The sequence below is a fragment of the Lissotriton vulgaris genome, chromosome 11 (genome assembly GCF_964263255.1).
Source record: "Lissotriton vulgaris chromosome 11, aLisVul1.2, whole genome shotgun sequence".
Classification (NCBI taxonomy): Eukaryota; Metazoa; Chordata; class Amphibia; order Caudata; family Salamandridae; genus Lissotriton; species Lissotriton vulgaris.
Genome location: NC_141699.1, coordinates 955,599,426 through 955,671,514, shown reverse-complemented (window position 1 = coordinate 955,671,514; position 72,089 = coordinate 955,599,426).

The window sequence follows — 72,089 nt, the reverse complement described above, 5'->3', positions numbered from 1 at the left end:
CAGAAGGCGTAACAGCTGAGAGGAGAGATAAGAATACACATACGTAATGAAAAGGCGTTACAATAGGCGTGCATGAAGGCGTGTACTAGAAACGTCATTAAGAAGATATCACAAGTGGGTGGATCCACAAGAGAATCCTGCAGTGTCAGCAGAAATACATGGCAGAGATGCGCGCGCAGGCAGCATGACGTGTGATTGACGTGTAACTGGAGGGTGAAGGGGACTTGACATTTAGCCCTACATGAGGAGACAGAAGTCTGGGATGTCAGATCAACCTAATCCTAAATCGTATCTAATATCTCGTGTTTAAGGAACTATATTATCTGGAAGGAAAGGTCTCTCGGGCAGAGGCTATTCTATACTAACTGTGAGTGCGTGTATAAGCGTCTACGTGTCTGCATGAGATGCGAGGGGGCATGGGCCTACCATGGTAACAGGAGCTATGAATTACTTGCACGGAGACAGTGAGGCCGGGCCCTTTCCTCTGCAGCTGGAAGGATGTTTACTTGAACTACTAGACAGGAATGTATTTTTCGAGGAGCGGAGCAGATAACTTGAAGGTTGAATACAGTCTTGGCAGGCAACAGGCCGAGCCAAGCACCGCTAGCCGCGCAGGGAGTGAGACAAAGGTCACGGATACAGATGCAGGCCCCGGCTGAAACATTTAGAGGCAGAAGGCAGGAAAAGGCTCGATGGCAGAATTCAGGGCCTACTTCGCCAGAGCTGAAAAACGTGTAAAGTACACCACATAAAGACGTTGGCAAGGCATACTTAGGAACGGAATATTCGACCCATTCATGGTGGATCTGAAAGAGGACATGTTAACGTTGGACGCAAATGTATTTGCGTCTTCATAGCTGGAAGTGGAGGGAACATACATGTACTTGTAGCACGTACACGGAGTCGTTGGGGTCTAAGATAGGGGACACAATTGATCATAAAAATTCATATTTCCTCATTCCCTCCTTGTCCCCTACGGACCCTTCATGATATATCGATCCTCATGAATCGATCAATCTGTTCACGTAACATCATTTGCTCTTCTTTCTTCTTATGGCGTTTTGAATGGGAACTTGAATGTGGAATACATGATGTGGCACACAGGCCGCAAATCGCTGGCCCACATTGCAGACATAGGCAGCAACTGAATACTACGAGAAGGGCAATGCCTAGGAAGGATAGGACCTTCCATCCCCAGGCGGTCAACGTTGTCCAGAACCAACCGGACCAAGTCCAGGTGCCTGGATTCTGGTGTATCAAACTTGCAATCTTATGAAGACGGGTAATAGCTTTATATACTGATGGCGCGTTTTCTGGAATGAAAACACAGCAGCTTGACCCGATGACCTTACAGGCTCCGCCCCTATCGGCCAGGATGACGTCAAGGACGAGACGATTTTGAAGAACAACAACCCGCATAGCAGACTGCTCCTCTGTTAAGTTGCCTAGGGCGGAAGTTGTTTCGTTCACTACTGCTTCGAGGGTTCTAGTTAATTTGCGTATCAGTTTACTATTAAAGACAGCACCTAAGTAGGGAAAGAAACCTTTATTGAAGTCTGTGTATTGCTCCCATGCTGTTTCAGTGTAATCGACAATCGGGAGGTCTCTTCGGAGTCTATTGTTTACTAGATTGGTATTTCTATGATAATCAGGAGGGGCTAGGAAAACAGGTGGCAGTAGGAAGGCAATGTAACAGGTACCATCCCAATCTAGAGGTAAGCGTATATATGCGGTATGACCACAAATGAAGTAGGAATGACGAGTAGCTCTGAATGTAGACTTGCCTTGATCACTGAATTCGACCACAGTAGTACATTTACTATGACCTAAGTGTACTGAACCATTTTTTCTGACACATAATTCACCTGTGACTGGAAATACTGACATAGCAGGCAAGACTGGTGCAGCTTCGGATTCTACATTCAAAATCATGAGGTTGATTGTATAGATACCTAATCCATATACTTCATTTTCCAGATCAGTTCCTGTCCTTGTGGGAAGTCCCTTCTTATTAGGGTAACAGGCTTTAAGCAAAACCAAGTTCAGGTTTCTCCAAACCCAATTTCCCTCATAAACTACAGTATCAGAATCTAAAGAATTAATCATTCTAAACCATGCACCACATGAGCCATTGTGTGTGAACGGGTACGGAAAGAGGGGCAGAACTCCCTTGTATTTCTGGTAGGGAGGGAGTCGGCCACATATCCAACAATTTGTAGCGTTGTTGGTCAGATGGGAGTGATGTAACATACTAATGAATGTGTTGTTGCGCAGCGCAAGTCTGTAAGACAATTCATGCGGAGGTAATTCGCTAAAAGAATGTTCGGCAGTAACGTTGAAAGCAGAATGTGCACGCTTGAAAATAGGGTAATATATATGCAATAATATACTGGCAGCAATAATCAGCAGACTCAGAAAAAACATAATCAATAATGTCACTATACAGTGACTACGGAGTGATTTACAATATGCACGTTTCTTGAGCTGTATCTGTCTATCTCTCTCTCTATCTCGGTCTAGGGGATACATGTCAGAGACTAATTTAACCGATTCACCTAGGGGAGGACTTAAACAATAAAACTGTCTGACTTGCTAGACCGTAGTTTCAGTCTATATTCCTCGGAGGCGGTTTTCTCAACCAGGGGGAGTTTTGAGTCAGTCTGTGGAGGAGGGCAGGGCTTAGAGTCCAAGTCCGAAGGGAGTCCGTGAAACTTCTTAACGTGGCTCGAGTGCAGCCACCCTTTTCTGCCCTCAACCTTCACGGCGGTCCTCGTCGTCAGAAGAACCAATTTCGGAGTTTGCCAGCGGGGCTCCAGCGGACTTCTTCGATCAAAATTGCGAACAAAAACAAAATCCCCGGGAACCACTTCATGGGGCTTCACCTCGGTGTTGTCGGGAAAGGCTGCAGCTACCTGTGAACGACAAGATTGTAGTGCAGACATCAAGGAAGCAAGGTAATCTGTCAGCATAATACAGTCAACATCTGTGATTTTACGCGGTATAGGCGTCCCCCACATATTTGGTGGCCTACCAAAGACCACCTCATACGGGGATAGCCCGGTTCGAGAATGCGCTACCATCCTCATATAAAAAAGGGCAACTGGCAAAGCTACTATCCAGTCAACGCCTTTCTCTCTGCAGATTTTAGAAAGTTGGATTTTCAGAGTCTGATTATGACGCTCCACGAGACCTGCTGCCTCGGGATGCCGGACACAGTGGAATTTCCACTGGTAGCCTAACAGGAGTGTAATGTGTTTCACAAGCTCGGATGAGAATGGCTGACCGTTATCTGAGTACACGATACGGGGCAAACCATACCGTGGGAAGAATTCACGAACCAGCTGCTTGGCAGTGGTCGGAGCAGTGTAATCTGGGACTGGATATGCTTCGGTCCATCGAGAAAGTGCACATACGACTACGAGGACATATTTGAATCCTCGACAACGTTCCATCTGGATATAATCCATCTGGAGGACTTCAAAAGGGTGATCGGGAGGCTGAAATCCACCTTGCTCTACGGGAATGCTTTTACCTGGATTGAACTGACAACAAATCATGCAAGTACGCACTTTCTGTTTGGCTGCTGCTCGTAAGTTTTTATTGAACCATATGTGTTGAATACTGTCTAGCATGGCTTTTTCTCCTAGGTGTGCTGGACTATGTATCGTGTTAATGATGACTTGAACCATTGAGTCGGGGAGAAACCATGTAGATTTTCCCTTCGTCATCCATCCCTGATCTGTTTGGATCCCTCCTAATTCAGTCCATTTCTTGATTTCATCTGGTGTAGCATGTGTCTGTATGTCAATTACATCATGTGCGGGATCCCTGACTGCCATGCAATGTGCCGATGTCGGAACTATTGTCTTTGTCACGTCAGTTACATGAGTTTGATTCTGAGCAGTTTGCTTAGCTGTTCGATCTGCCAGGTCGTTACCCTGGGAAATGATATCGGTGACTTTTCTATGTGCTTTACACTTCATGATAGATATTGCAGTAGGCAGATGTATTGCATCTAACAGTGTTTGAATGAGGGGACCGGGTTGAATGTTGGCACCGTGAGAAGTTAAGTAACCTCTCTCTCGCCAGAGGACTCCGAAGTCGTGAACGACTCTGAATGCATAACGTGAATCAGTGTATATGTTAACTTTCTTATTTTTGGCTTGAATACAGGCTTGTGTCAGAGCGATGAGCTCTGCTGCTTGAGCTGACAGGGTGTCAATACAATTGGTTTCAATAACTTCAGTGTCTGTCGTGACTGCGTAGGCGGCCACTAATTCACCTGTACCTGTTCTCATACATGAACCATCCACATAAAGTGTCAGGTCTGGATCTGGTAATGGAACGTCTGTCAAGTCTTGTCTGGGTTTCGTCGTAATAGTAATGACTTCAATACAATCATGTGCCAATGGGTCTACGCCACTTAATGGCAAAAGTGTAGCAGGATTTAATGTACTACAGCGTCTGATTTCTATGTGTGGCTGAAACAATGTCAATTCATAACCTGTCAGTCTTGCTATAGTCAAATGTTGGGTCTGTGTACGGTTTAAAAGAACTTCCACGGAATGTGGAACTTGCACTGTCAATTGATGTCCTAGTACTATGGAATCGCTTTGTCTGATTGCTAAAGCTGTCGCTGCAACTGATTTCAAGCACGCAGGCAGAGCCTGGGCTACTGGATCTAATGTGCTAGAGAAGTAAGCACACGGTTTGTGTGAACCTGCTTGTTCCTGAGTGAGTACTGACAAGGCAGTACCTTCGCGTTCTGTGACAAAAAGTGTAAAAGGTTTACTGTAACATGGTGTTGCTAAAACAGGTGCTTGACATAAGGCTTTCTTTAAGTCTTCAAAAGCTTGTGTATGTTCTTGAGTCCAAGGGAGAACAGTCGATGTCGCTGCCTCCTGAGTTGTCAACTGAATAAGTGGTTTTGCTAGAAATGCATATTGGGGAATCCATTGTCTACAGTACGAAGTGAGGCCTATAAAGGCCCGCACCTCCTTTTGTGTCTTGGGTGGTGACATGTTTACAATTAACTGGATGCGATCAGGTGTGAGCTGTCTCCCCACTTTGGACAGCAAGTGACCAAGGTACACAACTTGCTGAATACAGAATTGCAGCTTCGAAGGGGATACCTTGTGCCCCTTGTCAGCCAGAAAATTTAAAACCGTCAGTGATGCTTTTTCACATTCGGGTTCACTTCGGGCGGTGATCAGCAGATCATCGACATACTGAAGTAGGGCGGTGTTAACAGGCATGTGGATACTGTCAAGTTGTCTTTTTAGTGCTTGGCTATAGATGCTGGGGTTTTCTGTGAATCCTTGAGGTGCGCGTGCAAATTTGAAACTTCGTCCATTTAAACAGAATCCGAACAAGTATTGGCTTTCCGGATCGATTGGGACGCTAAAGAAGGTGTTCTTGAGGTCAATTACAGTAAAGAATGTTGCTTCTGGATCAATAGCTGTCAGTAATGAAGAGATATCTGGAACCACGGGATATTGTGGTACAATGCATTTATTCAGTTCGCGCAGATCAATAACTAATCGATAAACTGGAGGCGCTTTTGGATCAGTACGTTTAAGAACTGGAATGATAGGAGAATTACATACATTAGAGTCGGTCTCTACGACCACTCCTTGTGCAATGAGCTCGTCAATGATTTTCAGCAAAGCCACTACAGCATCTGGGGGTAACTTGTATTGCCGAATTCGTGGTAATACCACTCCTGCTTTGAGTGTGACTCGATATGGTGTAATGTGCATACAACCTACATCAGTGGGGCCTTGCGCCCACAAATGTGCAGGAACATTCTGTAATCGGTGATCCATGTCTCTCAATACATAGTGACCTTTAAAATCTCGCAAGAATAATCGTACTCCTTCCGGAGAACAGCATATTATAGCTCCTAGAGCTTTCAATGTTTTTATACCTAGCAAGTTTTCTGGGCACGATTTTGTAAGCAATAAATCTGTAGTCCGTGTCAGAGGACCAACTGCAAGAGGAAGAGGTTGTGATACTTTGTTAATGATAGGTTTTCCTGAAAATCCAAGGGAAACATTCTGTGAGCCTGAGAGGGGAGCCCCTGGGACCTCATCGTGACTAATCGTTGTTCTGCTTGCCCCTGTATCAATTAAAAACTTTCTGTCTTTCCCTAATACTTGACTGTGTACATAAGGACCCTCTTGATCTACAGGAACCTCAATAAGAGGCAAGCCAACCTCCCTCTCTAGGCTGTTTCATGTGTATTGCTGGTAATCAGGGTAGTCATTTTGTGCATACTGGTACATCTGTTGTGTCGTGTTTTGTGTTGCGGCAATAGGCTGTGGCTGTGGTACTGCTACGGTCTGTTGTGAAGCTGGCATAGGCGGTATATGCTGTATATTCTGGGGTACTTGTTGTTGGGCTTGATCTTGTCTAGGTGGACGTGGTCTCTCCTTGGTCTTACCCGTGGAGATATTGTGTTTCAGAACTGCACAATCGTTTATATAATGACCTGGCTGTTTACAATAGTTACATACCCCTTTAACAGGAGCCGTTGAATTACTGGGCTGGGTCGCACCCTTTTTGTGACCGTCAGCTGGAACTGACTGGGCAACTAACATTTTCATTTTCGTGTCTTTCATACGTCTTTGTTCGTGTTCTTGTTCTTCTCTAATTCTATTCTGGTGATACTGTAACATTTGTAACATTTGTGAAGGGGTGTTAGCTTGCCAAGTACTCTCGACTTTCAGTACTCTCTTCTTAACCTGGGGTAGTGAATTCTCGACTAATTTTGTTACAAAAAGATGTGGATATGATTCGCTACTTGCTTTCAGACCGCTGTTAATACCAAAACATTTTTCAAATCGAGAATAAAAATCACTAGTGTCTTCATCGGGTTTCTGTTTGCAGGCTGAGATTGCACCCCAGTCTTCCTTTATCGTACTTAATAAACGTGGCAATACTTGTACTAACAATCCTGGTAACGCTTTAACTTTGTCTCCAAGCCCTAGGCCTGGAACTCGGGTATTTTCTTCGTTTTCTAATGCAGCCCAATCAATCTTTGCATTTCCCACTTCCCATTCTTTTTCTTTGAGTTTCTCGTAAATACCAGCAGGCAGTAGTACTTTCAGTATTTTCATAAGATCAGGATAAGTGTAATCACCCATGAGTAACATATCTTTTATTTCACGATGAAAACCTGCGGGATCTTTGTCATGGCTAGGTACTAATTTTTTCATTTCCAATAATTCTATTTTAGTTATGGGCGTGTACACAAACACGCGTCTAAGCGTATTATCAGCATTCTGGACTGGGTGCACTTCTCGTAACGGATTCTGTCTGTCTATGTAATACATTTTTCTTTCCATGGAGTGTGTTGAATCAGGCTGTGGACACAGGAAGGCACTATATCTGTGCCGATGTTCTAGAATTACTTTAATTAGAACGGTACCTAGACCTCTCCATTTATTCATGAGTAGTTCTGCTAATATATCAGGCAGGGGACCTGGATCAGAGTGTTGGCTTCTATGCAATAGGAGTAGGTGTTGTATCATGTATGTACCAGCTAAACGCTGTTCGCTTGGTGTCATATTCAAAAATGTGTGTGCTAACGCATCATCACTATATTTCTCAGGATTGTCAGCCCATTGTACTGCTGACCTAGCTAATTCCTGTTCATCCATAGAATCGAGTACATGGTACCCCATTCGTTCTCGAAGTCTGTTATCAGTGGCTTGGAATAGGTGTTCAGGCGTTCTCGGATTAGACATGGCTTCCTGAAAAATTCTTTTACTTTCTGGACGTACTGGACGCATTGAATTATTATAGGGTCTTCCTTTACCTACATATGCTATCATTTCTCTAGCTGGTAATTGTGTTTGTCCTGTTGCCGTTTCTGGTGCGTCCTCCTCCCCTGAGGATTCAAACTTGTCTGATTCTATTTCTGGTTCTAACTGTCTTTTTTCATGTATTTTTATTACTGCGCTTCTGATTCTTTGGTACATGTTTTTTATACAACTCTGTTTATCGTGGTTCCCGTCTGCTATATTCTGACCCCATCTATTAAGTGCTCTCATTTCCTCCGGGTCTACACCCGGCCTATCTTGTTCTCTTATTAGGCAGTTTATGAAAAACCGTAATATCTTGGCTTGAGTGTCAACTTTCTGGTGAGCCATGGCCTGGCCAATACTTTCAGGGCCTTCCCCTGTTTGAACAAAATGATATATTCTGTCTAGATGATCAACCATTCCAGGTAGTGTCAATAAAAAGTTGGTAACCCGTCTTAGTCGTACTGATGCGAGCATTAATCTGTCGTCATTTTTACAGGGTACTGGATCATATCTACAGTCCGAAAGACGTTCTTTATATATGTCAAAATCGGCTGCTTGAGGTGTACGTTGTTGTGCTAAATCCCTATAAGTCCACCTATGTGTTGGTGGTGGAGTTTGGAATCCTATCGCCCCTCCGGACGTGCCTCCTGAGGCGCCGGATCCGAAGGGATTCGTTGGGTGTAAAGTAGGAAGAATAGGTGCAGGAAGAGGTGGAAGAACGGCTGGAAGGGTTGGGACGGGAGGAGGAGTAGCTTGTCGCGGAGGTGGGGGCTGACTATCTCGGGGTCGAGCGCCGCCAGTAGGAGGTGTGTGGGGCGGTGCGGTATTAACATATTCGGGGGCTGCATCGTCTAGATAGGAAGAAAGGAAAATATCCTTTGCTGTTTTATGATGCATTTTAGTCGGGAGCATTGGAGGTGGCAGATCTTTTGGTACTTCCGGGGTGGCCTTAGGTAAACCCTCGGCCAGAAGAGGATACATACCATTCATAAGGGTGTTTCGTTGTCTATCTACTTGTTCTATTTTTACTCGGATACCTTCCTTTAACTAATACGTTTTCTCGGGCCTTGTCTGAATCCTCTCTACTTTTTTCTTCTTTTCTGTGTGCTTTTTCTGTACGCCTATGCGATTTTTTACGCCATAATTCAATGGCATCTTTCTGTGACTGTCTGGCTTTCTTTTTCCATAATGCTTCTTCTACTCTCATGATGCAATCTGCATCCCATGTCCCAGCAGCGGGCCATCTCTGATTCTCTGCTAGATCCTTGGTGTAGTCCACCCATAAATCGAGATATAAAACGGCATCTAGGCCATGTTTGTAGTACATAAAGTACCCTGGAGTGTCCCTAGGTGGAATGGGAACGGCTTACTCGAGTATCCCTTTTCTAGTTTTTATCTGTCTTAATTTGGAGAATAACGGCATCTTAAAAATCAGGCTACTTGATCCTTACTTAGATATGAACACAATTAACACAATAATCACAATAATGAAAACCGAACAATCACTCATACCACGACATTTTGAAAACACATTAAAACATTTTAAAACGAACAACAATGATTAGAATAAAACTAGCTAACGACATGATACTGGATATACTGCTAAACAGTACAGATACACTGCAAAACAGTGCAGACAGGATATACTGCTAAACAGTACAGATACACTGCTAAACAGTGCAGACCAGGTCTGTGTACCCAAACCCGTCTTGACCGGCACAAATTTATGCGCACGTCTAGATGCGTCCCCAGCAATGGTACTCACCGGGAAGCACGGAACCGAAGGCCTCGGAAACTCTGGACTGGACTGGACCGGACTCGACTCGTGACGCAGAAACTTCGGAACTTCGGAACCTGGTGGGCCTCTGTATACCTCGGATCTTGCTCTCTCAGCTAGGCTCTGGTCGGGATCCTCCGCACTCCTCACCGCCTCGTCTGGGTGTTGATCGCAGCCTCAGTCACCTCCGTTGGCCTGAGGGAGATACAGGAAATCCTGCGGGTACGCGTAGTTGTCCGTCCGGCTGTGGCAGGGGGCTAGGCCTGCAACGCACCTCCGGCGCGTGGGGTGGGGGAGGGGTCCCTGTTCGGGCGCCAATTATGTGGTAAATTTAAATTACCTATACTTAATTTATGCGGTAAAGTTCAATAAGAATAACTCAGTCAAAAAGAGGAGGCAAAATCTGTGATATTTGAAGTTTATAAAGGGGTTTTATTCCTTAAAAAGGAATTGGTATTGGTTCGAACCAAGGTGGCATACCATTCCGTCACCACATAGGTTCGGGAAGGGACTGACAGACAATACTTTATTGACAGTTAATAGTATATATAGTCAATGCATTACAGTAAAGGCAGATGCAGAAGGCGTAACAGCTGAGAGGAGAGATAAGAATACACATACGTAATGAAAAGGCGTTACAATAGGTGTGCATGAAGGCGTGCACTAGAAACGTCATTAAGAAGATATCACAAGTGGGTGGATCCACAAGAGAATCCTGCAGTGTCAGCAGAAATACATGGCAGAGATGCGCGCGCAGGCAGCATGACGTGCGATTGACGTGTAACTGGAGGGTGAAGGGGACTTGACATTTAGCCCTACATGAGGAGACAGAAGTCTGGGATGTCAGATCAACCTAATCCTAAATCGTATCTAATATCTCGTGTTTAAGGAACTATATTATCTGGAAGGAAAGGTCTCTCGGGCAGAGGCTATTCTATACTAACTGTGAGTGCGTGTATAAGCGTCTACGTGTCTGCATGAGATGCGAGGGGGCATGGGCCTACCATGGTAACAGGAGCTATGAATTACTTGCACGGAGACAGTGAGGCAGGGCCCTTTGCTCTGCAGCTGGAAGGATGTTTACTTGAACTACTAGACAGGAATGTATTTTTCGAGGAGCGGAGCAGATAACTTGAAGGTTGAATACAGTCTTGGCAGGCAACAGGCCGAGCCAAGCACCGCTAGCCGCGCAGGTAGTGAGACAAAGGTCACGGATACAGATGCAGGCCCCGGCTGAAACATTTAGAGGCAGAAGGCAGGAAAAGGCTCGATGGCAGAATTCAGGGCCTACTTCGCCAGAGCTGAAAAACGTGTAAAGTACACCACATAAAGACGTTGGCAAGGCATACTTAGGAACGGAATATTCGACCCATTCATGGTGGATCTGAAAGAGGACATGTTAACGTTGGACGCAAATGTATTTGCGTCTTCATAGCTGGAAGTGGAGGGAACATACATGTACTTGTAGCACGTACACGGAGTCGTTGGGGTCTAAGATAGGGGACACAATTGATCATAAAAATTCATATTTCCTCAGTATACTCACCCCAAGGGACCCATTCGTCCCAACCTACACACCTCTGTAATGCCCCTACATTTATTATTTAGGGGTGACCCTGAACCTTGCCTCCTCAGATTCGAGGAAGAAAGAAGAAGGACCGTAGAGCTGTGCTGCACCATGAAGAAGAGGACAACAACTGCTTTGGCCCCTGCCCTACCGGCCTGCCTGACTCTGACCTGTCCAGCAGCCCCCTGGAACCTGGAGGACCTGCCCTGCACTCATCTGTAAGACTCTGTCTCCTGTGAGCTCCAGATTTGCTCAACAAAGTCTCGAAACCCAGAACCCATATCTAGGTGGCTCCGCGGTTCAGCACCACTCCTCACCCAATGCCCACATCCTGAATTTGAGTGACCCAACACAATGAGGAGATCTTCCTAGTGATTCTGACCTGAGATCTGGTAATCACTGACCTATTTTGAGCTCCATATCAGTTCCTGGAGCCTCAAACTGAAGGGTTCCCCGACCATGACAGGTGCTGCTAAGAAGATCTGAAACCTAAGGACACATTTGCACACAACGCCCCATGGCCTTGGGTGGCCACGCATCCCCCAAGAACCCAACTTACCTCTCCTGCCGGTGGTCACCTTCAGGAAGCCTCCTTGCCGAGGCTGCAGCCTTTTCTTCAAACTGGAGATCGCCATTGCAAACCACAGGGCTCACGAATTTTTATTGGCAGTCAGCATCTGGCCACCTCTGTGCCGCTGGTGGTGCAGCTCCTATGCTGATTGTTGGCCCCTGCAGTAATGGTTCCAACCCCAGGAGCTTTGCTCTCAAATCTGATTGGCCTGGTCGTTAGCAGCCCCTGACCGAACGCGCCCTTAGCCCTATTGGCTAATATCGGGCCCCTTGCACTCTGCACCCGGCCGCCCTAGTGCAGCTGGTGGTGACATTTGAGTGTCTAACTAAGCCTCGCAGAGCCTTGGTTCTAAATCCCAAAAACTATTCTCTCAGGTTGTTTACTTACCTGCAAACTGAAAGCCTTCTTTTCCCGATAGGAACCAATCTTAAGAGTTTTGTTCCTATAAATGTAGTGTTGAACTGTTTTTGTATATAAAGAAAAGTAACAGTACTTTAACCTAAAAATTGTGGTACTAACCTGTAAGTTACAAGTTCCAGGTGAAATATCTCAGCCTATATCCCTTCAAATACTTTAAGGAACTGAAAAGTAATCTAAAAGTAATCAAAAGTAATTTTTATGTATTCTAAACTGTTTTAAAAGCCAATAAAAACCTGTAACGAAGTCAATTCTATTAGCAATTGCATTTCCTCGTAAAGTTATGCATTTGACACTACTGGGCAAGTCCAACATAATAAAAATGTCAATTTTACCGAAATTCACTTTTGCCTTCGGTGCTATTCCTCTGGAAATCAATAGAGAAACAATAAAGAAAATCCAAGGAGAAATCACAAGTTTTATCTGGTCTTCAAAACCCCCCAAAATTGCCTGGAGTAAGCTAAGAAGGAAAAAAGAATAAGGGGGAATTGTCAGTCTCGACCTCCTGGAGTACTGTAGAGCCTTCCAATTTAAATCAAGCAGGAAATTGCTAAGCACATTCGAAAACTACTCACGATATCTCCAAATAATGACCAATAAAACCAGCCACTTCTTATACAAATTCGGGCATCTGAAATTCTTCAAAAAAGTTAAACTAAAGATGTTGAAGTCAGCTGCTAAATTATGGTATTGCATAAGAAGTACTCTGAATATCACTTATTACAGTGATTTGGCCCCAATATGGGATTCACCAGGCACTCCCGAGTGTCTTAAAGACAAACTAGCACTCCCTATAAAAGTAGCAGGAATAACAGAGTGGGGGCAACTCTTGTGTCAGAAAAAAATAATGGATTGGGATATACTATATTCAACAACAAATGCTTACCTAGCAAAATTCAAATACTACCAGCTTTCAAGTTGGGCGAAATATATAAAAGAAGTTAGAGCAGGGAACATAACTTTGGAAAATGCAATGCTGAAAAAGGATGCTATCCACCAAGAAATCTCCTATTGGTACTGGGCCTTGATCTTAGCAGGGGAGGAAGAATTCCGGATACCAGAGAAAATATGGAGGAAAGATCTTCTGACGCTGGAGTTAAATAACCAATGGCAAGTATCTATGAGCAAATGCTGGTCAATTGTAACATCGGCTGTCCTAAAGAGGAACCATTTATTTACATCTCATAGAGCATACTGGACTTCAAAAAAGCTTTCAAAATTCACCGGGGCATCAGTGAAGGTCTGCCCGAAATGCGGACTGGAAAAGGCCCACGACCTCCACATGTTTCGGCAGTGCCCCCTTCTCGATGGTTTCTGGAATGATGTGGGTAAGACATTGGATGAGGTACTAAAAAGACATCTGAATGTAAGTATGGATCTAGTCATTTTCGGGGTATAAGTTCAAATGTCTTTGAAAAATTGTCAAAAACACAGGAAAATCTTCTTTTTTTACTGATAGTACTGGCTAGGAAAGAGATTTGTGTGAAATGGGTCAGCCTAGTTCCCCCGCTACATAGAGAATGGTTGTTTTCAGTATTAAGAATATACAAACTAGATAAAAGGAAAGCTCCTAGTAAAAAGTTCAAATTTTGGGAGATTTGGGAAAACTATCAATTAGGAATACCTAGACAGTCTTGGGGATAACCCTATGGTTAATGTTTGATAGATGGACCGGTTCAAATCTGTTTTTCCACAGTCTAATGATTATGTGTGAGCATTGGAAAGCCAGGAGAAGGCCTGCAAGAGTAGCCAGAAAGGCTAGCTCCCCCCACTCAGTAAATCCATCGACAAAGTAATGGAAATAAAGGGACCCTTCTATCTCCAAAGCTCTACAGGGGTACTGCCTAGTCCCACACACCCAGAATCATGGCAGTGAAGGCAAAGGATAACGATATATTGGGGCCCGACAACTCCTTACTAAGTATAATGCACAAATGAGGACACAAAAAAAAAGTTATGCATTTGAAAGTATATTTTACTTACTTGTGCCAAATCCTGCTTGGTTCTAGAAATAAAACATAAGTATACCTTTTTTAAATTTACTTAATTGGTCTCTGAGTGTGTGTCTTCAGTCTTGAAATGCTTACCACACCCTGCTGATAAGCCTAACTGCTTGCCCAAACTACCACAAAGAGAGTTTTTGTGTGATTATCTAATTTAGCCTCTGCTATACCTCTGAGGATCCCATGGACTCCACCTTACTTTGGTAAAGCATATACAGAGCCAGCTTCCTACCTGACTATCTCCAGTTCTCTGATATTTTCTCTCAAGAAGATCTCTCTTATGTAAGAGGTCCTAAGATCAGCCTTTGCAGGCTTGTCCATAACTCTGAGATCTCTTGTTCACCTGATAGGCCTATTAGCTGCCTCCTTTCAAGCCATTTTTCCTTCACCTTCGCTACAGGGTCTACAGTAATGGGCGAGTCATCTCCATGTCCAGGGCTTACACTATTACGAGCTACTGATGTGGCTTCTGAACATGGAAGCATGCAATCGCAAAGCCATTTCTGGCTCCTTCCAGACACGATCATCAGCTCAGACAAAAGCATGTCAGGATAGGGTGCACACTCCAGTGCCCTATAAACTTGTGGCCTATGGTCTCCTTTTGAAAAATCCCTCCATAGCAAAGCCATTGAATTTCTGGTAGGTACCTTCACCACCAACAATCTCACCAAACACAACCATCACTGCTCAATCCTCCCAAGAATGGACAACATCCCCACAGTCAGATATGTCAACAAAATGGAAGGCACCAGAGTTAAGTCTATAGCGGATGGCTCCAAGGATTTCTTGGAACATTGCCTACACAGAACCTCTTTGTGATGGCAGAATATCCCCCAAGCTGCTCATATTCCACAGCAGCCGGTAGCTCCAGACACCTCAGAGGCTCCAGCACTTGAACGTTAGACAGACACATTGTGGTATCTCCCATCTTATCGCCCCCCGGCGCCTCGCATGTAATGGTGCTGCTCGAGGTGACATCACTTCGAATGTCACCGCGACCAGCGTTCCAAGGCGAGCGCCCGGAGGTCAGAGAGTGGAGCTGTTTCTGGGGAAGTTCGGCTGTGGCTGAAGTCGTAAAGGTCTTGTCTAAATAAACCCCATTGTTCATCACAATGCTTCGTCCTGGTTTATTTGGCAATCTTCACACTGGCGACGAGGGTCACGTGAGATCTACGACCTCAACACGCAAAAGAAGAACGGATGGAGCAGCAGGCATTAAAGTGCATTTTGACGCGCTCATCAATGACTGAAGCAGAGAAATAAAGAGCGGCTGCAAGTAAGCGATCCCGTGCTGACTGAAGCGCATTGTGGAGATCGAGTGAAGAACGGCTGCGCTCCTGACTGTCAAAAGGTACCAGTCTCCGAATAAGGTACGCTCGCCATCTGCCCTCAAGCGTGTTGTGTTTACCCTTCAGCGCTCCCCTGAGTTTTATGGACTGTCACTGGGGGGAAAAGAAGAACGTGTGCGGCGAACATGTTTGCGGGTAGCAGAATGATGTAACCAAGAAGCGCGAACAAGGAGCGTGAGGAGCAGCGGCAGTGGCACAGAAAGGGTTAATTTACTGTCCCAGAATAAGAAGAAGAGGGACGCCTGCAAGGGAAACGTATCGCGCTGTGGTGGACACGCAAGAGCTGCCTGTGCCTGTAGTAAATCTGTGACAGAGAATCTGTTGAGCGAGCGAGCAGCTGCTACAGTGGGTGTCTTACCGACATTCTCTGACGCGCCGGCTAATTCAGTCCCTCAACTACTGTGTGACTGTCTGTAGGCAGGTAGAGCATGTAACACTCTGACAATACCCCCCAGGGAGGACCGGTGTTGGCTCTTGTCAGGCTGTCACGGAAGCGTGGTTGACATACCTTGCGCACCCACGTCCTATTTACAAGCAGTGCAGCGCAAATGTAAAAGGAAGAAAAAAGAGATGCACAGGATGGTTTAAGATACTGAATTGTGGGATTATTACGTGTAACAGTGACTACTGTGACGCGATGGTCGCCTAATTTCCCTCTACTCTCCATCAGCAGTTTGTCCTTACCAGCAAGCTGAATGATTTCCTTTCTATCATCACCTCACGATGTAAAACGCATTTATGAGACTGGCAGTGTAGCAGCCCTTCTCCCCCTGGCGTTTTACTCTTACTAGAAGGAAAGCGGTTGCGCCCACCCTTTTGTGAATTGCGTTTTGGGGTTTGGCATCCTGGAAGTGCAGCTCTCGAACAATTCTGAAGCTAGTCTGTGGTATTCGGCCCTGAGGGGTGCTGGCTGCGATTGATACTGTGAGGAGACTAAGAAATTTTAATTCTAGCCGTCAACTGCGGTTTGAGAGTGTACTGTGAATATAAGAAATAACTATGCAGTAAATTTGTGTACAATTATTATATCTACTTCTGCTGGCATACTCACTCCTGTTCCTACATTTTGATCCATGTACTCGCTGAATGCAGAATAGTGTTGTGTGCAAATTCACCAAATGCATTTCTGTATGTTTAGTGACTGAGAATAACATTCTGCCATATGTGTACACTGTATACTTACACTTGCTCTTTTGGGTTTTGTCCTGCCACATCACTCAGTGACACACACTATGCAGAGTGTGACCCCTCCACCCTTTTTCCTGACTAACCCCGGTGATCCCACTATTCAATGGAAAAAATGGAAAAAAGTGTTTTTAAATTACGCTACTGTGTGTGGGCCTAACCTTGGGCTGGAAAGAAAGGTAGCATTGTTAGCATATCAAATCAAATCAAATCAAATGAATTTTTATTTGTTTTGGTACTTGTCAGAGGACCACAAATAAAAAACAGTTTACATAAAAATAAGATCACAGTAATTAATATAACGTTAGAAATGACTTTAGAAATTTATAAAAATTGTAACATACCCATTCGTTGGGTGGTTGTTTACACACAATTAGCAGATTTTTTTCTTTCGCAATTCTACATTTGGTATATATCGGGTCAAGATATCTAGACCGTGCTGCAACAATATTTGGGTAAGGACATACAAATAAAATATGCTCAATGTTCTGATCTCCTCCTTGACAGAATTTGCATTTCGGAGATTCATCTGGTGACCATCTGACAGTAAAGGTTTGCACGGGTAGAATACCTAAGCGCAACATTGTTATTGCCCTTCTTGCACCATGGGTGAGGGTAAACCCTACATATGGCTGAACATGCTTGTATTCCAATGTTTCAGTGTAGAGTTTATACGAAGTTAACTTACTACAATGTGCAAAATCAAGATCGAAGCTCAATCTAGGTGTAAAACATTTTAGAAAAAGTTTCAATTGAGAGGTAGACCAGGTGAGCAAAATGTCTTTGCTAAGTTTAGCAATTTCAAATGCCGCTGTCATGTTCCTATAAAAAGTAAGATTTGTTGCATCTGTTTCAAAGGTCTCAGTCTTTAGCAAAGAATGCAATGATCCTTCCTTTGCATGCAGAATATGATAAGCCCATCTGATGACATTGGCGACGGCTGTAGCATAAGTACTTGTTAATGAAAATTCAAGTCTAAGCGCCTGAACTGGTGTTGACTTTGAAACCTTCAGGATTTTTTTCCAAATTTTCCCTTCATTTAGATCCATATAAGACCATTGTTTGATTGGAATGTGCTCAGTAGCATAAGATAAAACCGGAGGAATTTTTACTCTATACAGTTGTAAAAAAGTAGAGAAGTGTCTGTTTCCTGTGGCAGAGTACAATTTGGAGAGTGCCCCGGCGTGTATTTCTGATTTTCTCTTTAAGTTATTTATCTGTTTTGAATTTAGTAAATTCTTTGTGAAAATCCTGCCGAGGTAGGTATATTCGTCCACTTCTTCTACTTTTACCCCGTCAAGTTTCCAACAGTATTTAACGCTTTGTTTCTTACAAGAAAAAGCTACCACTTTGGTTTTTGTGAAGTTTGGAATTAAAAAATGGGCTTTTGAGTATTCATTTAAGATGTCTAGGAGCTTTTGTAAGCCAAAGGGCGTAAGGTCCAACATTACTATATCATCTGCGTATAACAGAGCATGTACACTTTGTGAGGCAATCTTAGGAGGTAGGCTTAAGCTTTGTTGCAGATGGTATGGTAAATCGCTGAGATATAGTGAAAATAACATCGGCGCTAAGAGGCATCCTTGTTTGAGCCCGTTAGCCGTTCCGATTGGTTTAGTTAAACCTTTTTCACTACCCATTTGCACCTGGGACCAAGTGTTGGTATGGAGATTAATTATAACCTGCAGCAGATATTCAGGAATTCCCAATCTCCTTAACTTTTTCCACAGTGTAGGTCTATCTACGCGATCGAAAGCAGTAGAATAGTCAATAAATGCAGCGTACACTGGCTGTGAATTTCTTACAGTGTATTTGTCTAAAATAGTCTGGAGAATGGAAATATTGTCTGTAACAGAATGGTTAGGTCGAAAACCTGCTTGGTGCATAGGTATTAAACTCTGCGAGAAGGCCCAATCTTTTAGTCTATCCAGTACCTCCGCGGCGAAGATTTTCCCTGTAGCGTCCATCAGCGCTATTTGACGGTAGTTACAAGCAGCAATTTTACTCCCCTTTTTGAAAATAGGAATTATAATACTTCACTGCCATGACTTGGATAGTCTCCCGGTTTTGAAGATATGGTTAAAGAGGGGTAGTAACATCTGACTCCACTCCTTTGGATTTGCTTGCAAGACCTTGATGGGTATTTGATCTGGACCTGACGCTGCAGTAGTTCTTGCGTTTCTGATATGCATTTCTATGGAAATTGCTGTGGTATCTGCTATCAGAGAAGAGTCCTTTTCCGTACTAATATCCGTATCGTTTTTGTCAGATTTACTTAAATTTTCCTTGTATAACTCAGTCAGATAATTTTCCCATTCTTGAGGTGGGACTGGTATAGCGTGTAATTTCTTTTTTGTTCCTGTCATTTTTGCAATTAAAGACCAATACTTTCGTTGATTGTGATTTTTTGCAGCAATTTGGATATCTACCCAGTTATTATCCTGCATTATTGTTTTATGTCTGTACTTTTCTCTTCTCAATTGATTTTTTAGTTTGTTGATGTCTAGTTGATTTAAGGGAGAAAATTTCAGATATTGTGCTCGAATGAGTTTGTTGAGCGTTTTCCTGATTATACTATTATTGTGATTCTTTTTAATTCTGGTAGTATTTTGTCTTAACATATCTGTGAGAGCATTCTTGAGTTTATTGATGATACATTCAAAGTTTGTAATTTGGTCAGGAGAATGAATGTTAGTTAAAAGTTGAGAAAATGTAATCACTGCAGTGATGTTATTCAGAGTCGCTGAATTCCAAAATATCCGTTGCTGCTTTTTGTTAACTTCAATAATGCTTTTACGGAACGTGATATGATTTGTCGAGGAAGGATGAACCGACCAATCAGTTTTTAAGTGCAAAAGAGCATGATCACTTTCATCTGAAAAGTTGATACTCAGAGGTGATACTGTCTCCACTAGCTCCAAGCCACAAATTATTTAGTCAATTATTGATTGGGATCCGTGTCCTCGTCTTGTACAAGAGGCCGGAATGTCTCCTTCCACGTTGCCGTTCAAAATTGTCCTATTTAAATTTGGCAAATACGTTAACAACAGTTTTCCTCTCTTATCAGAAGTTTTACCCTTGGGAAATTTCGGAATGGTCAATTCTAGTTTTTCTTCTTCATATAGATTTGCCCATTTTCTGATCTCGGCGTTTGAAATTTTCCATTCAGATCCCCCATTATTAGGTATGACATATTTGCTCTATCTTCTATTATCTTAGTAATTGCTTCCATGGTGTCTACGAAAGCGGAATCTTGATTGGCGCCGGGAGGGGCATACATATTAAAAATTAGAAAAGCCTTTTTTGGATCGAGATTATGTGTTTTCAGCGAAACCTTGATACATTGAAAATTTTCAGAGTTAGATTTGACAACTTCTTGATCCCATAAGTAATCCTCGGTTAACAAAATTGCTAGTCCACCCTTTGCATGGCCCCGGTTTGTAGCTTTAGCAGGAATATCATAAACATAATAGCCCTTCTGTCCGAAAGAATTTGTTGCCCAGGATGTCAGGCTGATTTTTGATAGCTTCATTCATTTTATTTGTAGTTTTTCCGGCCATGTTCCATGAAGTGATCGCTAAACCATTGTTAAACAGCGTGTTGTTTATTGTAAGTTGCTTTGTTACTGTTTAATATCTCCGAAACCCATGCCCAGGACTTTATTGATTTCTTGTCCTCTGTAGCATCTGGGTCATGACTCCATACTTTTCTTTCACCTTTGTTCACGTGAATTTTCAACGTGTCCTTCCTTAAGTGTGTTGATCGTAAATCATCTGGAGTGAGATTATTTTCATAACAATTATAATTTGGCATATCCATGTTTGTGACAAAGAGACCAGTGATCGTTTTATTAGAATTAGTTTTCTTTGATAGATCTCTTTCGATAACGTCATAACCACATTTGTGCAGTGTTTCTTTTTCATTTAGAATGATCCCAGGGAGTACTGATGACCAGAATGAGACCTCCACTATTTTACAGTTTTCTTTTATGGGAAAATTCACCAGGTCTATTTCTTTACTTGTTAGAGATTGTAAAGGAGGTATTTGCTGTAAAAGGTTAATTATCCTTCCTCGGTTTAAAGGCGTATTATCAGTGGGAAAGAGATCTTCAAAGAGCAAATGCTTGGATATGATTTGTTGTCCGCCAAGAGACATATTATTATGTTTTTCGCCTAATCTCTTATTTGTCTGACCACCTCTTTCAGTAAGTATGGCAGGTATATATTCATTTGCTCTGTGATTCAATAACTTTACTGATTGTGTATTTTCAGTGACACTTGTTGCCTCCGGAATGGAAATTTTTGGTGTTATGTTGTCATCTTGACCCTCTTGAACTTTTTGAGGAGTGATTATGTTTTTAAATTTTAGCTTACGAGTTTTCTTTTTGTTTATTCTTCTTAACGGCTTCCTTCTCCTATGTTTCCCCTTTTTTTCTTGAGTGCTTTTTATTTCGGGAAACTTCTCTCCTCCATCTTCGTCAAGAGAGGGTTTATTAAATTTTCCTTGTTCTTCCTTAACAATCCCAGTATTTTGCAAATTTATTTTATTTGCAGCCGAAAAAATGGGATACTGTTCGACGATGTGTGAGGACTCTTCTCTAAATAGTTTCTTCAAGGAGTATATTTTAACATCCTTTTGTTTTTTCCGGATTTTTTTATCTGGTTTTTCTAGTATTATTACGTCAGATGTTTGAGTACTGATGTCACATTTTGTTTGAGGCACTGTACTTTTGGGATGATTTGTAGAATCATTGTTGTTTTCCTTCATCTCTTCAGATATTTGTGGTTTTGTTATGGCATCAGCCTGTACTTTTTTCCTTTTTTCTTCTACTAGAAATTTTAGTATGCCAATTTGGACATCTAAAGTTTGATCCGAGTTTTCCAGTATATTACCTAAAAACGAAAGGACCGATTCCAGAATTTCCTGTAGGGAATACAGAGCCTTTGACATTGGTGTTGCAGTAATTGTTGAGTTGATGTTTTTAGGAAGAAATAAATCCAAAGAAGAATCAAGAGCTGGATCATGTTCTAATGGTTTTTCCTGGAACCTAGTGAATGACTTGTCTTGATTTAACTGTAGATCCAGGTCATTATCCATCGACAGTATGTCATTTCCATTTGGTTCCTCAACACAAGAAAGACTGCCTATTTGTTTGATGGGTGTTAAGGAAGATAAATGTAAGACTTCGCACTTCGGATTTTGTGGTTCCTGTGTTGAAAACAATAAATTTTGATTAGATTCAACATCCATTACGCTAGAGTTGTGATTAGTTTGATAATCCGTAGGGGGTAACTCTTTTCCCTCCATATTTTTAGAAATGTCGAGATTTATTGGGATTTCTTCAGTATGTGTGGGTACTTGTTTATTTGATGATACGGTTAGAAAATAGTTGCTGATTGCCGGAGTTCTAGTTATCCGACCATGTTTGATTGCTTTATCTGAGGATTTTCTGACCCCTTCCTCAGTGCCCATTCGCTTCATGAATATCGTGCGAGATCTTAATTTTTTAAAAGCCCTGTATCTTTCCTGCTAGTGGCTTGTGAAGTGTGGTCAGTGCTTCCTTCTCTATCGATGTTTGAATTGCACACTACTCACACTATCTTTTCCAATTCTGCAGATTCGAGTAATCAGATGTTACACTTACTACAATACTACTCGATCCCTGGATACCAAGTTCTAGTGGGTCAATCAGGTCACAGTTGGAAATGTAAATGAAAATGGTGTGGCCCGTCCCGTCCTTAGACGTCCCCGGACTGCCACACACGGCCCGCCCTTTGCCCGGGCTTCGCCCAGCTCGCCCGCGCGCGTCCCGCGATGCGCGTTACGAGTTTCTTTAAATACTATATTGCATTGTGGGGGCGTGGCACTGGGAGGGGGCGCGGCTCACGCGGGAAGAGGACCCAGCTGTAGGTGGTGAATGCTGGTCCTCGCAGTCCCGGGGCCGGCGCCTCTCCCTCCTCTGTGGCCACGGAGTTGGTGTTGACTTTTCAATCAGTTCAGCAGCAGGTAGGAAACTCCATCAGCTACTCCTGTAGCGATAGGCGATCTGAGCAAAACAAATGCAACAGCTTCCCCAAAGCGAGCGGCTCCCGCGAAGAGGGGGCGCGAGAAGTTATAGCAATTGGCTGGGGGCGTGGCACTGGGAGGGGGCGCGGCTCACGCGGGAAGAGGACCCAGCTGTAGGTGGTGAATGCTGGTCCTCACAGTCCCGGGGCCGGCGCCTCTCCCTCCTCTGCGGCCACTTAGTTGGTGTTGACTTTTCAATCAATTCAGCAGCAGGTAGGAAACTCCGTCAGCTACTCCTGTAGCGATAGGCGATCTGAGCAAAACAAATGCAACAGCTTCCTCAAAGCGAGCGGCACCCGCGAGGCCGGGGCCGCGAGAAGTTATAGCAATTGGCTGGGGGCGTGGCACTGGGAGGGGGCGCGGCTCACGCGGGAAGAGGACCCAGCTGTAGGTGGTGAATGCTGGTCCTCGCAGTCCCGGGGCCGGCGCCTCTCCCTTCTCTGCGGCCACGGAGTTGGTGTTGACTTTTCAATCAGTTCAGCAGCAGGTAGGAAACTCCGTCAGCTACTCCTGTAGCGATAAGCGATCTGAGCAAAACAAATGCAACAGCTTCCTCAAAGCGAGCGGCACCTAGGTGCAGAAGGAGAAGAGGTTTTAGATCACCTCCCAAATTTTGGGGACGCAGGAAGCCAGGGGTCTTAATGAAGTAAGCCTAAAGAAATTAGATTTACACTATCTCCCCAAGACTAGCACCATTATGGAGAGGTACCACTTTGGGAAAAGAGCACAGAAGGAGGGGGAATCTATTGAAGATTTTGTCTCTGAATTGAGGAAACTAGCGGCGACATGCAAGTTTGGTGGGGCAAGTGAAGAAAGGATCAGGGATCAGTTTGTATTGGCTTGCGTGTGCGTGAAGAGTTATGGCTTAAGGATGACCCATAGTTGAGGGAGGTTCTCATTATAGCAAAACAGGTTGAGCACATGTTGCAGTGAGTCAAGGAAATAAAGCAAGACACTGGGGAGAAAAGAAGCGAAGACAAACCCAAAGTGGTGACCGAATGTGAGGCTGTGTCCGTGATCAAAGGCCAGAAGGTAGCGGGTAGAGAGCAGAAGGACAACAAATTGGGAGGATCATTCAAGGGCACCTGCTATAGATGTGGAAAGCAGGGTCATCTAGCTAATGACAAAGAGTGCCCCGCCCTCAGGTTTACATGTAACAAGTGCGGCAAGAAAGGTCACTTCAAGCAATATTGCAAGAGTGGGCAAGGGTTCAGTAGACAGAGTAAAGACAGGACGAATGTAGTTTGTGATGAAATTGTAGTACAGGTCAAAGAGATGCAGGTCCAAAGTCGTGAGGACACCACGTGTGGGGAAATTGTGGTACAGGTTGATGAGGGTCAGGTCAGCAGCCCTAAAGACACCATAAAAGTGGGAAACTCTGTGTTGGAGGCATTGTTCGATTCCTGTTCTAGGATAACTATTATTAATGCAAAAGAATTTTCTTGTGTGTCCAGAGGGAAGATAATTTTGAGAAGAAAGGATTTGAGGCCTGGAGGATATGCTGGTCGCCCCATCTCTATGAAAGGCTATTTTCTAGGAAAAATTGAATACAGGGATAGGACAACAGTGTCCAAAGTGTATGTGTCCACTGTCGGGGATAACATTTTGGGGTGGCAAGCACAGAAGGAGTTGGGGGTCTATCTCAATCCCAATAGTAATCCCCAGATCCTGATACAGGAGATACAAGAACACTGGACTGACGTAGTGACCGAGTTCAAGGAAGTGTTCAGAGAAGAGCTAGGATGCTTGAAAAACTACTGTCACAGGATAAAATTGAAAGAGAACGCTAAGCCGATCGTGGCCAAAGTCAGGAAACTTCCCATCGCCATCCAAGAAGAAGTGAAATCTGAACTAGAGAAATTGTGCAAGGCAGGAGTCATCGAACCGGTGGAAGCGACGGAATGGTTGGCACCCATCGTGGCCGCGAAGAAGAAGGATGGGTCGGTTCGGCTCTGCATCGTTCTGAGGGCATTGAACAAGGAGGTCGTGGTCGATCGATACCCTCTGCCGAACATCACCCAAATGATGAGCATGCTTGAAGGAGCTAAGGTGTTCTCCACACTCGATCTCACCCCGGCCTAATTTCAGATAAAATTACACGAAGAGTCACAAGAACTCACAGCATTTGTGACACCTATGGGCGCGTACAAGATCAAAAGGATGCCCTACCGGTTAGTCTCGGCGGCCGCCGTATTTCAGAGACTCATGGGGAACATCTTGAAAGACATCCCAGGTGTCATGTGCTACCAGGACGACGTGCTTATATTTGCAAAAAACCATGAAGAACATGATGAGAGGCTGAGACGTTGACTGGGAAGGTTCAGGTCACAAGGACTAACGGTAAAAAGAGATAAGTGTGTGTTTGGCTGCGCAGAACTGGATTTCTTGGGACACAAGGTGACGGCTGAAGGAATATGTCCCAAAGGTGAACTACAAAACACCATTGTAAATTTGGCGCCCCCCACAAGCAAGGACAAAATCAAGTCATTTATGGGAATGTTGGAGTTCTACGGAAAATTCATAAGGAACCTGGCAGGAAGGACTTACGCCATCAGGCTGCTGCTAAAGAAGGAGACGGAGTTCAACTGGAGTCAGGAGTGTCAGAGGGAGTTTGAAGATGTAAAGAGGGCACTTGCAGAAGCCCCCGGCTTGAAGTCGTACATACCCAACCGGGCGACTGTGGTCACCACCGACGCAAGCGCTAAGGGACTGGGAGCAGTCCTCACTCAAGTAGGCAAAGATGGAGAAGAAACTATAGCTTTCGCCTCAAGATCACTCCAGAAGTCCGAAAACAACTACTCGGTGATCGAAAAAGAGGCCCTGGCAGTATCCTGGGCATTGGGGAAATTCAGACACTTCCTGTGGGTCACCCAGTTCACTCTTCGTACAGACCACAAGCCGTTGGTGGAAGTCTTCGGCAAAAAAGGCCTGGATGCCATCTCCAGAAGGATCAGGCGTTGGGTGGTCGGCCTCCAAGAATACACCTTCGGAGTCGAGTACGTCCCGGGAACGCGCAATTTCGCAGCAGACTGTCTGTCAAGACTTGTCAGTGAAAATGAGGCGAGGGAGAAGCAAGGCAAGGTGGATGGTGAAGCAGATGAACTTCAGATGGAAAATGTCTGCGCTATCCAGAGAGCATTAGGAGAGGAAACATGGAGAAAAGCATTGAAAGAAGATGAGATCTTGGAGGAGGTGTGCGAAAGAATAAAAAACAGGTGGAAACACGAAGATAAACGGGAGGAAAATCTGCGGCCGTACTGGGTTGTGAAGGATGAGCTGTCCATTGTAGATGGATGCCTGTTCAGAGGGACGAGACTAGTGCCTCCCGCGTCGGTGAGAGAAAACCTTGTTGAGATAGCCCACGAAGGACACATGGGTATCACCAAGACAAAACAAAGACTCAGAGAGAACTACTGGTGGCCAAGCATGGACCTTGCCACAGAAAGGAAAATCAGAGACTGCATTCCGTGCAGTAACAGCGACAAAGTCTTGAAGCAACTGACACCCCCAATGGTATGCAGGCCGCCACCGTCAGTACCCTGGGAGGAGTTGGCACTGGACATCGTGGGCCCATTGTCTGGAGAGCTGCGCACGCCGTATGTCCTTGTGCTCATGGACTTGTATTCTAGATGGCCTAAAATGAAGTTAGTAGGTGAGGCCACAACTAAGACTGTCATTGGGTTCCTGGAAGAGGTGTTCATCAGGGAAGGGTTACCCAGCAGCATACTCACGGATAATGGGGTGCAATTATGTTCTAGAGAAATGGAAGACTTACTTGGAGAAAGAGACATCAAACACAAGCGTTGCGCTTTGTATCACCCAGAAACAAATGGCATGGTCGAGCGATTTAATAAAACCCTCAAGGAGAGTATCCAGTTGGCCAAGGCCAGTGGCATCAGCTGGAAAGAAGAAGCATGGAGGCGGTTAGAAGCGTACAGGTTCACACCGCACCAAACGACTGGAGTCACCCCATTCGAGTTGTTCCATGCAAGGACACCTAACACCAAGCTATCCCCAGGGTGGATGGGTTGGCACAAGGGATGGTCTGACCACTCGAAAGAAGAGAAAAGTTTGGTGAAACAAGAGGGGGCCATGGTGGGGAGAAAAGAAAGGTACGACATACTCAACTCCACTCGGGAGGCCGGGTTCAAGGTAGGGGACGACATCAAGATCAGAACCCCCACCGGTAGAGCGAATTGGTCAGGATATAGTAGCCCCACCAAGATCACTAAATTGTTCAGGAATGCTGTGAAGACACAGGAGGGGAAGATCTGGAACCTAGGTAGAGTAGTAAGATTTCACCCACCCGGGCAGGATCACTGTAGGGGAAAGGTGAGCGAAGCTAACACAGTAGAGAACAAAAATTCAGACGCCAAGAAGTCGTTGCCGGCTCCCCACCCGCGTGGTAGGTCTAACCGGAGAGTGACCAGACCTCCCAGATATTTTGATAAATATGTGATGATGTGATTTTGCAACACTGTTTTTCTCGTTTACATTTATATGTTTTTCCGCAGGGGAGGGGGATGTGTGGTATCTCTCATCTTATCGCCCCCGGCGCCTCGCATGTAATGGTGCTGCTCACGGTGACATCACTTCGAATATCACCGCGACCAGTGTTCCAAGGCGAGCGCCCGGAGGTCAGAGAGCTGAACTGTTTCTGGGGAAGTTCGGCTGTGGCTGAGGTCGTAAAGGTCTTGTTTAAATAAACCCCATTGTTCATCACAACGCTTCGTCCTGGTTTATTTGGCAAACTTCACACACATCTTTTGTCATACCTCACTTCTCTTTGTCACTTGCTTAAATAACCAAGTCCTAGTTTTATTTTGTTGAAGACTGGATTAGAGCACCTGGGTGACAGACATGTTTCTCCAGTACTGGTTCTGCTTTGACTCTTACCCTTTCCTCTCCAATTAGTCTGGCCACCAGGGTACTCCTTGCATCCAGACACTTATGCGACAAGATGGTTATATTTACCCCCATTGACCCTCTCAGTCTTAGTACTCACATCTCCTGGGGCCTGTCACAAACCTTCCTCACATTCTCCTTCTTTTCGACGCTCCCCTCCTGGATCCAGTAGGTCAGCCCTATGACTTTGTAATTACTGATTACCTTCAACTTCTGGCACAGGTAATCTCTGGGGGTCAAAATGGCTTGATCTTTCAGAAATCACTCCAAACCTTGATGACTAGTCATTGGCTCCCGGTATTAGACAAGCTTAAAAGTGTGCTTAGCAAGCCAGGTTTATTTGATGCTTGGGGCAGGACCTGGATTCCCTTGCTCCCTCTCCTTCCCCTTTAGCAAATTTCTTCCTTATTAAAAGCATCCATGTCACATGACCTCCTCTTCCTTGATATTCATCCACAGGGCTTGTCTCTTAAATACTGTTAATCCTCTACTCTAAGTTCCCAAACTCCAATGATTCTTTGAAGAATCTCTCCTTCAAAGTTGCTTCAGTTATTTGCTTCATCTCTTGTAGGAGGCTTTCATATGTTAGCGCCCTCTCCCTCTCCATTCTCCATTTCTTACAGCACAGTACACACCAAAATCGACTTGCAGTCCTACTTGTACCCTTATTTCCCCTCCTTCACATCCCTATGTCTTGAGTCATGTATTCGTCTGTCGTACGTCTTCCATTCGTTCTCCTGACCAGCTTCTCCTTTCATTCAGAACCCCCCACAATCCAGTCTCATCAGCAATCTTGGCTCAATGGATCAAGTTCACCATGCCCACCACAGCCATCAATATCTTCTATTTCAGTGCCCATTTCACTAGAGGAGCCATGTCATCGAAAGCCACCTGGCTCTAGATTACAAGATATCCTCAGAGAGACTGATTGGTCTTGTTAAGCTACTTTTAGGACCTTCTATTTAAAACCTCTTGAACATATGGATGGTCAAATCATCTCTAGGCTTTGAACATGCATATTATTCTGCTTCATTGTCTTCTGGTGAAATGGGAATTCTTTTTTAACGAAAGAACAAAGAGGTTGGAGGAGGGCCTGAGGGATTTTAAAGACCAGACAAAGACACGTTCCCTAACTACGTGCAGAAAAACAAAAAGTGTCAGAGGGTCTATAAGGTCTATGTGTGGTTCATTGAACTAACAGAACAGTGTCAACTCATCTAACAGTGATAAAGAATATTGGTGGATACCAGTGAACACTCACAGGATATCCATCAGTCACCACACGGAACCGCCCTTCATCATTTGGCATTCCTGTTGGCCACCGAAAATTTCTTGGTACACCACTGGCTCAAAGAGGGGGGTCAGTTGGTATAACCTCCCAAGAGACAGGTGATGGCCAATGGTGGTAGAGTGTCACAAACTACCCATCAATTTAGTTAGTAGGTGACTGATTTGCAGTGCTGTGAGAAAGGGTGTGTGAAAAAATTGAGTGAAAATATATAAAATTGGGTGAGGGAGCAGAAATAGGAAAACTTTATTAGGTTCTATGCTCACTCCGCCAATGTTAAAAAAAGCAGCATAGGTAGATTTAACAAATATCTACTCTGATATCAAGATGGTCAACATGTTTCAGCAATATACTAGGGACTATAGAGTCCATTGCTTTCATCATACTAATTTCCTTCTCCGCAAAGAGCAGAAATGGGTGTTCAAATTGAAGACCAATAAGAGTGGTTTAAACGACGATATACCATGGTCTGTTCTTTAACCACTTTTTTCAGAGGATAGGAGTTACATATGGGACACATTTTCTATGCATCTTTTATGTATCTTTTTGATGTACATATAGAGCATTGTGACTCTTTGTTTGTAATACCAGTCCCTTTCCACCTCAGAGTCCCGTTCTAATACACCCCGATATACATCATCGATTAAACGATTCTGTTCAAATACATTTTTACAGTCCAGAGATATGGTTTTGTCATTCACCGTCATATTGCTCCTAATATGACAAAAACAACAAATCCAAGGAGCGTTTGGCGGGCAGCACGCGCAAGATCATTAATTTTCGCCCAATTATCAAAAATGCGCCATGCAACCTTCTGTAATTGTTACCGGATCAGAACCGAGCTACATAGCGATAGCCTCTCTATAGATATTTCATGGCTGTTCTGTTTACCAGAGTAGCCTAGTAACCATACAACAATACAAATGACCAATGAGCGGCTAGCGTTTCTTTACCACATGGTGGTTGAACCACCTATCAGCATTCAATATTAGTCTAAACACAACCACTGAGTAACATCAGCCCTGATTGAACGACCCGGTCAGGTGACCGCGGTCGACCAATTGTTTCAAAGGTTAAAAATACTTCCTCGTCTTTGCTCCGGCACCTCCCCAATCGGCTCAGAAGGAGGTGTAGGAGTACCGACGGAGAGGTAAGCCAAGCGCGAGCTTCCGGCCTTTCTCTTTTAAACTAGATTATTTACGCGGGTAAATATCTTTCAAACGCGAGCTGCTAGCCTTTTTCTTTTAAAAAGAGAGATTACTTACGCTGACAGTTGTCTCGTTTACGTTAACCGCCACTTTGACATCTATAACGCTGAGATTCTCATTTTTAAATGCCACGAGTAACACCTATGAGGGAGAATGGCGAAACCTTGACGGGTTTATTATTAAATAGTCAGATCCCCAAAAAGCTACACATCCCAGGATAAATGAGATTATGCTGCAATCAAATCTTCAGTATAGCTCTATGATACATCTCTTGAAAGAACACCCTTGATGTATCTAGTACGGTCCACCATCCTCCTACCTGGGTCACCTTATAACACCAATGGGCCCATAACATTGACATATGAGTCATTTCCTTGAAGGTACCTTCTATGTGTTTTATTTTCCGTAGGACTGAGAGGACATTACATACTTTTGTGTCTGTTTTTTGCTTCCTTCACTAGAGCGGTGCTTCCCTCGTGTCCTGAGCCGTGGCCAGGCGGGGTGGAGCCATTTGCTCCAACTATAATGGTAAGATGGAGTGACTTAACAACATGAGAACATCATATTTATATGTCCACATGTGTAGTAAATGTGAGACCAATGTGTGATTAAATTATCAACAATGATTTATAGCTCAATGTGTAACACTCACATGATGCTTAGTCTATATGTATGTGGTCATTTTACATGTATCAGTCTGTGTTTTTGTCTTGTAGTGACAAATATACCTTCTGCAAACAAAGGAATACACCTAGAACATCAGGTGATCTTTTTTCATGTTGCAGCAATGCGAATATTCAGTCACTGTTTTTATTCATCACTTCACTATTTGCAGTAGCATTAAAACATACACCGGTCCTGATGAAAGCAATGGACTCTATAGTCCCTAGTATATTGCTGAAACATGTTGACCATCTTGATATCAGAGTAGATATTTGTTAAATCTACCTATGCTGCTTTTTTAACATTGGTGGAGTGAGCATAGAACCTAATAAAGTTTTCTTATTTCTACTCCCTCACCCAATTTTATATATTTTCACTCACTTTTTTCACACACCCTTTCTCACAGCACTGCAAATCAGTCACCCACTAACTAAATTGATGGGTAGTTTGTGACACTCTACCACCATTGGCCATCACCTGTCTCTTGGGAGGTTATACCAACTGACCCCTCTCTTTGAGCCAGTGGTGTACCAAGAAATTTTCGGTGGCCAACAGGAATTCCAAATGATGAAGGGCTGTTCCGTGTGGTGACTGGTGGATATCCTGTGAGTGTTCACTGGTATCCACCAATATTCTTTATCACTGTTAGATGAGTTGACACTGTTCTGTTAGTTCAATGAACCACACATGGACCTTATAGACCCTCTGACACTTTTTGTTTTTGTGATTCTTTTTTAACTTCATTGAAGAGCAAATCAGCAAAGAGGTGAGTAATATGTCTTCTATACCTCTCCTTTGAGCTCTATTCTCCTTCCTGGTACCTTAGTCCATCTCCATTGGTAGTGTGCTGTTTCTCTTGTGACATCCATGTTCTCAATTTTTCTCATTTCACGACTGTGCCTCAAAGTTATGTCATTCCCCTTCTCACTTCCAGGTTTAATCTAAGAATTCTGATGATAATTCATTCCCTTTTTACCTGTGATCTCAAAACCTGTTGATTGCTATCCACAGATTTTTCAAGATCTTTTCCCTCCCACCGATGTCAGCTTCAAGTTGCATGTTGGGTGTTTTCTGAATTCTTCTCTTGATGTAAGCAGTTGACAATAAGAGAGAGGGTGTGCCTGCAGGAGGGAATGTCCTGAAGGCCTGATGACATCTCAATCCTTTTTGAGAACATGAAACCTTATTGCTGCTATGTTGGGAGTAGTAATTGCCTCTAATAGATTCTGAGATGTCCTCTTCCTTAAGCTAGCAGAGGCTATGCAAAATGCAGAACAAATGCAGAACAATTATTTTTAGCATCAGCACCTCCCAGGATGTCATCAACATGTAAATCTAGTGCGTCTCTGTTCTTTGTTCTTCGCACAACACAGCACTGACATTTTTCATGCAGTGCGCTGTTGCATGAAGGGCAGTAAATCTGGGTCCATATATTCCTAAATTAGCAATGGAACTGGGAAGCTACACTTATAAAGGCTAAGCATAATTTTAGATAACAAATGTCACCTAAAAATAATCATAATATGTTTTATATAGCACTTCCAAAGGCACCTCTGCCGCGGAAGCATTATATTTAACAGGTATTACTATGAACTAACTTCATGGTTTTTAGTTTTCTTCGTACACATGCACTCTCTGGAAAATTCAGAGAAGTTTTTATGTTTAGTAAATTTAATAGTGCATTTGCACATTTTAAACCATTAACAGACAATTAAAATGTATACAGAGCACTGCTTTTACTGCATATTGTTTTGTTGTTATTACTTGCTTTTTTCATTGACAGCTCTACATCCTAACTGTATGTTTTTCTCATCAAGTGTTAATATTGTAACTTGCATTTTCTATCTCATTTATATCAATAAACTTCTTTTGAACTGAAAATGTATACAGAGCACTGCATTTTGCAGGTTTAGACACATATTACTAAGCACAGTTAAGAATGAGTCAAGAGCACTTCAATGATAGCATGAAGACTCTGTTTTTAATTGTGATCACATTCAGTCAATTTCAGTCTCACTCACGAATGATGCTGACATAATAAAAGCAGTTGTGGGTCGATGGATTTTATGTTAATCCTTACAACCCTGACAAATTCAATGCCTTTCCTGTCATTGATGATTTTGGCATTTAATGCATCATCATATATGCACTTTGTCATTTATCCTTCCACTAATGCATTTTTTTTATACAACAACCAAGTCATTTTTATGAATCCTAAATAAAAAAAAAAAACGCACAAACTCAACAATACATGCAAGATAAAGAAAAAGAATACAAGTAGAAAAAAGAAAAAATGATGCCACGTAAATAAAAAAGTAAACATAGTGGTAGGTGGGTATCTTGCATTCTAATATACACTAGGGCCTATTCAGAAAGGTAACATTACATATGAGTACATCTACTTTTGGATTTTCACAACTCTCTAGTGCAAATTCACTTCAAATTGTAGACGTACAAGTCTACACTACCTGAAAGGGGGTGGAGTTAAAATTGGAAGTGTAAACTTACTGCTAGTAACTTTTCACACATAGGCAGAGTTGTCCGCCACCGGGGCGGAGGCCTTCCTAAGGTAAAGCATAGAGGGAAAAAATAGTAAAAATATTTCAATGTAAAAAATCAATTAAATTAATTGTATGTTTTTCTTTTCAGTGTAGAATAAAAATAAAGATGCTGCAACACAATTAGAATAATTTTGAAATAAATATTTGATTAATTTAAAAATGTAATTACAATTATTTGGTATGCATTAAACATTACTAAAGGCTAATTATATAAATAGTTTAAATTAATTTACTAATTTAAAAATAAACTTACATTTCTTTTTAAATTAGAAAAGGCTACTAAAATATTGCATGATAAAACATTTTTTCTTAGTTTTTCTTTTTCAAGTCCTCATTTGCGCAAGAGGTAAGAGATAGTTAGACAAAATATCCCTCTCATTTGAAACTTTACCTGCTGGGGATTTTTCTTTTCTCACCACGTCTGGAGGAAGGAAATGCCTTCCTAACTAACAGTAAGATTTTGTCTTGTGATCTCAGAATTCACTGGGAAAGTAATTTATGATTCCACCGTGGTGAAAAGACCAGATTTGTTTTCTTGCATTTTGTTTAATCATTGGACATCCCTTCCTACCCTACCTCTACTTTCTGACTTGGATTTTGATACTATGCAACAGGTACCAAAAGTTAATTTATTTACTTTTCCCTCTAGATTTGTCCAGCTGGATCAAAACGTCTGGAGTTGAGGGCATTGTCGAAACATTTGGATGTCATCAGCTCTTATTTCACCATATTTTGGATAACTTTTCACCACTTGTTGGTTGATCTTTGTTCATTTTTTGGGGAAAAAGATACTTGCCATAGATATTGCAGATTCTGTGCTGGCAGGTCTTTCTTCCAAAGTACTAGGGGTAATATGAAATCTTCTTTTCCCGCTGGTATCATGTGCCAATACCATATACCAGGATATTTCCTTTCACGCTGGATTGCTTTGTAAGTCTTCCTCTACCTACATTGCATGATCTTGCTACTTCCCCAGACCTTTTGCCCTGCTTGCAAGTTGGAAGTAATTGAATCTAGACAATTGTCTGTTCGTACTTGTCCTTACGGAGTCCCAGCTTGTCAGAGCTCCTGCTTGTAACAATTGTCTCCAAGTTTTTATACCAGCATTCTTCAGAGGGTCTGACAAACACATCTTTCAAACATTCTGGGGTCCCTGGTGAATCCCAAATAGGTGCAAAGTTACTGTAGTGGGGTATATTTAGTGTTTATTCTGATCTGGAACCAGGTTTTGCAGACTGAGCGTAAGACCTTTAACTTAATTTTCTTGATATATTTTGGGTGTCCGAATTTGTATAGGCAGGAGTCTCCTTTCGTTGTTGCTTTAAAGTAATGGGTGTAGCGAGAGTATTCCTTAAGTTCTACTCTTGAGTTTTTAAACTGGAAGGCCCAATAGTAAAATAGAATATCTGGGCGAGCGATACCTCCTTGATCATTTTTCCTATGCAGTTTCTTCCACACAATTCTTAGTCCTTTTGATGTCCATATAAACCTTTTGAGTTCTCCTTGTAGTTTACATTTGAACTCTAGGTGAATGGTATTAAAGATAAAAGAGAACTTTGGTAGGATAGTCATCTTTATAGCATTGGATCTCTCCAAGAAAGAGAGCGCCAGGCCACTCCAAGAGCTTAGTAACTTCCTTGACTCTTTCCCTTTTATCTCGAAGTTTTCTTGTGCGATTTCATTGATGTTTTCTACTATCTCAACTCCTAGATACTTAATTCCAGTATTTACCAGAGTAAAAGGGAATGGGGAATTTCATTCCATAACCTCAGTTTTTTTATGGTTAACTTGATAACCCGAAACGTCTCTGAATTGCTTTAGTAGATTAGTAATAATTGGGAGAGATGTTGTCAAGTTGCCAGTGAATACCAGCAAATCATCTGAGCTAGAGGTTTAATGTACAGATTGAATAAGTACGGGCGTAGTGGGCATCCTTGACGCAATCCTCTTAAGATTTTTATTTCATTAGTGAGATTTCCATTTAATAGTATCTTTGCCACTGAAGCAGTGTATATATTTATTACTGCCTTTAAAAACTTATCTCCTAGGCCATTTTAGATTATCACTTTGTGTAAAAACATCCAGTTTACTCGATCAAAGGCCTTTGCGGCATCAAATGTGAGAACTGCAAGTGGAATCTTGTCTTGGGTGGCTATGCCAATGGATTCAATCAATTCATGAGTGAGGTTCTGTAATTGTCTCCCCTTAATGAATGTTTTCTGGTCTCCATGGATCAGATGGCTAATAGTGTGTCCTAGTCTTGTTGCTAGGATCTGCATGTAGATTTTGTAATCATTATTTAGGAGAGATATGGGCTGTATGATTCACATTTTAGGGGATCTTTTCTTGATTTTAATATTGAGGTAATGGTGGCATCATTCCAGGATTTTGGAAGAGTTAACCCTTTAATGAACACCGTATTTAACAAGTTTACTACTATGGAGGCCAGTGTATCTTTTAAAGTTATGTATAGTTCATTGGGAAGCGTGTCCGGGCCTGCTGCCTTTCCTCTTTCCAATGTTATCAGCACCTCCATTACTTCTTCCGAGGTTATTTCTGAATTCCGTCTCTCCATATCTTATACCTCTAGACTGGGGAGGGCCTACTTGCTCAGGTAGGAGTCATTTAAGTTGTTTGATCCCACTTAAGTCCTCATCATGTAAGGATTGGAAACATTCTTTGAACGCCTTTTCAATTCAATCCCAGGGTCACCTACTTCCTGACCATCCACATTATCTTTTTATATTGCTACAATCTTATTTCTATTTTGGTTAGTTTTAATTTTCCAGGAGAGGAGTTTCCCCGCTACATTCCCCATATTCATAATTCGCCTAAACACTAGCTTCCCATCTTTTCCTTGTTCGCTCGTCTAATACATTAGTCAGGTCATTTTTTTATTATTTAAAGCTTCCACTGCTTTCTCTTGATCTAGACTGGACGCCGCAATCTCCAAAATCTATTGTTGGTCCAAAATTTCAGCCCCTAGCTGTCAGTTTTGTTGTCTGAATCCCTTATTCCTTGCAGTGCCAAGCCAATTGATTTGTGGGCATCCCAAACTACTTGAATAGGAGTATTGTTGTTAATGTTAATCTCAAAGTATACCTCAGTTGTTAATATCAGTTTATTTATGATCCGCTGATCTAAAAAAACAGTGCGGTCTAGGGTCCATGTGGGGGTCGCTTGGAGGTCTCCTATTTTAATTTCTAGGTAAACAGGGAAGTGGTCGGATAGGTGGGCTGGTATGTGTTCACCCTTGTTTACACTATTGTTTAACGATTTATCTATTAAGAAAAAGTCGATCCTCGTTGCATGGCCATACTTTTTATATTTGAAAGTGAATCTATTATTTTGTTTACCTCTAGTCTTCCACGTTCTCACTATGCCCAGCTCTTCTATAAATCTGTTCAACCATGATCTCATTTTTGGGAGGTTTAGAGCTTTACCCGGTGGAAACATATTATTGAAAGGATCCAGTAACAGGATAAAATCTCCTCCCAGGCTGATTGGGGCAGACACTTCTATTAGTTGGGAATAGAGAGCCTGGAGCGGGCCTGGGTCGTCTGAATAAGGACCATGGTACCCAGCAATAGTATATAGGTTTCCCCCTTATTTTAACGTTGGTTATTGCCCATCTTCCCTTTGTATCAGTTAACTCTTCTATGATTGTTGCTTTTGTTGACTTATTGAAGAGGATTGCCACCCCCTTAATACAAAAGGTTTGGTTAGTGCAAACATAATGATAAACCCATTTTTGATGTTTCATAATCTTATCCCATTCTGGTTTCAAAAGGTGTGTCTCTTGCAGAATTATGACCTCACTATTCACGATTTTTAAGTAGTCCAACATTTTTTTTCTTCTTCTCCTTACTCTAAGGACATTTACATTCCAAGACAAGATGGTTATTGTATTACTACCCATGATGTTACAGTTTCTTTCTCCTTGCTATTGTGCTCCTCCTATCACTCCTCTTTTGTGTGTCGAGACCTTGACTACCCTGGATGTCAGCTCATCAGCCATTTTTTTTCCAGTTTTCCCCCAGATCCCTCACCTTGTGCTGAAAAAGTTGTGTAAAAATAAGTGGTCACCCCACCCCACACGGAGAACCCTTCCCATAATCATTGAACAAACCTGGTTTGTCCTGTTTGAGGCCCGTCCTCTCAAGGAAGTAGTATTGTATCATTTAAGTTATACCCAGAGGTTTACTTCTATTTCTGTTGTGACTTGAATTGTTATAAGAGATTTTCTACCTCTTTTGGCTCTTTGATGTTATACATCTGATTCCTCCACATGATTCTCGTGTAGATGGAAGTTTTATCTGAACTGATGCTCCCAATGACTTGCGCTCCTGCATGTATTTTCCCAGGTCCCACTGCCTGTCTTGTGTGGCTCTAGACAAGTCAGAACGGATTCTGAAGTTACAATCACCTTTAGTGATAATGCCCACTTTTAGAGCTTCGCTCAGTGTTTTTTCCTTTAAAGAGTATGTCTTTAAATTAACGAAGATTCTTCTCTCATTTTTTCCTAATTTAGGTAGTTTGTCATCCATCCCAGGGATGAATTCCTTGAACAGGTTAAAACAATATTTTATCTTGATATGTACATATAATTTTTTACCAGTAAATTACACTTATATATATTTAAAAAAAATTGAATTAAATACATTTATTTTAACATTTCTTTTTATGAGGTTCTATTTTAAGCCCCTGCCTTCTTTATCTTCTATGGGGGTTGTGCTGTGTCAGTTATTTGCCAAACGTGGTTCCCTTTTTACTGCAGGTATGAGCTGGCATACCTTGACACTTCAGAAGTACAGTTTGTGAAGAGAAACAAGCTTACTCTTTTGTGGGTGAGTGTTTGCCCCTCCATAAAGTCCTCCTTAACCCTCTCATAATCCCTCCTTACTCCTCCCTAATCCCCTCCTAGTTAATACTATAGCCTTAGAACCCGCCATAGTGGGGTCTGCCAACCATTAAAGGACCGCTCCAGGGTTAACAAGAGTGCAGGCCTATAATGGCCAGTCGACCCCACTACAGAGGGCTCTAAGGCTATTAAAACATTCTATCCCTAGAGGGCAGAATGTTCTAATTTGCAAAACAAAGGCCTCACATAGCCGGAGGGGGTTGAAATCACCTCAGGTTTCACGAGGCCTTTGTTAAACATTGGAATGTTGATGCTCTGAGCTTCTACCGGCCGTTAGATGCCCGGAGCACTCAATTGTTTTCAATGGTGGGTTCAACATTCCAATGTTCTGAGAATTATTCAATATTCTGCAGCCACTCCCCCATCCCTCTCACATGAACTACTAAAACATGTGCATACATGGGTGAAGATTTCTGCTGTTGGGGTGGAGATATCTGCACTAAAAGATAGGAAAGGCAGAGTCTCCCACTCGTAGGTTTAGGAATAGCCTTTTGTAGTAAGTGAGTAGTATAATAGTATTACTACTAAACATATTATAAAGTGCAATTTGTAAATAGGCTCATAGTGTATCATTGTTTTAAAGTTCCTGCATGGTAACCATATTTTTAATCAATGTATTGCCCATCTTGGAACGGGAAAACACTGACACACTATGCACAATAGCACTCCATGATGGTAACCTAGATAAGGGGCAGTGATTGTGCAGGATATGGCACAATGAAGATGAAATGAATTTCAAGCAAGAGGCTTGCTAGCAATGTCTACCAGCTGCAGTATGCTATACATTTTGAAAATAAATAGGGAGGAAGGAAAGAACACATTTTCAGGCAGATGTGTGGATATGATTAGCGGTACAAAAGGGGGTGTTGATGGACAGAGCATTTGAATCAATCAAACACTCACACCCAGTCAAAAGATCTGGGTTTAATCCATCACCGTTCTTTAGCCCACTCTGCCACCCCAGATCAGACATGGCTATATGCAAATCAGTCTGACCCTGTGCCTCATGGGAACAGTCCAGCCCGAACTGCCAAGCCATGTCTTCCCTGGACCGGAAACAAGCTTCCGAGGACCGGTTTCTCGCATTCCAGCCGTCTTCAGCCCGGCTTGCTTGAATCCAGTGGCAGAGTGAGCAAGGGACTCACGTCTGAGCATACCCTGCCACACTTATGGCAGCCAAAAGCGGTACAAAAAGGGGTGTTGATGGACGGAGCATCTGAATCAATCAAACACTCACACCCAGTCAAAAGATCTGGGTTTAATCCATCTCCGTTCTTTAGCCCACTCTGCCACCCCAGTTCAGACATGACTATATGCAAATCAGTCTGACCCTGTGCCTCATGGGAACAGTCCAGCCCGAACTGCCAAGCCATGTCTTCCCTGGACCGGAAACAAGATTCCGATGACCGGTTTCTGGCATTCCAGCCATCTTCAGCCAGGCTTGCTTGAATCCAGTGGCAGAGTGAGCAAGGGACTCACGTCTGAGCATACCCTGCCACACTTATGGCGTCCAAAAGCGGTACAAAAGGGAGTGTTGATGGACGAGCATCTGAATCAATCAAATACTCACACCCAGTCAAAAGATCTGGGTTTAATCCATCTCCGTTCTTTAGCCCACTCTGCCACCCCAGTTCAGACATGACTATATGCAAATCAGTCTGACCCTGTGCCTCATGGGAACAGTCCAGCCCGAACTGCCAAGCCATGTCTTCCCTGGACCGGAAACAAGCTTCCGAGGACCGGTTTCTGGCATTCCAGCCGTCTTCAGCCAGGCTTGCTTGAATCCAGTGGCAAAGTGAGCAAGAGACTCACGTCTGAGCATACCCTGCCACACTTATGGTGGCCAAAAGCGGTACAAAAGGGGGTGTTGATGGACAGAGCATCTGAATCAATCAAACACTCACACCCAGTCAAAAGATCTGGGTTTAATCCATCTCCGTTCTTTAGCCCACTCTGCCACCCCAGTTCAGACATGGCTATATGCAAATCAGTCTGACCCTGTGCCTCATGGGAACAGTCCAGCCCGAACTGCCAAGTCATGTCTTCCCTGGACCGGAAACAAGCTCCCAAAGTGTGGCAGGGTATGCTCAGACGTACGTCCCTTGCTCACTTTGCCACTGGATTCAAGCAAGCCAGGCTGAAGATGGCTGGAATGCCAGAAACCGGTCCTCGGAAGCTTGTTTCCGGTCCAGGGAAAGCATGGCTTGGCTTCACTCTTGCTGGTCTCCTACCTGGCCGCTGCTGCTCCCTCGCTCCTACTACCGCTCCCCTAGCCCCGGTCCGGCACGGCTGAGTGCCGCTTGATCCGGAGGGCTGACGGGGTTGCAGCCGCCATCTTTGGAGGGGCAGAGCATTCCCTAGGGTAGCGCTCTAGTCACCGCGCACCTAGGCTACAAAAGCCACCCCCCATGCGCATGTGCAGCGGACGCGTTAGAACCTGGTGGCAGCTGGTTCACGGCTACTGCGGCGCTTGTGGGCTCGCTCTGTAATTTTATTTTGTTGCTAATTTTAACCTTCACTCTTGCTGGTCTCCTACCTGGCCGCTGCTGCTCCCTCGCTCCTACTACCGCTCCCCTACCCCTGGTCCGGCACGGCTGAGTGCCGCTTGATCCGGAGGGCTGACCGGGTTGCGGCCGCCATCTTTGGAGGGGAAGAGCATTCCCTAGGGTAGCGCTCTAGTCACTGCGCACCTAGGCTACAAAAGCCACCCCCCATGCGCACACGCAGCGGACGCGTTAGAACCTGGTGGCAGCTGGTTCGCGGCTGCTGTGGCGCTTGTGGGCTCGCTCTGTAATTTTATTTCGTTGCTAATTTTAACCTTCACTCTTGCTGGTCTCCTACCTGGCCGCTGCTGCTCCCTTGCTCCTACTACCGCTCCCCTAGCCCCGGTCCGGCACGGCTGAGTGCCACTTGATCCGGAGGGCTGACGGGGTTGCGGCCGCCATCTTTGGAGGGGCAGAGCATTCCCTAGGGTAGCGCTCTAGTCACTGCGCACCTAGGCTACAAAAGCCACCCCCCATGCACCCGCGCAGCGGGCGTGCCAAAGGCAAGCCCGTCTGCGCCCGTCCGTGGCCGGCCGGGGCAAGGGTCACCTCACTATGCCCAAATTTGAACTTACTCCTCATAGGAACTCTACTGTTATCAAAACCATGGAACCCTTAGCCCCACTTCAGCGTCCATTATTTCCAACCTCGGCCTTGCCCTGCCCCTTCCTGTTCTCCCCTCTGTACGCACCTTGCCTTCCCTTTCACCCCTGCCCTCCCCTTCATTAGAACCTTGTCTGCTCTCGAGGCCAGTGTCTACCATCTCAGCTTTTCTCCTGAATACCAGATCAGCAGTGAAACACCACCTTGAACTTTTTGTGTTTCTGGACTCCCACAAACCTGATCTTTTATTCTTGACAGAAAGTTGGTTCTGTCCAGACTCCCTCACCAATATTCTCTCATCACTACCCTCCTCTTACTATGCCCTGCGGGCTGATCGACCGTTGGGCAAGGTAGGAGGAGGCGTCGCTCTGATTGTCCAGTCCGACCTCCACTTTCAAACTCTCTCCTCTCTGATCATCATCCAGGGAGCTGAGTGTTTAGTGATGCAATCTGCTTCTTTTCAAACCCCTATCACCTGTGTCCTTGTCTACCGCCCACCTCACCATACCCCCTCCTTTGTGACCAAGTTCCAGGAACTACTTGCCACACTAGCAGTTAACCACTCTTCTGTGCTAGTTCTCGGTGATTTTAATTTCTGGCCACTTGACCCCGCAGACGACGCCGCATCTAGAGACTTCACAGACCTTCTACATAGTCTAAATTTCACCTCACATGTGTCTGTCCCTACTCACATTAAGGGTCACATCCTAGACCAAATTTGGTCTTTGAACATCCCGATCTCTCCTACTACCATCACACCCTGCCTCTGGTCCGATCACTTTTTGATTTCGTTCTCTTTAGATTTCCATCGGTCCAAGCGCCCCACCCTTCCTAGGAATGTCTGGGCCCGCAACTGGAATAAGGTTGACATCCCTGCCCTCTGCCTTTCCCTCCAAGACTCCTACCCGGCTTTAGAAGCACTCCCTTCTTCCTCCCAGGTAGATGCTATCAACGCCTGGCTATATAGGTCATGCAATCAAGTGGCCCCCTTGAAACTTGTCGCAGTGACACGTGTTCATAATGCCAACAAATGGTTCACTGACGAGCTCAAAAGAAAGAAGTTAGCAGCCCGTCAGGCAGAACGTGCATGGAGGCTCACCTACTGCCCAATATTGAAAACTCATTATTCATCCATGCTTAATGCATACAAAAGCGCAATCCTTTTAGCCAAGACTAACTATTACTCTGACAAAATACTCTCAGCTGTAAATCAGCCTAGAGAAATTTTCTCTACGGTCCACGAGTTGGCCTTGTCAGATAGAACCTCCCTTAAACCTCCCCCTTCCCAAGCCCTCTGTGACTCCTTAACCACATCGCTGCTGTGCATTTTCCCCTCCTGTGCTGTTTTATGATGAATTCTATTGTTTCATGACGAGCTCAGCTCGTCATCAGCACAGCTCCACTGTGCCTCATGACGAGCTGAGCTCGTCATGAGCATGGAAGGGGTTAAATACTTTCTTCATTGAGAAAATTGCAGCTATTGAGGCCAACATACCCCCTCCTCCCCCTTCCCCTCCGGCTACCGAACCCCCCCCCCTAACAGGTTTCATTTAGATCATATACCTCTGCTGACCAGAGAAACGCTATCTTCTCTGGCGGTCCGTGTCAAATCAGGCTCCCCTCTGATGTCTGCCCAGCTCCCGTTCTGAGAGAAATCTTTCAAGCCTGCTCCACCCCTCTTTGGTATTCCTTAATGACTCCCTCAGGGACGGTACGGTCCCTGATCTCCATAAAACAGCTATAATCATTCCCCTACTGAAAAAACCTGGTTCCGACCCTTCCTCCCTCACTAATTATCGCCCCATCTCCCTTCTCCCTTACCTGGGTCAAATCTTGGAATGCCATATCTGCTCTGTCCTCAGCTCTTTTGTGGAGGACAGCGGCTATCTGGCCCCCTGCCAGGCTGGATTCCGCCCTCATAATTCTACTGAGAAGGTTGTGGTTTCAGTCTTAGACAGCCTCAGGGAGGGACAAGGACCGCCCCCAGGCTTTGGTCCTTTTAGATGTGTCCACTGCCTTTGACACGGTCGATCTCTCCATTCTTCTCGGCCGTGTCAGGGCAGCCGGCATCGGTGGGCCTCCGCTGGCGTGGCTGACTTCCTTCCTGAGGGACCGTACCCAGGCTGTTCACCTCGAAGGGTTTTCTGCTCTCCCACGTAAGGTACAGTGTGGTGTCCCTCAAGGTTCCTTCCTTTCCCCCCTTTTATTCAACCTGTACATTCTCCCCCTCATTTTTGCTTTACAGCAACTGGAGGTCACTGTCTTCAACTATGCAGATGACCTCCAGTTAATCTTTAACCTTTCCCACTCTCCTGAATCCATCCACAATTTCCAAACTATTATGATTTTTATCAGGGACTGGATGAACTTTAACCACCTTAAACTTAACCCAGATAAAACCGAGTTGATTTTGATGGGTGGTACATCCAGTCCCTGGATCCCCACGTTCTGGCCCCCTTCACTCGGTCCCCCTCCCTCACCTTCCCACTCAGTTAAAACACTTGGGATCACGTTAAATCAAAATCTTACCCTGCACTCCCAGATCAGTATGGTGGTATCCTCTTGTTTTTTCACTCTCCGCACCATCCGGAAAATTTCCAGATTCTTCTCTCCCTCTGCTCTCAAACTCATCATGATGGCAATGGTATTATCACGGCTGTATTATGGTAATATATTGTATAATGGCGCCCCGGCTTATGCCCTCCAATGCCTTCAGCTGGTTCAGAACCAAGCGGCCCGCCTTATTCATGGTCTCCCTAAATTACATCACGTCACCCTTGTATTGAAGAACTTACACTGGTGGCCCATTGGGGAGCGGGCCCTCTTTAAACTTGGCTGTATCGCGTTTCAAGCCTGAGCTGGAACCGCCCCAGCGTTCATAAATTCTGCAATCTCAAGCTACACTCCGGTAAGAGAGCTGCGCTCATCCACCCAGTCCCTCCTCTCAGTCCCCCGTTTTAGAAAGAAGAGGACGGAGGGGTAAAATTTGCTGTCCTCGGCCCAATTTTTGGGAATTCTCTACCCTTTGCCCTCAGATCCATTCTGTCCTACCCCGATTTCCGTAAGGCCCTAAAAACCCATCTTTTTCTGCAAGCCTTCTCAGTTTAAACTTGTCCCACAGTCTCCATCCAGGCCCTAACGTTCCTCAGCGCCAAGAAACCGCCAGGTGTATGTGCGCTTAATAAATGTTTTTAAATTCAAATTCAAATTCGGGCTGGACTGTTCTCATGAGGCACAGGGTCAGACTGATTTGCATATAGCCATGTCTGAACTGGGGTGGCAGAGTGGGCTAAAGAACGGTGATGGATTAAACCTAGATCTTTTGAGTGGGTATGAGTGTTTGACTGGTTCAGATGCTCCATCCATTACCACCCCCTTTTGTACCGCGTGTGGATATTATTAGGCAAACAAAGTCATTCACATTAAAATACTATTGTAAAAATGTAATCTGTGAGATTTCCATGTAGTAAAATGCATCTCTACAGGCTTTAACATGATGACTTACCCTTTAAAGCCCTATTGTCTTTAATATGTATGTTTCATAAGTGCTAAATTAGGCCTACTTCCTTTGTTGTGAAGTTTCATAATCAGCAAATGAGACCTGTGATACCTCATAAATTACAATCCACTAATCAGGTTCACAGCTTCTAACAATGGATTGCCACAATAATCAACTCAGGTTTACTTTATTGAGAATGAACTGTCCCACAAGACAACTATTAGGTATACAATAAAAGAATTATCAATACTTACAAAATCATGGTTGTCAAAAACGAAAAATCCTTTTTAAAAGGACCTAACACGGATAATCATTATATAGATCTTTTAACCCCACAGTTTATGGGAGTGGATCTCCAACAACACAATATTTCCACAAAATGCTTGCCTACCAGCTTTGACAATCCAAACTTTAAAGTCAATTACCTCTAACACACATGCTTTTCAAAGTAGGTATGTCAACGTCTACTAACATTATCAAACCAATGGAATCCGACATAACATTTCCTTATGAATCAGCCTTAGCCTTTGGCTTGTCAGCAAGGTCACTAATTTTGTGTAAACTAGCAATCAACAAGCATACAGTTTTCCATAACATTGCTAATTAAGTTTCCTTCAATATTAATTTGGTTATTTGTTTTTAAAATTGTTCACAATTTTGAACCTAACAACCGATAGGAATAAATTGGGGCTAATTTACTACAGCATTTATGAGTACTGGAAGTTGTAGTACCGGAGTAAGTTTTTACATACTTGTACATGCCTTCATGAATTGTCTCAGACCATTAACTAATTGTTTATGAATATTAACAGAAAGTTAACATTTTCTTCCCATTTTGGATGTTATGGAACCAATTTTGCAAAGGCAGGCAATAGTACTACATGAGTACTACTTCATCTACTCTTTCATGACATGGTTTATTGGCCACATAATCGTTGCCATTGAGGGCAAAGACCCCGAAAAACGCAACTTCTACAGAACAGTTTTGCCTCTGGGTGAGTTGCAAAACTGTTTCTAACTATACGGCCAGTAGAATACAATATCTCTTAAATGTGGTTATTCAAAGTGAACAGAAATGATTCATTCCCATAAGTCTCACTGACCACATTTACCACAGATGCAGAAAGAACAAGCAATGTGATACTTAGGGTATAATTTGCATGTAAATCTAACTTACATGCATAGGTGGCTTGATTGACTGCAAGATATCAACAACATTGAATTTCAATATTCTTTTTTTCATGCAAAATGTTATTTTCAGAATGTGAAATATTGTGCATTAGTAAATTCAATTCAAGCAGGTGGAAATATTCATTCCAAGCTGTGCTTTCCCTAAAGTATTTGGGGACACCCAATGGAATTTGTGAGTATTCTTAAAATGTTCTCTGATTGCTACTATCTTGGAAATGGTCAGAGAGATTTATCTTGTCAAGGCGACGAGTCATTTTCTTTCCAGTGAGGGAATGAGCAAGCAGCACATCTAAAATCGTGGGTGTGTAAAGAAGGTGTTGGTCCACTAGAATTTTGTTTTTAAATACTTCCTTCGCACCAATTCACATTTTTACAGTGCATATAAATATACCTCGGGGAACTGTGGGGAAAAGAGGTATGGCCTAACTAGGGCATTCCACCTCGAAGCTGAGGAACTGAGGGGCATATTATCAAGGGGGTTTATCTTCGCTTTTTTGACTTTAAAAGCCAAGAAAGCAGAGATAAAATTATCTCCCTATTACCTAGCTGTCGCTAACACCAGTTAGCAACAGCTAGTAGGAGATAGCGACCATCTTGGGCCCCGCTTTGCATGTCAGTGAAATGTATCACTAATGACATGCAAAGTGGGCGTGCCAAGATGTTAGCTAACACCTGCCCCTGAGCAGTTCTTAGCCATGTTATCCAATGGTAGGTGGATAACATGGCTAAGAGCATTAGCTCGGTAATGCATGAATATTGCTGACTTTTCAGCGATATTCATGCATTTCGGCCGATTTTTATCGCTTAGGAGATAAACCTTGATAATAGCAAGGCTCCTAAGCGATAAAAATCGATGCAGCTCGGCGATAAAAATATTGGCACTAAGCCAACGTAGCGATAATTACCGCTAGTTGTTGGTAATATGCCCCTGAGTTCGAATCTCGGCAGGGACTTTCAACATCCCATGATTCTGGAAAAATCACCTCATTTCCCTGTGCCTAACAAAATGAACGTGTCCATCTGTAACGCAACTGGTGCTCGTGTAAAGCAGTCTGATACCCTCGGGTCAAGTTTGCGCTGTAAAAAACTCAGAAAAAAAATGTCTCCACAGTGGGAAAAGAGGAAATTCAGAAGACCTATGAGGATTACTTCTGCAAACAGGGGACTGGTGCAGACAAGTAAAAATGTTCTAAACTCTAGTAATTCTTAAAACTACCTCAAAGCAAGGTTGTTGACCTGTGGTTGAACATTTATATAATTGTTTTGTGAATTGAGCATTTCAGCTTTAGAGATGAATATGTTTATGACTCACTATTGAAAATAATCTATAAATTGGAGAAAGTGGTACTTTGACGACTATGTAAGACACAATCTTGTTTGCCTCCAACACAGGTCGGTGTGATCAATCTGTTCGATCCCTGGTTACTACACCACAAGTGGCTACCTTTTCTCCAGATCAATGTGTAATAGGTGCAAGAAGCAGTGAACAACATTAAAGGCAAGCTGTTTAGAAAATGTAAGAAAAACATGATAATCAACATTATACAACAATGGAAATAAATCAGTTCAGGAGAAGCCAAGATACAAAATATACATTTTTAAGTAAAAAAAAAATGAAGAAACTTTAAATGGTCAGGCTTGATCTAGATGTCATTTCAGGTCCAACATGATGGTGCACGGATATGGTGAACCTTAAGATGCATATGGGTCAACAGATGTATCTTGGGACTTATAGCTGTAATCGCCTTGAAGGCCATGACAGCAGTTCCTTTCAAGTATACAAAGATGACATTGGGCCCCTAACCACTGGGGTGGCAGTCACCTTTAAATGTTATGGATGGTAGCCCATAAGGGTGGTGGATGTAATGGCCTCCACCACCTTGATGGACTGACAACCCTGTCTGTCAAACCATAAATCAGGCTCCATATTTTTTAGGAACCATGTTTAAAAATAAAATTCTTAGTGTGGTTATAAAGAGTAAACAGTTGTGGCCTGCATTAATAGCAGTGAGCAGGTGGTTGGGGCAAAAATGCACAAAGACTCACACTCATGCATTCACACATGCACGCACACAGACACATCAATTCACAACACTGACGCCCATATATTCATATACGCACCAAACATTAGAAGAAAAAACATGCTTGCCTGTGCAGCTCTGCCTCAGAGATCCCACGAGGGTTGGGACTGCTGCCTTCTCTCATTGGCTGACCTAATGTCAGCCATGAGGGAAGGCAGCAGCTCCAAGCTTCAAATTGTCCCTGGAGGGTTGGGACAGCTGCATACCCTCATTGGCTGACCTAAAGTCAGCCAATGAATAAAGGCAGCTGTCTCAAGCCTAAGAGGTACCAGGGGAGTTGGGACTGCAGCCTTTGCTCATTGCCTGACCGTAGATCAGCTATTGAGGGAAGGCAGCTGTCCCTCACTCGTCACAAAATGTGATGGGGCCAGTGAGACTGCTGACCCTAACTCTAACTCTGTGACAAGGTGTAATTGATTGACACTCAGCCCTGGGCACTTCAGGGCTTAAAACCGAAGCATCCAGGTGAGAGGCAACCAGTGACGCTCCCCCTCATGAGGGGGAGGGCCTCGAGGTGCTTTGCCAGGCTGAAGATGTCACATCTTAGTAGCTGTGACTTCTTCAGCCCAGCAAAGTTCAGCTCAGGCAGCCAGGAACCCTTGTGCATGTAGCACATTTCTAGCTCCTGGCTGCCTGGCCCGAAAATAAAGAATATCTATCAGGCTGACCTTTGCCCAGCCTGACAGACAGACATTCTTTAGAGTGGCCTAAAGCTGAGGGGCTTGATCCCTCAGCCCATTAGGACGGGTGCAGCAGTAAATTAAAGACCAAGGGGCATATTATCAAGGGGGTTTATCTCCGCTTCTTTAGCTTTAAAATCCAAGAAAGCAGAGATAAAATGATCTCCCTATTACCTAGCTGTCGCTAACACCAGTTAGCGACAGCTAGTAGGAGATAGAGACCATCTTGGGCCCCACTTTGCATGTCAGTGATATTTATCACTAATGACATGCAAAGTGGGCGTGCCAAGATGTTAGCGGCTGAAAACAGTCGCTAACATCGCTATCTCCTATTACCAACTTTTGGAGATATTCGCGCTAAGCGCGAATATCTCCAAAAGCTAACACCTGCCCCTGAGCAGTTCTTAGCCATGTTATCCAATGGTAGGTGGATAACATGGCTAAGAGCATTAGCTCGGTAATGCATGAATATCGCTGACTTTTCAGCAATATTCATGCATTGCGGCCGATTTTTATCGCATTTGCGATAAACCTTGGTAATACCAAGGTTTATCTGAGATAAAAATCGCCGCAGCTCAGCAGTAAATTTTTGTCTCTAACCAAGCAATAGCGATAATTATCGCTATTGCTTGGTAATATGCCCCAAAATGCCTTTTCTGTTCATATGTTGCAAAACTGCCTTCCTAAGAGACAAGATTGACATTTCTGGGCATTTATATGCCTAAAATTCAATTATACGTACTTGAACACTCTAAGTGGATTCTAGCACTCAGGGAGGAATATAATGAAATACCTTAATGTCTCTGCACATAGGTACGATGAATCAAAAACATAAGTGAACCCAAGTGGGATTACAAAATTACCAATTGGATAGGGGTCCAAAATGGGGATACTCACCATTTTTGTTTAAAGACCACACTGACCTAATGTGCATAAATTAGATATTTAGGTATAAATCGCCAGCATATGAACTAGAGGCTACTCACAAGTTTCACTTCCACACAGATGAAAAACAATGACACCTGCACCTTTCTCTGAGTCACATTCCCATATGTGGAATGCAAACAATAATGTCTGTACCATGTACCTTGTACCTTGTACATATGTCAATAATATTTAAGTTTGTATAGTCAACATACTCCAGAGAAATTTAGAAGATGCCTCACTCTGCTGTACCAGAAACTGTCAATGTCTGTAAGCAGCTGAAATATTCAGCGCTGGAATTCCGATCAGTGCTGTAGCCCTGGCAACCAACACGGTACCCACACACCACAGACAGCATCTTTGCTGCTGGAAATATTAAACAGGTGTTCTCCTCCGGTCCAGACGAGGCAAAGCCGACCCCTGAGACTGAAATGATGCAGGTGAGTCAGTTCAGATATCCTCGGGCCCTTGATGATGCTTACAGAGAGTTTGAGGGAATCTTCAGAATGACAAAACCAACACTTTTGAAAAATCAAACACTTAAAAGGTAAACACAGAAATAAGTGACAAAGATAGCTGGCCTTACAGAACACCGGTGTATTATATTTGGAATTTTTTTTGTTTTTTGTTTTTGTTTTTTTACTTAAGCTGAAATGAAAAATTCATTTCTCGAGTAAGTTTGGATCAGTGTAGACGTATGTTGCTAGTAAATTAAAGGAGACGTGATGGTACTACATATTTGAAAAATCAATATTCGTAAGCTAAAAATGCATTGATTAGGACATATATGTCATTAGGCTTAGGTGTTCTGAAGTATACTAATTTCAGTGATCTAGTGTGGGAAGCAGGAATCCCGGTACACACAAAAAACGCTGAAGGCTGTGTCATATAAAACGTCTATATATTCCACCGGAGAAAAGATCGTGTTTGACACAACTTTATAGGTCCTGGATCACTTTCACGGCTGGCCCAGATGAAACTTTGTTTATTGATATAAGACACTAAAAGCAACAACTAAAACACTGACAGGAGGGTTGGGGTTTCCATACTCTTTAGACTTTTAATACTGGCAACAAGCAGTAATATCGCAATATATTAAAACTACTATGGACAAAATGTGAATGGTAAAATATACAAATGTATTTAAATGATGAAAGGTGATGGGTGGAATGCTTTTAAAAGTTCTTGCCACTGTTGATCGTTTGGAGTCATTTTTCAATGTATCATGTGTTTTTTAACAACTCAACCACTCCGGACTAGGAATAACCATATGCAAATCAGCCGTGTACCTGTTTCAGTTGCAATAATCCAGTTCGAAATGCCACACCAGATGTCTCCGACATGGAAAACAAGCAATCTCAGACCACTTTCAGCCTTGTTGGGCGTTATCAGCAAGGTGCAGCTAGGATCTTATGGCAAAGTGAGCTTGGGACCGACTTTTTGGCATACCTCTCACTGTTATGCTGGCACATTACAACTAGGGTTGAAACAAATTTCCATAATTTTTTTTGCATAATTAGCTGAAATGTTGGAAATATCACACAACACAAAAACATGGTATTTTTATAAACTTTGTTTTGCAGGAAGTGCATCATTTCCCTAAAATTGGCATTAAGACCCAGTTTGCGCAAAAAAATTAGTTCAAAAACTCAAGTGACCCAAACATGAGCGCTCACGTTGTGTCCATTCATGCATTACATGTAGCATATGGCATAATTCCACTTAAATTAAAGTAAAAAGCGTAACTTGAAATGCCACAAATTGTGCAAAAATTACGCCAGTGTAGTTGAAAACTTCGCCTGGTCCTATAAACAACAAAGGAGGATTCAAATGCATCCAAAGAAAAAATGCCTTTGCTTTCAAACTGAGGAGTATATTCACAAGAACTCAACTCCGATTTATCCCCACCCAAACGCAACAAATGTGGAGCTAGATTTAAAACCCCAATCACAGGCTGGTGCAAACTGCAGACAACGCCAGTATTCCCACGATAACTGCCCCAAAATGTATCTCCACAGTGGACACCACCAACTAACCCTAATGAGATGCAGAGTGGGTGTTCCCGTGGAAAAACATACAAAAAATTCACGAAACCATTTTTACAACGAAATGCAAGATCTGCGATGCTAAACAAAAACAAGCGATAGCCGAGGTAGCAGCAGGGACTTAACACCTGCTCATTGCTGGTGTAAAGAAGGACGACTACCTGCAGCATGAAAGGGAGCCCAGCTAAGAGCCACTCCGGAAGACCCACAGGTGCCATGGAGACAATGATCATGCAACGCGGATTCCCATGAGGGCCACAACACCCACCGCAACCACCCCAGGCCCTCCTCCACCCCAGGACCCCACAAACGGAACACCACAGAGGCAGCGTACACAAAGACAGCGGGCCCACCGGAAACGCACATGCTGCCCACAGTCATGCAACTCATGACACTGCCAATGGGCATGCAGAACAACTACAACCAACATGATACACAACATGCCGACCAACCGGACATGACAACACAACTCCATAGTGAATCTGACCTGGCCATGCCCACATCCCAGCCATGGCATGGCACCATAGACACACAATAGCAGGATGTGAGGAGGGGCATGGAGCAGGCATGTGTGAGAGCGGCGAATGACAAAAGAATGTGAACCTACCCAATACCAGGTGTGTCGTGGAGGTGCCAGACAGACCACAGAGTGCAAACCTTGAAAAGGGCCATGTGGAGATCAACTGCTGGTGCATGGAGTGTAGTGACCAGTGGATGCTACCATGTCCCCACAGGCTGTGGGGCAGAACACGGAACTGTTGCAGGTTAAGTCCTCCTGCATGTGCATGCGTAGTGGGTTGGACCTGCTTACTCCAGGCCTGCGTAGGGGTGTGAACAAAAAGCATGTCGCCCTGGACTTGGTTCTCAATTGGAATGGACCACATGTCAGTCAGGGCGGCCCCTCTCAGTCCGCCACGAGTCCTACGCCGAGCGCGGCAGGACCCGCAGCCCTGAGCGCCTGCTACACCACAGTCCGCCGGACCCCAGACCCACAATGCCTGCCCCAGCACACCAAGGAGGCTCGGCTCACCTGCCTACACCGGCGTGTGACAAAGAGGGACCACCACGTGCCGGTGCAAGCTCCAAGCACCAGTACCACGACCCCTGCTGCGGCGCAGTAGGTTCCACATGTGGAGCTGTGTCCTTAGTCCTGAATGGCAGTGACCCCAAATCAGTGGCAGCAGCCACAGCACCAGACCCCCTTCAATCAGTGAGGCATAATTCCATATGGCAGGACGGCCACACAAGGTGCCACTAACCCTGTTCAATGCCAGCCGGCCACACGAGGTGCCAATAACCCTGTTCAATGCCAGCCGGCCACACAAGGTGCCACTAACCCTGTTCAACGCTAGCTGGTCACACGTGGATGAGGGCCTACCCTGCGGACCATTTGGTCCCACATCCAGCACTAGTTGCGACTTATGAATGTCAGAGTCCCCACCAGTGAATGCACGGAGAGGAGTAAGAGGAAGATACGACTCAGTCCATACGGAAGCTGGATCTGAGTAACGGAGGTGTCCGAACACTTACAACGACTGACCTGGTACCATCAGCCCTGTTCACCGCAAGTCATCGTCCCGTGGCGGTGTGCCTATTCCGGCCACAGTGCATCCAGGTCCATTGACTCTGTCCTGGTCACGTCCGGGATCCTTCGTCAGATATATTGGATGACCTCTGTGATGGTGGTCTTGGGCTCATCAACGCCATGTGTCTGTGGCCCTGCGCTGATCGCTGCCTCAGGCCTACACTGCAGTCCCTGTAGGTCACACATTTGGAACTGTTTCTTGGGTAAGATGTGGAGGAGTCCAAACCATTGGACACGCCTCATCGCAGGTCGCATCCCCAACAGTACTGGTGCCACTAACTACGTGCACAATGCGTAATGGGAACTTTTTGGTTGTCCCTTGGTGGCGTCTGAGTCCAGGGCCAGGTGGTTTCCTGCATCTTCCCTATGTTGGCCTGGAATAGGTGTCCGACATGTGTCTGTTCCGTACATCTCTATCCATTGTGACTGCTGCAGCCTGGTCCTGGAATCTACATCATGCCCTGGGGGTACTCCTTTCACTGTCCACAGAGACACTCCGTGGCAAGCTCTTTTTACATCTACGAGAACCTGCTCTGCACTCGTGACCCTGCCCCAGTGCCCCGCAAGTCAGTGTCCCCTGGTGGTAGGCCCGTGCAGGCCGCTGTGCATCCTTGGCCACTAACTCTGTGCAGCACAAGTAATGGGGCCTTTATGGTTGAATGGTTGTGTCCTTTGTGATGTACACTGGTGCCGATTTGTGACTGCACCATGCAGCCCTTGCCTGCTGGTGTACACACACCCCACACACACTCAACACAGGTGTCACTCAGTATGTTTGCCTGCTAATAAATCTGGTCATACACATGTGCACGTAGCCATTAACATCATCTGAGCAAGTGTGTCCGTGTGGTCATTCTGTCAGCATGATAGGCACAGGCCCTGCAACATCACAGTGTGCTGTCTTCAGCGGACTTTACCATGTCACCTCAGCATTGGCAGTGACCCTGGACATGTAGCTTTGCCGCGCCCCACTGCTTGCACAAGCGGCGTCTGCTGTTCCGGCTTACGTGAGGTCAGCACAGGGGTGTGCAGAATTGGCAGAGGGAGCAGGGCGTGGCTCAGACCTGGACTTGGGCAGGAAGTGCGGTAAGTGTGTCTCTGTGGTGGGGTGTAGTAGCCACCACGGCCACAGTAATCGATTTTGCAATGTAGCATGGACCAGGAAGGCAAGTCCACACATATGGGGACATGTAGAAGAGCTAAATCGCATGGGGTCTTGGCACATGCATGCTAAGAGTATGGTGTATAAGCCCTGCGGATGCATGAGTCGTTTGCCTGGGCTCAGTTGCAGAGCGATCTCAGCCAGCCAAGGGGTGTACACATGTGTCCGCCCTGTCCGGTCCATTGGCCTACGCTCACGTGGCTCCATACCTTCAAAGGCCAGAGTCACAGAGTTTCCAGGCTCGCAGACATATCACCACACCCATGCCAGGCCCTGTGCATCTCCTGTATGCCTGCAGATGGTGAAGCAACTGTACGGATGAAAGGTCCTTTGTGTGAACTATCAGGTGGTAGCACATCTGCAGCTCCGAGCAGTAACTGGTATGTGGCTAGCACCCCCTGACAGATACAATGGCATTTGCTTGCGACTCCCACACTACGCACTGCCCAAAGTGAGACCAACGTGTACACATCCCACACAAAGTAGTACTTGGTCCTAGTTGGCATGCGTGAAATGGCCTTCGCACAAACTCCCACGCAACCCCTGGCCTGGACCTGTTGCACACAGACACTGCTGATTTGCACCGAGCTGCGCCATTTCATCCACAGGACTGGCGCAGAGCAAGCCAGTGCCGCTTCTAGCAGACCAACTGACGCCATGGCAGACCATACCTAACACATGCCCGATCCAGTCATGTGGACCTGTACCGTGCATGTCTGCTGTATGTACTGGGGCACTCCTGTTGGCTGTCTTGTGGATCAGTTACCGGCTGAGCTTCCACCTGGCGGACATCACCTGCATTCAGCCTGAGTTACATTGATGCTCGTGTATATTCAAGTGGTCCATGGATGTATGCCTCTCCAACGTAACGGTAGCTGACCTGGATTACGACGTGTGTATGCAACATCTGTTGGTCCACAACCAGGAGTGTCACCGTGAGGCCTGTTTGTGGCATGCATGGATGTTTGGCATGCAGGCTTGACACTGGTCCTCGTGTGCAGTGAGCACATTGTGCCACTACTCAATTGGGCTTTGGTGCACATTGGGGCCAGTGGTTGGACTAAGCACATCTGTCCGGGTCAGCTAATGAATTAAGTCGACAACATGTCAGATGTGGTGGACGACGAGCGGTCATTAGAGATATTGGCTTACGCAGCTGCAGTCGCATTCATGGACGAGTGACAAGGTACCCGCAGCCACAACTGGATGTGACCAATTGCACGTGTCCCGATGCCTGTTTGCATGTTGGGAATCTGGTCACATGTCCCAAGATGACAGTGGACATGGCTGCTTTTCCCTGGACTCATGATCCATGGGCGGACAACCGATGCGGGTTGGCACGGACTTGTGGTGGTGATGGACTCCCCCGAGGTGGACATGGGCCCTGTCCTACGTTCCTCATTCAGACATGCTGCTGCATTGATCTGCATATCATGGCACTTCTCTTGGCCGTACTGGCATACACTTGTTGATAAAGTTTCTGCACTAACAACTGTGTTGTATCTTGATTTGTATGCCAATGTGTGTGTCACAGACTCTCTGGCTCCCTGCCATACGTGCATTGCTACCCGATCAGGAATGCAGGTTTATACTTGTGCATTGTCATGTCCGTGTGTCATGCTTATCCAGATGCATGTGGCCGTTTACCGGCATCAGACGGGTGCATTTGTGTCCTGTGTTCGGTTGTGCAAATGTTGGTATTTGTGCCACATTGTGTTCAAGGTTGTGGTGCTCTGCTTCCTATGTGTGTGTACTGCACTGTGTGTGAGGTGTTCCTTCTGCTCTGATTTGGCGCACCCTTCTCCCCTTCAGGCAGTGTGGTTTCCACTTCTGTGATATTGCCGGGTTGTGTGACGTGTGCTCTTGGTTGGTATTGTCCCTCTTGGGCATGGTCTGTCTGCAGTGGTGCTGAGCTTAATTGTGCATGTGCGCCATTGTGCCCATCTCCTCCAGGTCCCTCCTAGTTCCTCTCCTTATTGCTGTTGTGTCTGTTTTGGTCAGTTTCCGGTCCCCAGACCTGCCACCGTCTTTAGACTGATGTGGTCAACACCATGTCATCCAGCTCCTGGTGTGGCGCAGGCCTCCCACCTCCTTTGTGCATTGCTGCCTTCTTGTTGTAAGCGTATTTCTGATTGTTTGTGCTTTTCGCATCATTCATGATGTTTAAAGGTGCATTGTTTTTTTTGGTGATGTTCGGCACACGTTCTTGTGAATATACCCCTAAATTGTTAAGATCACATATTGAACCACAGCCCAGGATATCATTATGTAGGCTGACAAAGGCTGTTCTGTAGCATGATAAGATACAACAGTGAGCAGTGGCGGATGGTGACATTTTAAACTAGGGGGCAGGAAAAACAGACATGGTTTTCATTAAGCAGTAAATCAGTTCTCCTAAAATAGGGAAGGGGTCACAAAGGAACTCTACTTCACGAAGTGTGAAGTGTTAAGAATTTGCACTTTTCTGATTGGTAAAACTGTTTCTCATCTACTCCACTGCAGAGATGGAGAAAAGGCAGACAGCTTGTGGAGAGCGGTCGAACTTGAAGCTAGGGAACCGGGGTCGAGTCTCAGCAATGAAGGTCAACATCCTGTGATTTTGAGCAAAGGAGTTAACATCGCTATCTCCTATTACCAACTTTTGGAGATACTCGCGCCAAGCGCGAATATCTCCAAAAGCTAACACCTGCCCTGAGCAGTTCTTAGCCATGTTATCCAATGGGAGGTGGATAACATGGCTAAGAGCATTAGCTCGTTAATGCATGAATATCGCTGACTTTTCAGCGATATTCATGCATTGCGGCCGATTTTTATCGCATTTGCGATAAACCTTGGTAATACCAAGGTTTATCTGCGATAAAAATCGCCACAGGTCGGCGATACATTTTTGTCTCTAACCAAGCAATAGCGGTAATTATCGCTATTGCTTGGTAATATGCCCCATAGTTAGTCAAAATATCGAATTTTTTAAAATGCTTTAATGTAATTAAAAATTAATTAAATAATAAATATAATTAACGGAAACATACTTAAAATACATAACCTTAAAATTAATAAATAATTAATATAGGTAAAAAAAACATACGAATTGATTTGTTAATACATATATATATATATATATATATATATATATATATATATATATATATATATATATATATGAACATAATATCAATAAAAAATATACAATATTTTTACCATAGGATAGCGGAAAGGGTAAAATTTACTATTACCACTCCAGTGACTGCAACAGTAGAGAAATCGTTGGATAGCGTAGGGGTAAAAATTACTATTCCCACTTCAGTGAGTGCGCCAGTAGGGAAAGCTTTGGATAGCGGGAGGGTAAAAATTACTATTCCCACTCCAGAGAGTGCAACTGTAGGGAAAATGTTGGATAGCGGGAGGGTAAAAATTACTATTCCCACTCCAGAGAGTGCAACAGTAGGGTAAGCGTTGGATAGCGTAGGGGTAAAAATTATTATTCCCACTCCAGAGAGTGCAAAGGTAGGGAAGGCGTTGGATAGTGGGAGGGTAAAAATTACTATTCCAACTCCAGTGAGTGCAACAGTAGGGAAAACGTTGGATAGCGTAGGGGTAAACATTACTATTCCCATTCAAAAGAGTGCAACAGTAGGGAAATCGTTGGATAGCGTAGAGTTAAAAAATACTATTACCACTCCAGAGAGTGCAACAGTAGGGAAAGCATTGGATAGCATAGGGGTAAAAATTACTATTACCACTCCAGAGAGTGCAACAGTAGGGAAAACGTTGGATAGTGGGAGGGTAAAAATTACTATTCCCATTCCAGAGAGTGCAACAGTAGGGAAAGCTTTGGATAGCGTAGGGGTAAAAATTATTATTCCCACTCCAGAGAGTGCAACATTAGGGAAGGCATTGGATAGTGGGAGGGTAGAAATTACTATTTCCACTCCAGTGAGTGCAACAGTAGGGAAAGCTTTGGATAGCGTAGGGGTAAAAATTACTATTCCAACTCCAGAGAGTGCAACAGTAGGGAAAGCGTTGGATAGCGTAGGGGTAAAAAATACTATTCCCACTCTAGAGAGTGCAACAGTAGAGAAAGCATTGGATAGCGTAGGGGTAAAAATTACTATTCCCACTCCAGTGAGTTCACCAGTAGGGAAAGTGTTGGCTAGCGTAGGGGTAAAAATTACTATTCCCACTGCATAGAGTGCAACAGTAGGAAAGCGTTGGATAGCGTAGGGGTAAAAATTACTATTCCCACTCCAGAGAGTGCAACTGTAGGGAAAGCGTGGGATAGCGGGAGGGTAAAAATGACTATTCCCACTCCAGAGAGTGCAACAGTAGGGAAAGCGTTGAATAGCATAGGGGTAAAAATTCCTATTCCCACTCCAGTGAGTGCAACAGTAGCGAAAGCGTTGGATAGCATAGGGGTAAAAATTACTATTCTCACTCCAGTGAGTGCAACAGTAGGGAAATCTTTGCAGAGCGGGAGGGTAAAAATTACTATTCCCACTCCAGAGATTGCAACAGTACGGAAAGCGTTGGATAGGGTAGGGGTAAAAATTACTATTCCCACTCCAGAGAGTGCAACAGTAGGGAAAGCGTTGGATAGCTGAAGGGTAAAATTTACTATTCCCACTCCAGCGAGTGCAACAGTATGGAAAGCGTTGGATAGCGTAGGGGTAAAAATTACTATTCCCACTCCAGAGAGTGCAAGAGTAAGGAAAGCGTTGGACAGCGTAGGGGTAAACATTACTATTCCCACTCCAGAGAGTGCAACAGTAGGGAAAACGTTGGATAGCATAGGGGTTAAATTTACTATTCCCACTCCAGTGAGTGCAACAGTAGGGAAAGTAAATACTTCATATATTAATTAAAAAATATATAGATTAATACCAATTACAAATTAATTAAAAATAATTACCAATTTAATACAATATAATAATTAATGAATTAAAAATACAAATAAAAATATTTATTAAAAATCATTACCTATTAATACAAATGAATTACCAATTTACAATTAATTAACAATTGAAAAATGATTAACAATTAATTAAAAATAAATACCTATAAATTAATAAAAAAAGTAATCAATTATAATTAAAATACTTCCCACTCTATTCCCAGATAAACCCACAACCCACTACATAAAATAAATTAATAACATTAACATAATTATCAATTAATCAATTAATACAAATTACTAATTATAATTTAATTATTTACCAATTAAAAAGTAATTAACAATTAATTCAAGATAAATACCAATAAATAAATAAAAACATTTGATCAATAATAATTAAATTACTTCCCACCCTATTCCCCTATAAACCTAGTACCCGCTACAGAATTAAATTACACAAAAGTTAAATACCATAAAATTCATTGCTTAAGATAAATTATATAATAAATATACACTTTTCACACATATACTAACATAAAAAACACTTTAAAAAATTTGATATTATTAAAAAATCGATTTTTTAACATCTATATTATATACTTCGATATTTTTACTTTCTATATTTATGTAAATCGATATTAACTTACTTGCCTCAAATTCGATATTTTTGTTGTCTATATTCTGTCCATTGGATATTTTGTCCATTGCATTAGATATTTTTGTTGTCTATATTCTGTGCATTCGATATTTTGTCCATTCTATATTTTTAACTCGATATTAATACAATTCTATAATTTTTACTCAATATTATGACTGTATACCCTTTGGGTCTAGTTCGCGCTATATAATACTAAACAAATCGAGCAAATGATTGGATTATCTTATGAATTCCTGGAGATGCTGAACTGCCCCATTTGATGTTTATCATCTTCTGCAAAATCAATCAGACAATTGTGTACTGGAGAAACGTGTTGAAAATAAGCATTATTTATTTTTACAGTACAATTAAAACTCTACAGCTCTCCGTCAACTCCACAAGGAAGGGTGAATTGAAGGAAGTATGGATGAATGAGTGGGTGGATGAATGAGTGTGAGGATGAATGAGTGTGTTAAAAGATGAGTGAATGAAAGGTGGATGAACAGATAAAAGGATGGCAATGTAAAGGAATATGTGGATGGATGAGTGAGTGAATGGGTAGGTGAAGGCACGGGTGAAAGGACATCAAATTAAATGGATGGATGTGTGAATGGGTAGGTGGATAGACAGGTGAATGGATGGAAGAGTAAAGGGATGGATGGATGGTGGTAGATGGACAGGCAAAAGGATGGCAGGGTAAAGGGATGGATGGGGAGGTGGATGAACAGATGAAAGGATGACAGATTTAAGGGATGGATGAGTGGGTGAATAGATGAGTGAATAGATGGCAGAGTGGATAGACAGAAGGCAGAGTGGATGGGTGGAAGATGGATGAAGGGCAGGATGGATGGCAGAGTGGTCAGATGGCAGATTGGATGGATTGATGGCAGAGTTGACAATTGGATGGATGTTAGAGTGGATGCATGTATGAATTGCAGAATGAAGGGATAGCTGAATACAGGCGTAAATGGATGGATGGAAGGCAGAGTGGATGATTTGATGGATGGATGTCAGAGTGGAAGGACTGATTGATGATTGGCAGAGTAGATTGGTGATGAGCGAATGGATGATATAGTGAATGTATGACAAAGTGGAAGAGTGGGTAGATAAATGATTGGCAGAGTAGATGAATAGATGGAAGTGTGGATGGATACAATGGATGGGTAGATGGCAGAGTGGATGGATAGATGGCAAAGTGGACGGACAGATGGCAGAGTGGACGACAGATAACAGAGTAGAAGGGTGGCTGGTTGGAAAGATGAATGGATGGGCAGATTGAGGGATGAGAGAGTGGATTTATGGACGGCAGAGGGGATGAATGGGTGGATGGATGGATGGGTGGATTTCAGAGTTGATGGATGAGTGACAGTAGATGGATGGGAGAGCGGTGGATGGTAGAATGGATGGAAGGATAGCCAAGTGTAGGGATAAATGGATAGATGGATTGGGGGATGGCAACATGTCTAAATGAATGAATTGCAGAGTGGATGGATGGGTGGATAGCTGATTGGATGAATGAATGGCAAAGTGGATGGATGGTAGAGTGAATAGATGGATGACGGAGTGGATAGGTGGATGACAGGGTGCATGGATGGATATGTGGCTGGATGGATGGACAGATGGCAGGATGGATCGAATTGGAAAAAATTGAATGATGGATGAAAGAATGAATGGATGACAGAATATAAAGGTGAAATAGTGGATGTCAGCAGGTGGATGGAATGGTGAAATAATGAATGGGTAGATGCCTTGATGGAACAGATAAGGAAACTGTTCTCAGGAGGGTTCGGCTCACTTGCTTCTGTTGCTTGGTGGCATGAGCGCTTTAGTTCAAAGTGGAGGCAGTTTTAATTTTCTTTGTATTATGATTTTTTAAATTTCTTTTTTCATGACTTCTTCAGCTATGTATCTTCAGCATTGTTAATATTTCCACACAGTTGTAGTCTTAGGGCAATTGGTGATACTAACATTATTGCTAAATTATTTTAACTTTGTTGTTATTTTTTAATAAAAAGGGTGAGTTTCTCATTTACAAGTAACATAAACGCGATGTTGAATGTGTGTAGTTGTGTGTCTCATACTCTTATGTTTAAATATGTAATGTGGGACAGGGAAATGTCTGATAACTGGGATGCTGGCTATGTTTTTGTTCCATGCCATTAACGCCTACAGTTACCAATAGATTCAATGCAAAACCCCAAAAACGGCATACGTCTCTCTAAACGTAGGTGATGCATGTCTGCAGAACCTCTTCTATAAAAGAAGAACAGCTGGAGCGGTTGACCTCGAAGCTGGGGAACTGGGTTCAAGTCTCGACAGGGGTGCTCAACATCCTGTGATTCTGGGCAAATCACTTTGAGGCAGATTTACAAGCCCCTTGCGCCTCTTTTACGCTGCCGTTGTGTCACTTTTGTGATGCAGTGGCGCCGCAAAAGATGCGCCATGGTGCAGGGTATTTACAACGTGGCGCATCTGGGAGATGTGTCACGTTGTATAGCCATATAGCTTGAAGCAGGCGTAAGGCTTGACGCAGCATTGGACAGATAGGGCCCCCCAGAGCATTTATGGAGCTGCGTCACGCTTGCAACGCAACTCCAGCAATGCGCCGCCTTTACGGCACCGACGCATCACGCATCTGTGCCGTTTTTGCCCCATGGTGTGCCGCATTGTAAATGCGGTGCACCATGGGTGGTGGAGCTGCGGTGCACAATAGCTGGCGCATCCCTGGGGATGCACCAGTTATTGTAAATCTGCCCCTTACTATCCCCATGCGTAATAAAATTAATGTGTCTATTTGTTGCGCAATTGGTGCTCATGTAAAGCACTCTGATACCTTTGGTTTGAGTTTGCGCTATGTACAACTGCGAGGAAAAATGTGCTTAATTTGTCATATAAATTTCTCAGAAGCCCACACCGGCAATTCTAAATGTCAGGGTTGCTGACTGCCATGGTACTGTGTCTTGATTTCACCTCAGGCCACTTTCTTCTACCACTTGACACTCCATACCCCTTCATCTCATGCTTGCAGTATTTTGCTCCCCTTCTTTCTCCCTTTGTCATGGTTTCTCCATCTTTCTCTTCCCCCTTTTTTACCCTTGCTGTGCTTTTCTCTCCTTTGCTCCAGGTCAAAGTCTTATGAGGAAAAATAAGTACCAGCCCCTAAAAGTGAGTGCTAGTGGGCTCCATCCACTCTCAAGTTAAACACTGCTTACCTAATAAATATTTATTAACCCCTTGTATGCTCATGACGAGCTGAGCTTGTCATGGCATACAGTGCTCGGGTGCTCATGACGAGCCCCACCCATGGGGGGAGCGCTGGCGCTCCTCCAGTGGGTGCCCGATCTAATTATTTTTTACGGGAAAGGCAGGGGAAGACCTTCCCCTGCCTCCCCCCGCCCACGTCATCAATGACGTTAGCGCGTGAGGCACTCTGACATCATTGGAGGTTCCCTTTCTCCTCTGACGCGAAGGGAAGCCATTTGCTTCCTGCACGTTGGAGGAGAAACAGGTACGTTTTGGGGCTGGTGAGGGTGGGATTTAAACAAAAGAGGCATGGGGGAAAGGAAAGGGTTTTCCTTTCCCTCAATGCCTCTTTTGAGCATTCCTGGTGCACGATCGTGCAATCGTGCAGCAGGAATGCCCACAAGACGCCAGGGATTTTTTTTTTACATTTTGGGCATTGTTTTAACTTTGGGGAGCGGCCCCTTGGGCAAGGATCGCTCCCCTTTAGGGGGCATTTATTTCCTAGATGCCTGCCACCCGGGAGGGGGCAGAAAATAAAATATAAAAAAAAAACGGCGCAAAATCGGGCATTGTTTTGGGGAGTGGCCCCTTGGGCAAGGGCCACTACCATGGGGGGCATTTTAGGCATGGAATGCCTTTTAAAAATATTAAGTCTTGGGGAGCGACCCCTTAGGCAAGGGTCGCTCTCCTTTTGGGGGCAATGTTTTTCGCTTTGTCTGCCCCCCTGGGGGGGGCAGAATTTTAATTGTATTTTATACATTTTGCTATTGTGCTGGGGAGTGGCCCCTTGGCAAGGGTCACTCCCATGGGGGCCATTTTAGCTTGCCTATATTTTAAAATGTAGTTTTGGGGGCATTATAATTCGCTTTGTCTGACCCCTGGGGGGGCAGAATTAAAACAAATTTAATTGGTACAATGTGCTGGGGATTGGCCCCTTGGGCAAGGGTCACTTCCATGGGGCCATTTTAGGGAGCCCGCTTTTAAAATGCAGTTTTGGGGAGCGACCCCTTATGCAAGGGTTGCTCCCCTTTTGGGGGCCTATAATTTTTCTTTGTTTGCCCCCCGGGCGGGGCTGATTTAAATGTTTTGAAGTCAGGTGGTGGAGTGAGCTAAAGAATGATGATGGATTAAATCCAGAGTAGTTGATGGGGGTGAGAGTTAGATTTGCTGAAGCACTTCATCCATCATCCCTTTTGATATCACACTGAGGGGCAGTTTGGCATAATATATATATTTTTTTGTAGGGCCAGTAGCCCACCAAGTGTTTTTTTTAATGGCGGGGTGCCGCCTTTGGACATGGGTTACTCCTCTTTATGGGAGGATGATTGTGACTATTTCTGCCCTCTTTGGGTGGCCGAGTAGCAGTAAGTTTTTAGGCCCATCTGCTCCCAAGGGGGGCAGAAGCCATTAGACACCAGAGTTTTTTTTAAATTTTTGTTTTGGGGGTGGCCTCAAGGGCAAGGGTTGCTCCCCTTTTTTACGGGGGTGAATATTCAATTTATACTCTTAGGCCCACCTACCCCTTAGCTTGGATGGTGGTTTGGTGCATTGTTTGCATATGTGATTGTAATGTTTTTTTCTCCTTTTTATTCTAGTGTAAAGCTTTTGATTCCTGTTTGTGGTTTCGACAGTGGTTGTTGTGCAGCTTTGCGTACTTGCAGTTTTTGGGTAAGTAAAATATTTGTGTTGTATTTGCTCCAAATGAGTAATAGTGTAATGTAGGAATGCATTTTTTTGCAAGTGGTCTCATAGTGGCAGCATATTTAGTCAGTGTTTTGAGCAAGAAAATCTTTGTGATGTATTTTGCATTGTCTAATGTGTAATTTTTTTTCTCTTTTTTTAGTGGGTTATTGTTGATCCATACTGTGTCTATGCAGAGTACGTGGTGTAACTGCTTCTTGCAAGTGAGTGGTATTGGTTTGCAGTGTATAGGTATTTTTGAAAAAGGAGAATTTTATTCATTGCTTATTTTACATAGTGTTTGTTGTTGTTGACTTTTGTGACAAGTTGTCTTTATTAGTAATCATTATGGCTAGCCGTAGAATGACTGCTCAGCAGGTGGTTGGTATGCTTCTTGAATCTTCCTCTCAGCCGGATTATGACACTGACAGTGCGTCTGAGGGAGAAGAGGGAGGGGAAGATTCTGGCAGTGAGTTTTCTCTCCACATGGATTCATTGGATGATAAAGGTTCTCTCAGTGCAGATGAAGGGCCTGTTTTAGAGGAGGATACTGCTGTGCCGATGGTGCAAGAAGCATCTGGATTTCAGCCTGAGGCTGCTAGTCTTCCTACTGGAAGTGCTGAACTCTGGGTTGATCCTAACATGGTGCAGCCGGTGTTGCCTGCCTTTAGCGGTGATGCAGGGTGTAGAGTGGATGTGAATATTTTTTGCCTATACAGTATTTCCAGGTATTTATGGATGATATATTTTTGGGTGAGATTGTTGAGTAGACTAATTTGTATGCTGGCTTAATTATAAAGCTGCACTGTCATGCCTAGTCCACCGGATCTCGGAGTGTATGTATCACTTAAGGACAGCGTATTTAAGAAAAATGGGGGTGAACACTACATGCATAAGAGAAACCGGCACATCATAGGTTATTCATACATGGCTGACAAATCCAAAGCAATTAGTAAAGGGTTCCCATCAAATTGACTCAATGATCAGTCCAATCATTTGGCCAAACCCAGGTGCATATCAGGCTGGTCCCCTGATCATTGAAACATCAAACAGCGCACCTTATTGCTGTTTAGCGATTTGGTCCACCAAAATAAACAAACCGTCCATGATGACTGATCTTTTGATGAAAAAGTAAACAACAGTGCAACAGAAAACTTAGTGACTTAAAATAGGATGGAACGCCCTCCTTCTGACAACTTTATTCTACGGACAAGACATGCCTCCTAATTAAAAAACCAGAACAGTGCAAGAGAGACAGTAACAAATATCTGTCTAGTAATGGGCCAACATGTTTCTGCCTGACGGGTATTTAATCCCTTGGCATTCATCAGGGCCTCTGTTCTTATAATAGTTGCACTCCTAGTAGTGTAACAAAGAAAACATCACCATCACCAAAAGAATAAAGTATGATAAAAGTAGTTGAATACGGTACAACCTGTAACAACCGTGGACATTAACCCTCCTTATCACTTTGGCTACTGTGAATTCCTTAATGGTAGGGGAATGGACCTCACCTCACCTGGACCGTGCACAGGTTGTACGAGGCCCCGCACTATCCGTCGGTACCTCAAGCTACCTTTGAAGGCTTGGGGGAGGCCCAAACCTCAGAAGGTAGCTTGAGGTACTGACGGATAGTGCGGGGCCTCGTACAATCTGAGCACGGTCCAGGTGAGGTGAGTTCCATTCCCCTACCATTAAGGAATTCACAGTAGCCAAAGGGATATAGAGGGTTAATGTCCACGGTTGTTACAGGTTGTACCGTATTCAACTACTTTTATCAAACTTTATTCTTTTGGTGATGGTGGTGTTTTCATTGTTCCACTACTTGGAGTGCAACTATTATAAGAACTGAGGCCCTGATGAATGTCAAGGGATTAAATACCCGTCAGGCAGAAACATGTTGGCCCATTACTAGACAGATATTTGTTACTGTCTCTCTTGCACTGTTCTGGGTTTTTAATTAGGAGGCGTGTCTTGTCTGTAGAATAAAGTTGTCAGAAGGAGGGCATTCCATCCTATTTTAAGTCACTACGTTTTCTGTTGTACTGTTGTTTACTTTACCATCAAAAGATCAGTCATCATGGACGGTTTGTTTATTTTGGTGGACCAAATCCCTAAACAGCAATAAGGTGCAGTGTTTGATGTCCCAATGATCAGGGGACCAGCCTGATATGCACCTGGGTTTGGCCAAATGATAGGACTGATCATTGAGTCAATTTGATGGGAACCCTTTACTAATTGCTTTGGATTTGTCAGCCATGTATGAATAACCTATGATGTGCCGGTTTCTCTTATGCGTGTAGTGTTCACCACCTTTTTTCTGAAATACGCTGTCCATATGTGATACATACACTCCGAGATCCTGTGGACTAGGCATGACAGTGCAGCTTTATAATGAAGCTGGTAGACCCCCTGTGTTTTGTGTGTTATACATTAAGTAGGAGCTGGGGATAATAATCAGGTGTGGGTCTTTAAACTATATATCCCTTGGACCCTATTTAAACTATTTAGTTGTTTTTAATTTGTATGCTGAACAGTTTTTGAGGGACAACAGTGATAAACTTAGGCCCCACTCTAGAGCTACCCGGTGGACTCCCACAAATCTGGAAGAGCTAAAGAAGGTTTTGGATTTGACTTTATTGATAGGTTTGGTAAGGAAGCCAAACCTGGCTTCATATTGGTCTTCCAGTGCCTTGATGGCAACAGCCATATTTACAGCTGTTATGTAGTGATCGGTATTTACTTTTGCTACGCATGTTGCATTGTGGGGATAATACTTTGGCGTTGCCACGTAGTCACCCTGACTGTGACCGTATTTTTAAGATTCAGCCTGTTCTTGATCACTTTGTTGATCGATTTTCAGAGATTTACATTCCATGGAAAGAAATATCTATTGATGAGTCTTTGGTTTTGTTTAAGGGTCGTTTGGTATTTAGGCGGTAAATCCCTAGCAAGAGGGCACGCTATGGAATTAAACTGTATATGTTGTCTGAGAGTAAGACAGGATATGTTTTTAATTTTCATGTGTACACTGGTAGAGATTCCACTATTGACCCCCCTGGTTATCCGTCCACCTTTGGAGTTTCAGAGAAAAATGTGTGAGATCTTGCTAGAAGACTGTTCAACAGAGGCCACCATTTGTACCTTGATAATTTCTACACTGCTGTGCAATTGTTTAAGGAATTGTTTAAAGTGGACACTTTTGCATGCGGCAATCATCTCTAATCGCAAAGGTTTTCCGAAAGAGCTTGTTTGCAAAAAACTTCAGAGGGTTCAGTGCAGTTCCTTGCATAGTGAAGAACTACTAGCTTTGAAATTTGTGGACAGGAGGGATGTGTACATGCTGACTACCATCCATGATGAGAGTACTTCACCTGTGCCTTTTTGGGGGCAGGTTGCTGATGTGCACAAACCTGTGTGCATTCTGGACTACAATAGCACATTGCTGGTGTTGACAGAGTAGATCAGAGGTTGGAACCTTACACTGCTATTCGGAAGGCTTATGTTTGGTATAAGAATTTGGCCATCCATTTTTTCAACTTAGCAACTTTCAATGCTTTTATTGTGTTCAAGGAGTGTTCTCCTGCGTCCAAGTTGACATTTCTTCAGTTTCAGCACTCTGCGATATCTAGCCTTGTTGTTGTGGAACAATTAAGTGTTCCACGATTTGGAGTGGTGGAGGATGTGGCTCGATTGAAAGATTGCCACTTTCCTGATTACATTCCTCCCACATCTACAAAAGACTTTCCCACTAGGAGATGTAGAGTCTGTTGGTGAAGAGGTTTGCAGAAGGAGGCTTGTCTTTTCTGCCCTGGGTGTCCTTCTAACCCTGGGCTGTGTGTGCCTGCTTGTTATAGAGCTTACCACACAAAAAATTATTTTTGAGAGTATCCATGAGTGGTAAAATTAACTGCCTGGTCTGTATGTTTTAAAATGTGTACTCTGTTTAAAGGTTGGCATTAGTGAAATGTACTTAGTTTCAGATTCTGTGTTACTAGATTTGTATCTATTTGCAATTTGTTTGTGTTTGTTGTGTAAAATAAATCCAAAATGTGATGGTGGTGTGTGTAGGCTGGCACTTGGCTGGCAGTGCGCATGGACTGGCGATTGGCTGGCGGTGTGTGTAGATTGGTGCTTGGCTGGCGATGTGCGTGGATTGGCGCTTGGCTGGCGGTATGTGTGAAGTGGTGATTGGCTGGCGGTGTGCGTGGAGTGGCACTTGGCTGGCGGTGTGCGTGGAGTGGCACTTGGCTGGCGGTGTGCGTGGAGTGGTGTTTGGCTGGTGGTGTGTATAGATTGGTGCTTGGCTGGCGGTGTGCGTGGAGTGGCGCTTGGCTGGCGGTGTGCATGGAGTGGCGCTTGGCTGGCAGTGTGCGTAGAGTGGCGCTTGGCTGGCAGTGTGCGTGGAGTGGCGCTTGGCTGGCGGTGTGCGTGGAGTGGTGCTTGGCTGGCGGTGGGCGTGGAGTGGCGCTTGGCTGGCGGTGTGCCTGGAGTGGCGCTTGGCTGGCTGTGTGCGTGGACTGGCGCTTGGCTGGCGTGTGCGTGGACTGGTGCTTGGCTGGCAGTGTGTGTGGACTGGAGCTTGGTTGGTGGTGTGTGTGGACTGGCGCTTGGCTGGCAGAGTGCGTGGATTGGCGCTAGGCTGACGATGTGCATGGCCTGGTGCTTGGATGTTGATGTGGTAGGACAGGCGCTCGGCTGGTGCTGTGTGAGTAGTTACTTTCTGTTGGTCACTACACACATTGCTAGATGAGAGCCACTCTACGCAGTCCATCACTTTGTGTAGTTGCTGTGTCAGGAATGTGGGCGTGTGAAAGTGATGGGCCCTTGAATGGCGCTGTCTGCTGGTGTGCGTGTTGTAATGTGATGGGCCCGTGGCTGGCGGTGTGAATGTTTTGTATGTGTCACACGTATGAAAGGTGTATGAATGGCCTGTAAAGAGGTTGGTGCCTTGACGTGGCTTTACAGCTCAAGAGCTGTGAGTCAATGGTTCAGTTTCTCATCCTTTCAATTATTAACAGTGCATTTCATTTTTGTGAAATGACTTGCTAATACAATTGTATATACTGAATCATCACTTACCCTCATGCCAAATCCAACCAGTATGTGTGTGTGCTTGAGGATTAGATGGCTGTGCAGTAATATTTGTCTTTTTTCTCTTTCTGAAGCAGGGTGTACTTTGTCCCTTTTTGTGAATGCTGTGATATGTTGCTATTGCTCCCGGATGGTGTGAATGGTCTTGTGTATATCAGGTAAGAAAGGTGCGTGAATGGCCTGTAAAACGGTCGTTGCCATGTCATGGCTTTACAGCTCACGAGTTGCGAGACACTGGTTCGGTTTTTATGCATTTAATTATTGACAGAGCATTTCATTTGTGTGAAATCTCTTGTTAATAAAATGTTATGTACTGAACCATCACTCGCCCTTGTGCCAAATCCAACCAGTATGTGTGTGTGTTTGAGGAATAGATAGCTGTGCTAGAATGTTTGACTTTTGAGTGTCTCTGTTAAGGTGTACATTCCATCTAAGAATAACCTACTAAATGTAGATATTATTTTTATACCATGGGAGTATATGGTGATGTCTCTCTTATGAATTCCAAGTTATTTTTTATCCACAATGTCCTGCAAACTTAAAAATGTCTGTCACAATTTCCATGCAATATTGTTCCAAAAATCTCACGCTGTAGAACTGAACATATAATTTAGTTAAAACAATTTGGTTTTGCAAGGGAGGTCACCTGGGTTTTTGGTCCTGTGCTCGGCGGCATTCTAGGGACCTGTTGGAATTAGGTAGCCTGACCTAGGGCAAGACTAGCATCTCAGAGGCACAGTGTAAAGGTTGCAGACCACCCAAAAGTAATTTCACGCAATAGCACTCAAAAAGAAAACACTACACCAAAATTATATGAAAATACGTACTGCTTTATATAAAAATAATATGCTCTTTGTTGTCAGATATCAGTAGCTCACATATAAATAGTTCAAAGCAGTTTAGATCACTTTCAAGGTCAGCAATTACACTTTGTACGTTACTAGCAGATTATCACTTTCTAAATTACTAGCAGTCACTGTATTTCTGATTTCTTATCATACTTTTGCATTTAGGGAAATTGTACCTTAGAAACAATCCGGTTAACTATTAATCTACTTGAATCTTGGGAAAGAACTACTACCCTCTGTAAACCAAAGCAGATATCATCAGAATATTAGAATTCGTTTTAAGCAGTTTGACTGACCTTAAAAATCCACATCACATCACTAGATTTCCTGATAGTTAGCTATACATTTACTGTGCTCTGCTTATTTTTATATCATTTCTAAACACAGCATTACATTAACGGTGCATTTAATCAAATTCCAGAAGTCATTGGATATGGTTAATATGCAGTTCTAGTAACTCCCTCTTCCTAGCACACAGTCAAAGAGAGGTTCCTCAAGTTCCGCCCCACCTTATGTATTGTAGTAGAGGAGAAAAACCACCACACTTAATATATAAGCATTTGAGTGCAGGCTCTGGCGCCCCCCTTCCCCCTCCAGATGACCTCCTTACTGTAGCATGGAGACGATGCTGTCCCAGTCTCCACGCGTCGGTGATGATTGAGATAGCTCAGTGCCAGAGGACAAGAATGAGTGCACACGGGCCCAGAGAACCAAGGCTGAAGAGGCTTTCTCTCTCCCTCTCAGGCCGACTCCTCCGTGCTACACTCGCGCTGAAACTGATCAGGGCAGACACCACGAAGCCCCAAACCTTTAGCGGGCCTCGTTTCTCTCCCTCCCTGCCCAGGCCAGCTCCTCAGTGTGGCGCTTGGGCAGGAGGAACAAGACGATTACTCAGCAGCTTGGGAAAAGCCGCCGGCGCCTCTCCTCAGCGCTGGACGGCAAAGGTGCTACTCCGGCGAGTGTGCGCAGTAGCGCGCTGGCCAGTGATTCCTCTGCTCCCGCTCCGATGAAGGCGCACTACCCTCCCGGGCCTGCTCGAACTTAGGCCCCTCCTGCACCAAGGATCTCTGACTTCCTGGGCATGCGCGCAGAAGCAG